Raw genomic sequence first — 72,089 nt, 5'->3', positions numbered from 1 at the left:
AATTATCTGTAAAGTGCCTCAATCAAGTAGTGAATATCAAACACAGATTTTTTTTATTTTACCTTTATTTAACTAGGCAAGTCAGTTAAGAACAAATTCTTATTTTCAATGACGGCCTAGGAACAGTGGGTTAACTGCCTTGTTCAGGGGCAGAACGACAGATTGGTACCTTGTCAGCTCAGGGATTTGAACTTGCAACCTTTGCTCTAACCACTAGGTTACCCTGCTGCCCCAACCATAAGGACCAGGAAGTTTCAACCATAAAGACCAGGAAGTTTTCCAATGTATTGCAAAGAAGGGTACATATTGGTAAATGGGGGAAAACAAATTAAAATCAAACATTCAACATAATATCCCTTAGAGCATAGTGAAGTTATTCATTACAATTTGGATGGAGTATCAATACACCCAGTCACTAGAAAGATACAGGCGTCCTTCCTAACTTAGTTGCCGAAGAGGAAGGAAACCCACAATACTAACCTAAATGATTAGGTAGAAAAGAGTGAAAAGAGGGAAGCATGTACAGAATAAAAATATTCCAAAACATGCATCCTGTTTGCAATATCGCACTAAAGTAAAACTGCAAAAAATGTGGCAAACATATTCACTTATTCACAACCTGTCCTGAATACAAAGTGTAATGTTTGCGGCAAATCCAACAAAACACATCACTGAATACCACCCTTCATATTTTCAAGCATGGTGGTGGCTGCATCATGTTATGGCTATGCTCTTCATCAGCAAGGACTAGGGAGTTCTGTAGGTTAAAAATAAACGGAATAGAGCAAAGCACAGCCAAAATCCTTGAGGTAAACCTGGTTTCGTCTGCTTTCCAACAGACACTTCGAGACAAATTCTCCTTTCAGCAGGACAATAACCTAAAACACAAGGCCAAATATACACTGGAGTTGCTTACCAAGACGACATTGAATGTTCCTGAGAGGCCTAGCTACAATTTTTACTTAACCTGTTGAGGATGGGGGCGCTGTTGTCACTATTTATGCTAATCGTGTAATTTTTGAAACGGCTTCCCACAAAATTCTTGATCGTACAATATGCATATTATTATTATTATTGGATAGAAAACAGTCTATAGTTTCTATAGGAGTTGAAATTTTGTCTCTAAGTGGAACAGAAGTCATTCTACAGCAATTTCCCTGACATGGAGTCAGATTTCAGAAATTTTGGCCCCTGATCTGGAGTCAGTTAAAAGGGCACTGTTATTGCTATGAGTATACGGACACTGCTTACGTCTTCCCCTGGATGCCTTTACGTGATGACGATTTGAATGGGGTCGATTGCGCGTTCACAGGCACTATAAATTAAAAAACCCTGTAGCTAGCAAGTCTTTTCTTGCTGCGTAATGCGCCTGGAGGACATCGACCCGCACTTGTTCCAAGCATTAGTGGAGGGAGTAATATTACTCTGGTCATGTTTCTACTCGTTATGGGAGTTAAAAACATCATAAGGTAGTTAATTTAAAGCGTTTTATAGCAATTTATATCCGTTTAGTGCGATTTTGGGACATTTATTTCTGAAACGCTGTGAATTGCTGGGCACGCTTCCAGTTCATCCCGAACGCAGTTGGCATTTCCACATGGCAAGAGGACAGCTTTCCACCAAAAGACGATTAGACCCAAGAAAGGATCCTTTGCCCAAGATACTGATGGAAGAACAGCTCAAAGTAGGACATTTTTATTATGATAAATCGTGTTTCTGTTGAAAAATGTTAGTGGCTTAGGACGCCATGTTTTTTGACGTAGCTTCGCTTGGCGCAAACTGTATTGAAAAGTAAGGATAATTTAAAAAATGTAATTCCGCGATTGTATTAAGAATTAAATTGTCTATCAATCCCTGTCCACCCTATATTTTTTAGTCACGTTTATGAGTATTTATGTATAAGAGTAGATCACTGTCTAATATGGCGCACTGACATTTTCTCACCAGCTGGGCTACATTTCACATTGTCTAACCATGATTTTGGTGGCTAAATAGAAACATTTTCGATCAAACTCTATATGGATTGTGTAATATGATGTTACAGGAGTGTCATCTGAAGAATTCTGAGAAGGTTAGTGAAAAAATTAATATAATTTTGGCGATGTTGACGTTATAGCTCACTTTGGCTAGAATCAATGCTGGGCTGCTATGTGCTATGTGCTATGCTAATATAACGATTTATTCTGTTTTCGCTGTAAGACACTTAGAAAATCTGAAATATTGTCTGTATTCACAGGATCTGTGTCTTTCGATTAGTGTATGCTGTGTATTTTTACGAAATGTTTGATGATTAGTAAGTAGGTAAACACGTTGCTCTATGTAGTTTTTCTAGTCCATTTGTGACGGTGGGTGCAATTGTAACCTATGCCATCTACCTGAAATATGCACTTTTTTCTAACAAAACCTATCCCATACCATAAATATGTTATCAGACTGTCATCTGATGAGTTTTTTTCTTGGTTAGGGGCTATAAATATCTTAGTTTAGCCGAATTGGTGATAGCTACTGGTGTTGGTGGACAAATAAAAGATGGTGGATTATGCTAATGTGTTTTTAGGTAGTAGATGTACATCTTTACATATTGTGTCTTCCCTGTAAAACATTTTAAAAATCGGACATGTTGGCTGGATTCACAAGATCTGTGTCTTTCATTAGCTGTATTGGACTTTAATGTGTGAAAGTTAAATATTTAAAAAAAATATTTTTTTTGAATTTCGCGGCACTGGTTTTTCAGTGGGGGTGGGGGGGGAGTGCCGCTAGCGGCACCCTCATCCTAGACAGGTTAAATTGACTTGAAAATCTATGTCCGGACTTGAAAATAGGTGTCTAGCAATGATCAATATTACCAACATGATAGATCTTGAAAATGTTTTAAAGAATACTGTGCAAATATTGTAGAATCCAGGTGTGCAAAACTCTTAGAGACTTACCCAGAAAGACTCACAGCTGTAATCGCTGCCAAGTGTAATTATAACATGTTTTGACTCAGGGGTGTCAATACTTTCTGTATTTCATTTCCCAAAAATTATCAAAACATTCTTAACTTCTTGCGAATATAGGGGGTGCTGTTTCGCATTAGCATAATTTGCTCTACAGATTAAACTGCCTAGTACTCAATTCTTGCTCGTACAATATGCATATTATTATTATTATTGGATAGAAAACACTCTCTAGTTCCTATAGCCGTTGGAATTTTGTCTCTGAGTGAAACAGAACTCCTTCTACAGCACTTTTCATGACAGGGAGTCAGATTTCAGACATCTTGGCCCCTGATCCCAGGTCGGTTTAAAGGTCCCTGTAAATGCTATGGAGAAACAGACACTTCTTACGTCTTCCCCTGGATGTCAGTACGTGATGACGCTTTGAATGGAGTCGATTGCGCAATCAGGGCCTCTATAAATCACCAAATACCGGAAGTAACTTCCTTTGGCTGCCTGCGCCTGACGCACGAAGGACGTCGGACTCGCCTCCTTCCAACCTGTTGTTTAGCCAGTAATATTTCTCCGGTCATGTTTTTACTCGTTATAGGTGTTAACAACATCATAAGGTAGTTAATTTGAACCGTTTTATAGCAATTTATATCCGTTTAGTGCGATTTTGAGGCATTTCTTTCTGAGACACTTTGAACCGCTGGGCACGTTTCCAGTTCATGCCGAACGTTACTGGGCATTTCCACATGGCAAGAGGACAGCTTTCGACCAAAAGACGATTAGACCCAAGAAAGGATTCATTGCCCAAGATTCTGATGGAAGAACAGCTCATAGTAAGAACAATATATTATGATAAATCGTGTTTCTGTCGAAAAATGTTAAACGCTTATGCCGCCATTTTGTTTGTTATAGATTCGCTTGGCGCAACCTGTATTGAAAAGTAAGGATAATTTAAAAAATGTAATTCAGCGATTGTATTAAGAATTAAATTGTCTATCAATCGCTGTCCACCCTGTATTTTTTAGTCAAGTTTATGAGTATTTATGTATACGACTAGATCACTGTCTAATATGGCGCACGACATTTTCTGACCAGCTGGGCTACTTTTCTCATTGTCTAACCATGATTTTGGTGGCTAAATATGCACATTTTCGAACAAACTCTACATGTATGTTGTAATGTGATGTTACAGGAATGTCATCTGAAGAATTCTGAGAAGGTTAGTGAAAAAATTATTACATTTTGGTGGTGATAATGCTAACGCTCTTTTTGCCGTGAATCAATGCTGGGGTAATGTTTGCACATGTGCTATGGTAATATAACGATTTATTGTGTTTTAGCTATAAGACACTTAGAAAATCTGAAATATTGTCTGGATTCACAGGATCTGTGTCTTTCAATTAGTGTACGCTGTGTATTTTTACGAAATGTTTTATGATTAGTAATTAGGTAATACACGTTGCTCTGTATTTTTTCTAGTCGAGTTGTGATGGTGGGTGCAATTGTAAACTATGATTTATCCCTGAAATATGCAAATTTTTCTAACAAAACCTATCCTATACCATAAATATGTTATCAGACTGTCATCTGATGAGGTTTTTTCTTGGTTAGTGGCTATCAATAACTTTATTTGGCCGAATTGGTGATAGCTACTGGTGTTGAGAAAAAATGGTGGACAAAGAAAAATGGTGTCTTTTGCTAACGTGGTTAGCTAATAGATTTACATATTTTGTCTTCCCTGTAAAACATTTTAAAAATCTGAAATGGTGGCTTTATTCACAAGATCTGTATCTTTCATTAGGTGTCTTGGACTTGTGATTTAATGATATTTAGATGCTAATATTTAATTGTGACGCTATGCTAGCGATGCTACTCAGTGTGGGGGGGGGGGGTGGGGGGTGCTCCCGGACCCGGGGTAGAGACCCGTGAAAGGTTAAAACATGTTTTAAAGTTGTCATTATGGGGTATTGTGTATGGAAGGGTAACAGAACAACATATATTTAATCCATTTTGAATTCAAGCTGTAACACAACAAAATGTGGAATAAGTGAAGGAGTATGAATACTTTCTGAGGGCACTGTATCTACATATAACTAGGAATTAAGTGACAGATAATAAACAATAGCAGCAGCGTATGTTAAGAGTAAAGCAAGTTTGTGAAAAAGAGTCAATGCAGTCTGGGTAGCTATTTGGTTAGTCATGGCTTGGGGGTAGAAGCTGTTCAGGGTCTTGTTGATTCACGACTTGGTGCATCAGTACTGCTTGTCAAGCGAAAGCAGAGAGAACAGCCTATGGCTTGGGAGTCTGGAGTCTGAAAATGTTTATGGCCTTCCTCTCACACCCCCTGGTATAGAGATCCTGGATGGTAGGGAGCCCGGCCCCAGTGATGTACTGGGCTGTACGCACTACCCTCAGTAGAGCCATGAGGTCAGATGCCAAGTAGTTGCCATACCAAGCGGGGATGCAGCCAGTCAAGATACTCTCAGTTGTGCAGTTTTACTACTTTTTGAGTGTCTGAGGGGCCAATGCCAAAACTTTACAGCCTCCTAAGGAGGAAGAGGCATTATCGTACACTCTTCATGACTGTGTTGGTGTGTGTGTGGACCATGATAGATCCTTAATGATGTGGACACCGAGGAACATGAAGCTCTTGGCCCGCTACACTACAGTACCCTCGTTATGAATGGGGGCGTGCTCAGCCTTTCATTTCCTGAAGTCCACTATGAGCTCCTTTGCCTTGCTGACATTGAGGGGGAGGCTGTTGTCCTGGCACCACACTGTCAGGTCTCTAATCTCCTCCCTATAGGTTGTCTTGTCGTCATCGGTGATCAGGCCTACCACTGTTGTGTCGTCGACAAACTCAATGATGGTGTTGGAGTTGTGCACGGCCACGCAGTCGTGGGTGAACAGGGAGTACAAGCACGCACCCCTGAGGGGCACCTGTGTTGAGGGTCAGCGTGGCAGATATGTTGTTGCCTACCGTCACCAACTTGGGGCGCGCCGTCAGGAAGTCCAGGATCCAGGTGTTCAGTTCCAGGGTCCTTAGCTTATTGATGAACTTGGAGGAGACTATGGTGTTGAACGCTGAGCTGTAGTCAATGAACAGCTTTCTGACATAGCTGATCCTCTTGCCCAGATGGGAAAGAACAGTGTGGAGTGCAATAGATATTCGGAGACGATGTCATCAATGCACTCATTAACTTCTGTAGGATAGGGGGCAGAGTTTTCACTTAGGGAAAAATAGCGTGCCCAATTTCAACTTCGTTCTACTCATCCCCAGAATATAAGATATGCATATTATTAGTATATTTGGATAGAAAACACTGAAGTTTCTAAAACTGTTTGAATCATATCTGTAAGTATAACAGAATTTATGTTGCAGGCAAAACCCTGAGGACTAACCTTTTTTTTTTAAGTCACTGTCTGTTCAATGAGTTTTATGGGCAGGCCAGATTTATAATCACTCTATTCTTAGTTCCTACTGCTTCCACTGGATGTCACCAGTCTTGGGAAATAGGTTGAGGTTATTCATTTGTGCAATGAAGAAGAAGGCCACCAGGAACTAGATTAATGAAGCCAGTGACTGATGTGCTAAACTCCTCAATGCCGTCGGATCAATCCCGGATGCAACGGAATAAAAGGAATGGTATCAAACACACACGCACACATACAAGTATATACATGCGGTTAGCATGTAGTTTGACAGATATACAAAATGAACAACAGATCAGCATGCTTCTGTACCCCAGAGCAACATCCCCACAGTCAGCAGTTCTTCCATTAAGCAGCCATGCAGTCACCTTCACAGATCAAACAGGCTTCATCACAAAGGGCTCGGGATCATCAATCTACATTTGGTATACTTGAAAATTTGAAGCCATAATGACACACACAAACAAGTTAGTAGCAGTCATCCCATTCTATCCCATTTAATGTTTGTCGCTTTGCGGTTTTATGATGCATTTTAGATGATTGAATATGACTTTGGGTTTTATTTCATTTGCTTTAATTGTTCCGCATGTTTGAATGTTTTCTTTGCAGTAGAGGGCCGTTTTTGAGCACACATCATATGTGATTCTGTATTACTATTATTTTGCTCAAACCACTGACATCACCCTAGGGGTCAACACAACACATACCAACCAGCCTGCCTCTGAATCTTACACCCCTGTATCTTTAATTATTAGATATTGATCGAAAAGGGAATTTGATGGATGTCTAACCTTTGATTGTTACCTTGAAAAGTAAGGCCGCTTGTCCAAGTTTTAATAGCGCAACCTGGTTGATGACATCCATTGTTGTTCTGGCTCTTCTCAGGTCCTCCAAATCTCCATATTGCACATACAGCACCACCACCTTGAAAGGAATAAATAAATATCAGACCATTTTAAATCATTTGTACAAAAGGCACAAAAGATGATCTGCAACTTAATTGGAATAATAGTTGCAATAATCACTCTTGTGGCGGGGTTTGGAAGGCACAATAATGACTAATGACCAATGGTCTAATGACCAAATGTCTGTCTGTGTGCTGGAGGAGCCAGAGTTAAAAGTTCAAGGTGTAAAAGCAGCGGTGCTATTTCTGAGTGGGACACTCCTGCTGCATTACCTGGGTCCTATTCATTTTTCATGTGGCCTGGAGGCAAATAAAATGCGATGCCAATGAGCAGAGTACATCTCGTTTGCATCAAGAGTCCAGGGGAGTGGGAGATTTATCACCCTTGTCAGCATTTGCATCATAAAAGCGCTTCGTTAAACTCCACGGAACTGACACCAAATTGAAATACAGAGGGATTTCTAGTCTGAGAATTTCTGTTTTTTCTTTCTAGAGGTAATGAAATTAACAATGTTGCTTGCCGCACTGAGAGTATTCCTTCTGTAAACCAGATTAATTATTCCCTGTTCACTATTCATCTGGCCTACATGGTGAATGAGGGAGGCAATGATTGTTTCTCCATCACCCTGATTGAAGGGAGCAAAAGTCCTCCCAATAATTAACTATTATCATGCTGAGGAGTTGAATTGCCACCTCAATCAGGTGCCTCAGACAGAGAGGGTGGCAACATGTCCTGCTTGAATGAGGAGCAAATTCAAATCCCTCACAACGAAATGTCAATTGAACACTTCTACTGTAGCATAATCATACCAGAATGAGAGCCATGCATCACATGCAACACTAGAGCACTGCACAGTATAAACATAAGGAATGTTTACAAGAAATGACTCACATCCAAAAAAACACACTGCATTAATCAGTATGTCCCAGTCTATGAGCTTGGTGTAATCAAAATTCATAAGGCACTGTTGTGGCTTAGAGGGGGTGGACAGGGAGACTGGAAGGGGGACTCATACACCACTTGTCCAGAGCAGTACTGCTGAATTAGTAAGAATATCTATTACCCTTAGTGGATGTCTTTGTTTACTCTGGGTCCAGCAGGAGACGTCCTGGCACAGACTCGTATATTTAAATAGCTATTGTGCAGAGTTAACACAATCAGAGACAAAGAGGCAGTCTGCCTTCTCTTCTCCAGCCTGCTCTGCTCTGCTCTGGCTGCTCCTCGCTCTGACGAAAACACTGCAATTCTCCAGAGCCAACTTGAAGGAAACAATTGCTGAATTAAATGTCTCTGTGTCTTTATGAAATGATATTTCGTTGCAATCAAATATGAAGACAAGACAGCTTACAGAAAGTGTAATGAGGCAAAGCCTTGCACTTGTTTTTGAACAGGTAACGTTAGTGTATTTGCTTCTGAGGAGCAAATCTCAAATGAATGGAGATCTCCACTGACAAGAGACAGAGAGATGAAAGACAGAGCTATAAAGTAAGTCAGAATATTAAATAGCCAATTTAAGATGATTTTGGTCTACTGTAGTTGTCTTAGTGTACCGGTGCAGCTAATGGATAAAGATAATATGTAGCATATTGTACCTTGCACTTCCATGTGCCTGATGATGCATTACTTTAACGAGCGAGGCTAAGGCAGGTAGTGTAGTGGTGGATGTGTTGCAGGCTCAAATAATGGTAATTCATTCTTCAAACAGAGCCCTGAGGAGGATCCAGGTCTGACCAATGAGCATGTAAAGCTAAAAGAGCCTCGGTATACTGTTGTTGTTGTTGATGATGTTGTTTTCTTCCAGTCTACCATCCTTCGCTATAGAGTTCCAGAGTAATTTGCATTGTAAAGTTAGATATGTTGTGACAAGGCTGTCAAGTACAGTTGGATGACTAAGATAAAGAGAGGATCACATATTTTCTCTGTTTGAGAGAAAGAGTCTAAAATAGCTCATGGTAGTCACTGCCCAGCATTAATAGGGCTTTTACTAAATGAACATCATAAACCCATGAAACAGAATATATGTCTATGCCATTAGTAAAAGAGAAACTTCCCAATGTCCCCTCTTTAAACACAGCTACACAGTGAACATGAACACCATTGTCGCTTAAACCTCCATATTAAATATATATGCACTAAAAGACCACCTGAACAAAAGGTAGCCATAAGAAGATTTGTAGAGAGAAATAGAGGTTTAAGTGACAATGGAGATTATAATTTCACTGTGTAGGTATGTTTAAAGAGCAGACATTGGGAAGTTAATCTATATGCACTAAAATACCACCTTAATTAACAAAAGGCAGCCATCAGAGGATTTACAGAGTGAAATACTGTATGTTCAAATACGTTACAACTGTCTGTATGTTGTCCCTGTATTTTTTTTACATGCTATCTCTCTGCAATGCTGAGACTGGGGAGTGGACTAATGTGAATTGCTCACTGACCCCTCTGTCACGTGACAGGCTCAGAGATCCCGTGGAGCCAAGCACATTACTATGGAGTCCCCAGGACTTTCATCCATCAAACCAGCCATATTTGTTTTTCTAAACTGATGTTTAGATATTGTAAATGGCATTTAATTCAAGGCAGTACACTGAACAGCGAATGGAACCAGGCCGGTAATGGATGACTTTGATCCCTCTTTTGGGGAGACAGATCCAGAGGACAGATCCAGAAGACTAACTTGGTAGAGACTTTGGATTCAGACTTTGTATTCTCCAACTTTTCTCGTGTGCATTTAGTCCCCTCAGCTAACAGCCATCTCCTTCGGTCACTCTCTCTCTGTGTTCCCCTGGAGACATAAAGCATAACCTCTAAATATAGCCTGGCTATATTTCGTATGTCTGCGAGTGTGTGGCCTGACTTGCATAAAGACTTGGATTAATCTTCAATCTCAAGGAGGCATTTGCACCAGGCTTTTGTAATTATTCTGACGTAGGAAGCAGCGCTCTCATATTCTGCAGAGAGGGAGGGGATGTTTATTGGGAATCAGAAGAGTGGACTGTGATTTTGATTGACCTGAATTGTGGACCAAGTTTAAAGGCATAGCGCAACCAAATTACAAAATGGCATGTTGTTTTCCTTAACCTGTAAGCAGTCTATGAACAAGGTATAAAAGCAATCCATGCTTTGGTTTAGTTTCCTTGGTACTGTTTCCAAATGCTAACATTTTAGTATTTGTGGCCCAAATCCCATTCAAGTCATGGGACCAATATTAGCATTTTTTTGCGCATCATGTCAAAATCATCCGAAAGTTTCTAAGATGTATTGTGAAGCTCACCAAAGTCACTTATTAAAGGGTAAGGAAACAAATGTGTCATTTTGTAATTTGGGTGAACTATTCCTTTAACATAAATGTACTTCTTGACCTCTGGCTGTGGCCTTTTGTGTGATCCCCGCTGCGAGAGAGAAGGGATTCAAAACAAAGCTAACTGGAGCCAACTAGTTTGAGGGCAGAGGGCAGGGTTGCTACTGTACTACCCTCCAGTCAGGAACACCACACACATATGTTGGCTGGGGAGGAGAGCTACAAGAAATGCTTACACTGATATTACTCAACAATGGTTGGGGGTGAAGAACTAGGAGATGACTGGGGAACATAGCATTAACCAGCCTGGGGCTACTACATTCTGCTGTCCACTCAGAGAATAAGACAGGGTAAATGTGCTGTACCACTAGACTGCCCTTGGCATAGTAGGCAGCGTAGTAGAAGTGTTGGTCTGCCGTGGGGTTGTTGTTGTGGTTCCTGGGGTCAAGCTGAGCCCCGCTGGGCAGGAAACACTGGTGGCTGTCCCAGTGTACAATGCTGCTGGGGGAGGGGCCAGTCAGGCTGAAGAGGACGCTGTAACTGGCTTGCTGGACGTCCTTCAAGCCCAGGTCTGTCAGCTGTTGGTACAGCTGCTTAGCCTTGGCCTCTATGCTGTCATCTGATAGGGTAGTGAAAGCCCTGATGGGAGACAGAGAAAGGCAGAGATGTAGTTATGGATGTCTGTTTACTACTCTGTGTGACAGGATTCCAGGTAGATGGTTTGGAAACAGACTTACCAAAGCAATTACTATTTATTAATTTAACACATAGTTGATTTTAGTTCTATTCACACAACCAGTAATCAGGATATCTGTGACAGAATTGAGGAATGAGGACAGTCTTCATGGTCATAAAATGTGAATAATGAGAATGGTTAAGCAGAAAATCAATTGTCTCTTGAACAAATGGATGCAGTAATAAAACTGTGAGAATACTTTATGCTGCAATAATAATGTTCTGCTGTAAGAACACATTATCAACAGATGGTTAAACATGAAGAGAAGGAGTAAAGTGTTGATAAAGGTGCTCTGCTAGCATTTTTCAACACTGTTGATACGATTAATCTACCATACTAAGTAATGCAGCTAAAATGGCATGCATAATTACTATGAATAGAATACACAGTGTAATATGATATTATTTAAGTATACAAATAATTGGTCATGCAAATATTATGTAAAAGCAGAAAGCATTTCAAAAGGATTAACTTCACCAAACCAAATTTAACTTAAATTTAAGTGTGACGATGTATTCTATCCTCTGAATCATGACTGATTCAATTTGTCCATGTCAATCTTTCAAGACACAAAAATATGATCCCGAAGAACTGACATAAAAGACTGAAGCAGAATAAAAATGTCTTTAAAAAATAAAGACTTCTTACCCAGACCTCTTGGGATTTAAATCTGAGCTTTGAACTTTTTTGTTTTAAATATTACAGGGCGAAATTCACTTTATCCACCCGCTGTTAACAATTTAAGAAATAAATAATTACTTTTAGTACGACGATGAAAGAAAAGAGAGGAAGAACAGCACATTGACAACTTTTTTTAACAAGAAGAGCAAACCTGAAATAGGTTTGGGAGATAAGATTTAGGAGATAAGGTTCTGATGACATTATTCAGTGTTACCATCAAATACAGACATCTAATGAATTCTGCATAAAAGTCTGTGTATTTGACAACTGAAACCCTTCTCACATCTTAAAGGCCAAAGGAGGCTGGCTAAAAGGACAAATATGTTACCGATATCAATCATGTTGTGTTTCCTGACCCATTAAATGTAAAGAAGTAGCAGAGCATTACACTGAAAATAGTTCTGTATCACTGTATAAATGAACTACCGAATATGGTTCAAGACATATTTGGTAAGCCATTTTTAAAGATTATCTCCTATTTTGACCATATTTCATAATCAGGGATATGTCGATAGAAAGACCTTCTGTTCCTGACCTATGGGTGGAGGGCAAGTTTAGGAGGAAAACAGTCGTAAATAAACCAGTCAGTCATAAACATATTTCAGATCTCTTCCAGGACTGGAAGTTGACTGTGAACAACAGGGGATCGATCCACCAGGGATTCGTGTGCATTAGACTGGATCAAAATGCATGCTATTACCCCTGGTGTGGATGAGCTTCAAATGATATGTTAGGCTATTGTAAAATGACAGGGTTGGATAGGGACAGAGGTACTGTATTTACCAGATGAGTGGACCTAAATTGAGGACTGAATGAGAGATGATCCTTTCCCAGAGATTTCCTTCAGTGTCTCTGCCATGTGTTTCCTCAAAATGTCAATTCTGGACCCTCTTTACATCCCACTTTCTCTGAATCCTCAACATTTAGATTCTAAACACAAAGAGGGAAATACTGCAAAAATCCAAAGGAATACCTAGGTTTGGATATGGACCATACCTTACATGCTGCTGCTGCCAATAGGAAGTTACCATCCAAATTGAATTCCAATTCCCAATGAACACAGCAGAACAGCTTATTTGGGAGAAAGATATGGGATGAAGAGAGCCTCCCAGCAGTTGAAGCAGTGATTAAGAACATTGGGTAATACAATATATCTCTATCAGGTGGAGGCTTCAGCATCATTGTACACCACTACCTATTAATACCTGGCATGGGTCATTGTAGCCTAGAACAGTCGTTAGTGACAGACCGTTTGGAAGGCGAGGTGGGATAAGTTAGGAGACCTGATGTCATCACTCAGAGCACCACTTGAGACAACAAGATTCACAGGACTGGGGCCCAAGTCCCACACCACAGGGTGCCACTCTCAACAGCTTGGCTGGCTGACTGAAACCTACTCACAGCCGACGAAAAGAGAGCCGTGATTCTGACAAACACAGACGCACTGGCTGCTGCTCCTGGCGATGGCCGACACGCACCCCGCCCGCTGACTAGAAGATGGCAGGGAGCTCTGTTTGGGCCATCTGTTACGGAGACTGATATAGCTATCACACTACCTACAGCCGCCATAGACCCTGCAGACTACCCAGCTAACAGTTACAGGGAGAGAAAACGTTTTTGTAATGTTACCAGTAATGTTTTTCGTTAGTTAGGGGAACATTCTATTTACAGTTGAAGTCGGAAATTTACATACACCTTAGCCAAATACATTCACAATTCTTGACATTTAATTCTAGTAAAAATTCCCTGTCTTAGGTCAGTTAGAATCACCACTTTATTTTAAGAATGTGAAATGTCAGAATAATAGTAGAGAGAATGATTTATTTCAGCTTTAATTTCTTTCATCACATTCCTGGTGGGTCAGAAGTTTTTACATACACTCAATTAGTATTTAGTAGCATTGTCTTTCAATTGTTTAACTTGGGTCAAACGTTTCGGGTAGCCTTCCACAAACTTCCCACAATAAGTTAGGTGCATTTTGGCCCATTCCTCCTGACAGAGCTGGTGTAACTGAGTCAGGTTTGTAGACCTCCTTGTTCACACACGCTTTTCAGTGCTGCCCACACATTTTCTATAGGCTTGAGGTCAGGGCTTAGTGATGGCCACTCCAATACCTTGACTTTGTTGTCCTTAAACCATTTTGCCACAACTTTGGAAGTATGCATGGGGGTCATTGTCCAGTTGGAAGACCCATTTGCGACCAAGCTTTAACTTCCTGACTGATGTCTTGAGATATTGCTTCAATATATCCACATTATTTTCCTTTCTCATGATACCATCTATTTTGTGAAGTGCACCAGTCCCTCCTGCAGCAAAGCACCCCCACAACATTATGCTGCCAACCCCGTGCTTCTCGGTTGGAATGGTGTTCTTCGGCTTGCAAGCTCCCCATTTTACTCCAAACATAACGATGGTTGTTATGGCCAGGACGTTTCTCCAAAATTACAATTGGGGACAAACCCCATGTGCAGTTGCAAAACATAGTCTGGCTTTTTTATGGCGGTTTTGGAGCAGTGGCTTCTTCGTTGCTGAGCGGCCTTTCAGGTTATGTCGATATAGGACTCGTTTTACTGTGGATATAGATACTTTTGTACCTGTTTCCTCCAGCATCTTCACAAGGTCCTTTGCTGTTGTTCTGGGATTGATTTGCACTTTTCGCACCAAAGTACGTTCATCTCTAGGAGACAGAACACTTCTCCTTCATGAGCGGTATGATGGCTGCTTGGTCTCATGGTGTTTACTATTGTTTGTACAGATGAAAGTGGTACCTTCAGGCGTTTGGAAATTGCTCCCAAGGATGAACCAGACTTGTGGAGGTCCCAACATTTTTTTCAGATGTCTTGGCTGATTTCATTTGATTTTCCCATGATGCCAAGCAAAGAGGCACTGATTTTGAAGGTAGGCCTTGAAATACATCCACAGATACACCTCCAATTGACTCAAATTATCTGAATTAGCCTATCAGAAGTTTCTAAAGCCATGACATTATTTTCTGGAATATCCCAAGCTGTTTAAAGGCACAGTCAACTTAGTGTATGTAATCTTCTGACACACTGGAATTGTGATACAGTGAATTGTAAGTGAAATAATCTGTCTGTAAACAATTATTGGAAAAATTACTTGTGCATTGCACAAAGTAGATGCACAGAGCCAAAACTATAGTTCTAACGCCTACCAAACCCGGATCCGGGAGCCCCCCCATCACAAAAGCTGACTAGCATAGCCTAGCCTAAAGCCACAGGGATATCATATAATAAAATATTCATGAAATCACAAGTCCAAGACACCAAATGAAAGATACACATCTTGTGAATAAAGCCATCATTTCTGATTTTTAAAATGTTTTACAGGGAAGACAAAATATGTAAATCTATTAGCTAACCACTTCAGCAAAAGACACGACTTCCATACTCCACCATTTTCTTACTGCATCAGCAGCTATCACAAATTCGACCAAATAAAGATATAAATAGCCACTAACCAAGAAACAACCTCATCAGATGACAGTCTGATAACATATTTATTGTATAGCATAGGTTTTGTTAGAAAAATGTGCATATTTCAGGTATAAATCATAGTTTACCATTGCAGCCCCCATCACAACTCTCACTAAAATGACTAGAATAACAAACAACAGCATTGATTCCAGCCAAACATAGCGATAACGTATTCACCACCATAATATAATAATTTTCACTAACCTTCTCAGAATTCTTCAGATGACAGTCCTGTAACATCATATTACACAATGCATATAGAGTTTGTTCGAAAATGTGCATATTTAGCGGCACAAATCGTGCTTATACAATGAGAAAAGTTGCCAAGCCGCACAGAAAATTTCGGGCGCCATCTTGGTGAGTCACCTAGTCTAATCAATAAATAATCATAAACTTGACTAAAAAATACAGGGTGGACAGCAATTGAAAGAGAAATTAGTTCTTAATGCAATCGCTGAATTACATTTTTTAAATTAACCTTACTGCGCAATGCAGGGTGCAATACAGGGTGCGATAGCGTAAGGCTACACGGCAAATAATGGCGTCTTATGCATTTTACTTTTTCAACAGAACAACGAATTATCAGCATAAATAGTTCTTACTATTAGCTGAACTCCCATCAGAATCTTGGGAAAGGTGTCCGTTGGCCAAAAGCATCGTTGCTGGGTTGGAGAATGTTTCCTTCCACGTTGCAATTAGCAGTACACAACGGCATTCAAGAGAGAGATACCCAACTCAATACAACGTCAGAAAATGAAATGCCCGAAAATCGCAATATACTGACATAAACCGATATAAATCGGTTTAAAATAACAAGATTATGATGTCTTTAAAGCCTATATCGAATAAAAACAGAGCCGGATATATCTAGTTTCTAAAACCAGAGCTTCTAAAAAGACATGCCAAGACCCTCTCTGCGTCAGCGCGAAGATCCAAAAGGGTGTACACCTCGATTCCAATCAATTTATAATCTTTGGGAACTACGTAGAAACTCAATTTCAAGTCTCCCTATTCGCTAACAACCAGGGGAAGGTGTATGCAGTGCATCTCAACCAATAGAGGACAGGCAAATTAATACACAGGTCTGGGAACAGCCAGCAAAATTCTGCACTCTGACATACACATAGGAAAATTGCTCTAAGTCGAGTTCTGTTTCACCCACAGATATAATTCAAACGGTTTTAGAAACTAGAGAGTGTTTTCTATCCAATAGTAATAATAATATGCATATTGTACTAGCAATAATTGAGTACGAGGCAGTTTAATTTGGATACGAATTTGTGCTATGTCGAAATGTCACCCCCCTAGTGGCAAGAAGTTTTAACAAGAAATTTGTGGAGTGGTTGAAAAACGAGTTTTAATGACTCCAACCTAAGTGTATGTAGACTTCCGACTTCAACTGCGTATTAGCAAAAACCTTTTGAGAACCTTTTTAGCATGTTTTGGTGTTAAAGTTAGGGGAACATTCCCTTAATGTCAAGCAGAAATATCTAGAAGGTGTTTACAATGTTCTCAGAATATACAGCATACATTTTCTTGATGTGTTTTATGGGACGTTGCAAGAACATTCATATGTCCAGTTTTCTGAGGGTTAGGAGACTATTCCATCAATGTTCCACCAAACATGGTTGCCATGTTGTCATAGTATACAATATTAATGTTCTAGACACGTTTAATGGGACATTGATAGGTGTTTCACATTCCCATAAAACATGTCTAGAACATACTATCTTATGTTCTGAGAACATGGCAACCATGTTCTGTGTATATTTGGTTGGACGTTGATGGAATAGTCTCCTAACCCACAGAAAACGATACATGAATGTTCTTACAACGTTCTCATTTAACATGTCTAATAAATTAATATCTTAAGTTTTGACAACACGGTCCCCCATTCTGGGAATATTCTATGTGACATTAAGGTAATGTTATAATGGAAACATTCCTTTCAAATCACAGGAACATTCCCATAAAAGTGTTAGTTAATGACCTAATTAGACTCTAATGGGAACATTCTCTAAAGTTGTGGTAATGTTTGTTGTTAGCTGGGTAGGACCCACACTAAACATTCTCCCAAACAACAACATTCTACTCTACTTCAGAGTCAGTGTGGGTTGTGGATTTGTCACTTCGGCTTGGTCATCCTCTAAAATTCACAACTTCCCAACACAAATAAAAAATGATGTTTGTGTGCGATTGTATTTGGACAATCTTTATTAAAACATTTTTAAAGCCCTTTTTATCCTCCCAGACCACTATTTGAGTAAATAAATACCCCCCAAAACAAAGGCAGAGCATACCTGGCTCCTTGTTCACCGTTATTGACATTTTGCTCTCCTAATTAAATGCATCTGAGTGACAGTGATTGACAGCTGGTGGATCCGTGTCTGCGGTAGAGCTGGCCACCGGGGGTAGCTGAGGTACTGTCGACAAGGGCCTGGCCAATTGATAGCAGCTGTTTTTGTGGCCATTGAACTGTGGCAGAATGCTATTATGGATGATAATACTGGCAGGAACGGCCCCTGCTCTTTATGAAAGTGCTATAGCTCCCTGCCTCTCTACCTCTGGCTCCCAAGAGAGACTTCTCTGTTGAAGTGCTGACAAAGGGGGCGATGGAAGATATCCCTCCATGGCCGGTTACACCTACTGTGTTTCTGTTCAGAGTGTCTGACTCCTCTGTATTTCACATTAAAGGAATAATCCACAAAAAAGTTCATCATCATGATGATGTGGCAAGTTACAATGTGCTTTTGAAAGTCCTATATCTTGAAAATTTGACAGCTGACATGCAAAACATTTTGGGACTGTATCAATAGTGGACTAATGGAAAAAATAAATACCAAAAGATAGTTTTCGAGTGGATTATTCCTGTATGATGAGGTGACCGTCCATACTGAATACCAGAACGCTAGAGCAGGGGTCTCCAACCCTACATTATTGCAATTTGTCTTAAAGCTTTCAAATAGGCACATTCTTCTCTTCTCCTCTACCCTGCAAATATTCCTTTGGTCCCTGGTGTACAAAATCTGTTTCCTGTCAATATACCTGGTAAAATAATGGTTAAAATCCTTTTAAAATCTGTACTAGAATGTATTATGGATGTTTTTCTAATGCTAGAAAGCACTGCAGTCCGTCAACAATACATTTTTTCTCAGTAATTTGAGGTGTTGTCCTGTCTGACAGTGAAATGCGGCTAGCTCTTACTGTAGCCTGGACTATGTAGTAGCTAGCTACTGGCATGGTTCCTCCGGGTGGCAGAGACTGCCATAGAGACTTTGTTTGTTACCTAGGTGTTTCTTAATATTTCATTATTGTTTCCCCTTTAAGAGATGTGTGCTTTCTGTTCCAATTTTGTTAGCTCATGAATTTGGTTTCCTGTATGTCTCCCCCATGTAGTTTTCAAGTACTAGTGTTTATTGTTTTGTTTTTTGAGTTTCCTGTATTGTTCCGTCGTTTCGTGGTCTGGTTCATTCTCTGCTCTTGGGTTCAACATTACCACATCACAGCCGGCTAGTATTGCAAAAGCCCATTACCTTCACAGTAAGTTATTAGCGTGACAATTTGTTGAAAGTTTGGTGTTGGTTTTGAACTGATAAACGTTAGCTAGCTATGTTTTGTGGAAAAATGTAGGATTGGCATTTGGACGTGAACTAGCTATCATTAGATTGCTTCAGCTGTTGTTATATGGCTCTAACTAGCTAGCTAGCTAATGGCTAGAGGGATTTGTGTAACACACCATCGTTGCCTGATCGTTAGCTAGCTAGTTAGCTTTCAGCTGACTGGTGTTAGCTAGCTAGCTGCTGGACTTTGTACAATCAAGCTAACATTAGCTTGGTAATGTTAGCTAGCTAACTACCTAGCTAATCAAAATATATGTTTGCATTTATTGATTAATATCAGCTTGAATACCACCTAATAGCTAGCTATCTACACTTCTTCTGACTGCCAGGTGTTGTTGCCGAGCAACTGACCCGGTGTTAGAACTCTGAGATTTGGCTGGAAAAAGATGATAGCATTGTCAGAAATGCTACAAAAAGGTATCACATCACTGGATCTTAACGGATAGAAATTAGCACATGCGAGAGATAAATTATAAATGTAATAAAAACTTTTGCACTGACTAATTTAGTCAATCCGGCATTTTTTTAATCCAATGGTCACTTTACAGATGCTATATTCTCCTTTTAATCCAACGTCGAGACTTTGAGCTAGGTAGGCACAAGAAATACCTTAAAAATCAATTGCTAATGACCCTGTTAAAAAATCCATTACGTAGTTCTCGGTAACAGCCTGACGGCTCATGACAAGAGGCGGGGAGTGTGTTGTGTTCCTCCAATCAAGTTAATTTGCTAATTTTCATTGAGATGTGTGTCATATCGACTTAGATATGATTGTAGAGTATTTAATTTAACACTGAGCTTTAAACAATCCTGCTAGTAGATACGACGATCGTGGCGTCTATAATCTAGATATAGGACAGACACTTCAAAAGCTTACTCCTTATGATTTTTTTTTACTGTTTTCCCATTTCTGAATGTGTTATTCAATGTGTTTCTATGGGCTAGATTAGTAAAGACCAAATTCAATATTTTATTTTGCGCATCTAGCAAGAGAGGTATGTGTCAGTCTATCGATGTTTCTGCTGTTAGGCCAACTGCTGCAGCACATGTCATAGCAGAGTTTCCAAAACAATCGTCACCCAATTGATACAAATAATCATGAAATGGTTCAAACAGGTAAGCTTACTTTGCAGTTAACATTTAATTGAGAAGGTTTTTGGGGAAAGTTTTTCTGTCTACCCACAAGACGGTTATCATTAGCATCGCTATTGTTAGCTCACACTCACCTGTTGGAGACCCCTGCGCTAGAGACTACTCCTCCAGCATGATTGCTGTTGATCTATTAGTTAGCCATAATTGGATATTGTCTCTTTACAAAATGGGGTATTAGTATGTACTTACGGCATAATGAGAAAAAGGTAACATAAATTTGATATGTTATTATCATCATTTAAAACTGGGTGATACATTTGCATTGAAATAGAGTCCTGACAACTGAAATCATGAACAAATACTCTTTGACAATACTACACAGAAATTGAAAGTAACAGAAACCCAAGAAGACAAAGAGGAGGAGAATCATCCACATACGCTGACATCAAGGCCTGTAAGAGGAAAACAAAAGACTGCTCCTTAACTCGAGATGAAAGTGAGCATTTGTCTTCCAGCCTGCAGACCCAAAGAGAAGCTCCTGACACATCATACACATCTGCATAGGTAATGTAGAATGATGCTTAAGTGTCTCTGTGATCACTTCCTGCAACTGGAAGTGGATCCATCCGACCTGAGAGGTGACACCACCGTGTTTAATGAGAGCAGAGAAGGGTGTGCCAGACAGTTTCTTTGAACAAAAGGAACATCCATATTTGGAAATCAAAAGCCAAAGTTCAGGTGTAGAACTACTTTGTAGAGCATAGAGAATGTGTTCCATGTGTTATGGAACAGGAGAAACATACACTATTATTATGACACAATTAAAAGTCTGACATATTGCATATTTTGATGCACATTTCAATGACTACAACTAGTAGAGATATTGTTCAATGAGTTTGGTTTCATGTGAATATGGCTGTGTTAGATCACGGGGAACAGAATCATTGTGGAAGACGTGACAGGTTTTTATGTACGTTATGACTACAGCAGCGACTATGCATAAAAATTGTGGCTGTAGTGCATGTATCATACATAAATACATGCATCATTAATTACTACCATGCTGCATTGCACTACATATTCACGCACACCAAATTGATCCCTTTCCATTGCCACTACAATAGATCTAGCGGTTTAATAGATGTTTAATAGATTAATAGATGTTTAATAGATGTAGCGGTCTATGTGTAGAATTTAGTTTTTCATATGTGCATGTCATTGTTTCAGACACTTAGGCCTATTGGCACAGAATGTTTAATACTCAAGTGAGACTTGCACCGATAATATAATTTCTTCAACAAAACTCAGAACAAACAAAAACAAAATCTGTTTTTGCCGAGAATGTCTCTTGCACCAATCTGACAGTGTTTTTCTCAGAGTGAGAATATCTTATCTTCAATCCAGGAAGTTATCCACAGTTTCTATTCATCTGGAGTAGCTCTGTGAGCCAGGGGAGCACAGGGAATAGGGGAGAGGAACAGAGGTAGATTTTAAAGATAAAGTAAGACAATCTGCTCTTAGTGGGAGAAAAGACCTAGAAACTACTACAAACACTTCTACATGCACACAGTAAAACCTTACATGAGCACACTGTACACAGCAAACACTTCCACACACTCACACTAAAACCTCACATGAGCACACAGTACATAACACATTCAAAACAATCATACAAACATAAAAGCATGGATGAGTTCACACACTTATGTAGCCTAGATGCAGGTGAAATTGACAAACATAAAACATTGTTTAGATGCTTTTCTGAAAACAATGCTATTTAGATGTGTTTGTTTCTATTTTTCCAATCACATATTTGCGATGGTAGGCTGCAGGGACCACTCAATAATGATCACAAATATGTGATCTATCACGGATCCCCCCGGTACTGCTGCTCATTCCGTTCACCAGCTCCAGAGGTCTGCGTCACCGGCCTTCTAGGCGTTACTGAACTGGATTCACTGCCACCAACCCCGGACTGTCTTGTCTCATTACTCACACCTGGTTCCCATTCCCCCTGACTAGTATGTGTATCTATGTGCCCTCTGTTCCCCATTGTCCTTGTCGGTTATTGTTACCATGTCCATTGGTCGTGTGAGCACCTGTGCTGTTGTATCGGCTTCCATGCTACGTGTTATTGTGCACTTGTTATACGGGTCTCGTCCCGTGTATTATTTAGAGGTTTACACCTCGCTCTTTTGTTTGGGAGGAGAATATAAAAAAAACTATTACGTGTTCCTGCGCTTGTCTCCTATCATTATACAGCGTGACATGATCGTACGAGTCAAAAGGTTAATATTATTATTATTTACATATATTTATTTTGTTTGTTTGTTTTCCTTTTTTTTTTATTGGTCGCTTTATGTTGATATTTAAAAATATATATTTTAAAATGTAGTGAAATGTCTGACTGTAAAAATAAGACACCAAAACAAGATAGAAATTAAGCATATGCTTGTTTACCTGAAATGAAATACTTTGACTCCTGGGCTCCATTCCTGAAAGAAAACGGAACAAGAAAAGTCTGTAATCAACTTTCGTATTCCTAGATTTGTAATGTATTCTCGCAATCTTGTTTTTATACATTTCAATTCAACTTTTCAAAATCATATTTTACTTAGCCAACAGCCTTTAACCTAACATGTTACATCAGCTGGCTACTACAGTAGACTAAAGAGCACAATTTGAGTTGTTACATTACATAGATTTTTCCTAGGAATATATAGTTAGTAATAATTTAAGTTTATACAAATGGAAGGAGAGTGATAACTAGTCAACGTAACATTCAACCTGTCAATGGCGCCAAAGCATGAACCTAGATAATCCTGTCTAGCTCCATAAGCCAGGCAAAAATCTATATCCAAGCTATAATACTCACCCCATTTGATGATTGCTAAACTTCATCCTTCCTCGCTTGGCGAAAAGACAAGCATGTCCAGTGGTGATAATATGTCGACATGATGATAAAATGTAACCACCGGTGTAGCATAGTTTATCCAAGGGAGAACAAATGAAATACATTTATAAAAATGAACAAAAGTGTTTCCCTTAGCCATGGTCGGCAAACAGTACAGTATGTAATATGCTCAATATATGCTCATACCCCGCTCTCACTTTGTTTGTTTGCCACTGTTGTATCAAATACACTGGACTAGCACCTCAGGTTTCTCACCCTGTCTAACACTTGCAGCCCCTCAGACAGACTAAAAACAAAGCCTCTTTTGATTTATTGATAACAATAAATGCAATATAGATAATAATAATTATATAATTATCAATAATACTAGAAATACTCGCTGCTACTACTATAGGAAGAAAGGACAAGAGATTGAGTGGTTAAAAATTACCGTTTTATAAAGCCTCATACAGTATGCAGCTGACAATGCGGTCTTGATGCAAGCAAGGGGTGCAGAGAATAGCAGCAAAATGCAACAATCAAATTCTAGAACAGTAGCATAGAATTCTGGTATGTATGCAAAACTAACTCACGCTGTAAGGGCCATTATTAATATTTCCATAAGTGTCAGCACAGCTGCAGAGTTTTAAAACTCGAATATTGTTGCTTATATTCAGTGTGAACGCGGTAACTGTCTGTCTCTCTCTCTTTCCATCAATTCCTGTTCAAGATTGATATTTATAAGATGTCCTACCACTTTGAGCACCAGTCCATTTTCCTGGGATTTTTCTCCCTCGTTTCTTGATATTTCTGAACTCACAATTTGAGTTGATTGATCAAATGGTTACTACTGTTGTAGCCTACCTGACAGATATTCGTGCCATCTCCAATGTTACAACACAACGAGAGTGATGGAAGACATCAGAACGTTTAACTAAAAATGTTGATAAACTATTATTTATTCACATTATAAGCTCAGTAATGTGCACACATAGTGGTGCAACTTTTGTTTTAGTAGTGTGTGGGGGTGGGGGACACACGACATAACCTGGCATGGGGTCTGGGGGTCAACCCTCAGAATTGTTTTGTGCATCTAAAGCTCATTTCCTGCATTTCTACAACAAAATAATCTTGGTTGACCAAGATTAGTCTTTTCTTTCGACCAATCAATTAGTATGAATTTTTTTACGTGCATTTTTCCATATATACGGTGGACACACCGTATGTGTTTTAATAAAATGCGCTATATGCACTGAACTTGTCTGATGCTTTATTAAGCATGCTGTTTGATTAAATAATGAATACACTCAAATGACTCAAGAAGGAGCCAGAGATTGAGATAGCCTAACAAGAAGCAAAAAAACCTGTTCCGGATTAATTTAATTTATAATAGGTATCTCAAAATCATTGTCTGTGGTTAATCTACAATCTAAATGAAAATTATGTAAAAATAGTCTACATAAAGCCAACACATATAAACATTGCAGCCTGCAGGTAGAAAATATCCTGATAAAAATAATTATCATATAAATCACATTGGCTACGCATGGCCTGTCTGCAACAAACTCAAAACATTGTAGCAACCAACAACTGGGTCGCCCCAACTCGAACCAGCAAACTTGAAACATTGTATCAAATATTCTGTGCCCTCAGAGTTTTCCGCGCTAATGAGCTCAGGACAGACACAGCTGTAGGCTATTTGTGCAAGGGATAAGGAGTAATCAGGTATTTTATAATGTGTCCACTGGATCAGAGCATAACATTTTTTCATTTTCATGCCAAGTGGTTATCGAAAGAGAGAATGCTGGAAATATTACTCAAATACTTTGAGGAACTATTGTCATTCTCAATTCATTCTAATAACAGACTTTGTTTACTTGCTGTTTGAGGTGAATATTTTTTGGGTGAGAAGCTCCACAGCTCATTAGTGATGTTGAGTTTAGACAATGAGAAATAGGCTACTATCAGACATCCCCAAATGGCCACACTTGTAGGCCTACATTTTTTGCAGAACCAGGTAGACTAGTCCTACCTCTATAATCAGGTGTGCATCCTTACTCAACATTGATAGGAACGTTTCAAACAAAAAAACAATGAATGAATTGCCAATTCGTAAATGGAATGAAATAAACTAAAACTTGTCTCTCACAAGTGTAGCAAAGGTTGTGAGTTTGGCAAAACACATGTCCACTCCAACAATGAGAACAGTAAATTAATATAATAATAAAATATTGAATGCATTAACAGAAATTAGAAAAACAAACAAACAGTAAAGTTTAGAAAATATGGGAATTAAAGGTAAATGTAGGCTAGTACTGGTGATAGGCCTTTATGTAATGGGGAATTGATAGAAACAGCAAACAATGCACACAATGAAGTTATTAAACAATGAATACCCACGATAGGGCGGGAGAGAGCACAGTCTGGAGAGAGACGTGCCTTGTGCATCTGAGCCACAATCTCCATATTCTTGGACCGTGGCATCCCTTCGGCCTCCTCTAAGGATTAGTCCACTGAGACAGGCGCAAATCAGACAGTTCTTTTTGTGTGCCTTGATAAAAAATAGACTGTATTTGCGACTGCTGTACCAAAAAAAAATGTGTTTTCCCCTTTGTCGTACAGAATTCCATATAATGCACCCAGACCTTATGAAAGTTGCACAGTATACCCTTAATCTTGTAATAAATAGTGATACATAACTCAACATTTCTGCCATTGTGACATTGTGGGAGGATAACCAACCTTCTAATTAACGGTAATGCATTTCTTAGCCACTATAAATGATATATTACACAGTTTGTTCTGATAACAGTCTCCAGTATCAACATTTCCCAGCAAACAAAAACAGGGAGAAGAGAGAATCTGCGTACATGCTGAGATAAAAGAATATACATTTTACCAGAATTCAGCCAGCCTTCACACGATAATAACATATGCAAATATGTCCCCTTTTGTGTTTTACACCTACAGCAGAGGAATTACATTTCTGAGTGCATGATTGTCAGTTTCACTGGCATATAAACTCAGCAAAAAAAGAAACATCCTCTCACTGTCAACTGCATTTATTTTCAGCAAACTTAACATGTGTAAATATGTGTATGAACATAAGATTCAACAACGGAGACATAAACTGAACAAGTTCCACAGACATGTGACTAACAGAAATGGAATAATGTGTCCCTGAACAAAGGGGGTCAAATCAAAGTAACAGTCAGTTTCTGGTGTGGCCACAAGCTGCATTAAGTACTGCAGTTCATCTCCTCCTCGTGGACTGCACCAGATTTGCCAGTTCATGCTGTAAAATCTTACCCCACTCTTCCACCAAGGCACCTGCAAGTTCCCAGACTTTTCTGGGGGGAATGGCCCTGGCCCTAGCCCTCACCCTCCGATCCAACATGTCCCAGACGTGCTCAATGGGATTGAGATCCGGGCTTTTGCTGGCCATGGGAGAACACTGACCATCCTGTCTTGCAGGAAATCATGCACAGAATGAGCAGTATGGCTGGTGGCATTGTCATGCTGGAGGGTCATGTCAGGATGAGCCTGCAGAAAGGGTACCAATGAGGGAGGAGGATGTCTTCCCTGTGACGCACAGCGTTGAGATTGCCTGCAATGACAACAAGCTCAGTCCAATGATGCTGTGACACACCGCCCCAGACCATGACGGACCCTCCACCTCCAAATCGATTCTGCTCCAGAGTACAGGCCTCGGTGTAATGCTAATTTCTTCGACAATAAACGCGAATCCGACCATCACCCCTGGTGAGACAAAACCGTGACTCGTCAGTTAAGAGCACTTTTTGTCATTCCTGTCTGGTCCAGCGACTGTGGGTTAGTGCCATTGGCGATGTTGTTGCCGGTGATGTCTGGTGAGGACCTGCCTTACAACAGGCCTACAAGCCCTCAGTCCAGCCTCTCTCATCCTATTGCGGACAGTCTGAGCACTGATGGGGGGATTGGTGTGTGTTGTTACACGTGGTCTGCCACTGCTTGTAGGCCTGTTGTAGGCCACTGCTTGTAGGCCTGTTGTAGGCCTGTTGTAGGCCTGTTGTAAGGCAGGTCCTCACCAGACATCACCGGCAACAACATCGCCAATGGCACGAACCCACAGTCGCCACCCGGTCTCCCGGGTGGCGCAGTGGTCTAGGGCACTGCATCGCAGTGCTAGCTGCGCCACTAGAGTCTCTGGGTTCGCGCCCAGGCTCTGTCGCAGCCGGCCGCAACCGGGAGGTCCGTGTGGCGACGCACAATTGGCATAGCGTCGTCCGGGTTAGGGAGGGTTTGGCCGGTAGGGATATCCTTGTCTCAGTATGTAAAATGTAATAAAATGTATGCACTCTACTGTTCTGGATAAGAGCGTCTGCTAAATGACGTAAATGTAAATGTAATTGTGCGTTCCTGGTGTAACTCGGGCAGTTGTTGTTGCCATCCTGTACCTGTCCCACAGATGTGATGTTCGGATGTACCGATCCTGTGCAGGTTTTGTTACACGTGGTCTGCCACTGAGAGGACGATCAGCTGTCCTTGCTGTCTTAGGCATCTCACAGTACGGACATTGCAATTTATTGCCCTGGCCACATATGCAGTCCTCATGCCTCCTTGCAGCATGCCTAAGGCACGTTCACGCAGATGAGCAGGGACTCTGGACATCTTTCTTTTGGTGTTTTTCAGAGTTAGTAGAAAGGCCTCTTTAGTGTCCTAAGTTTTCATAACTGTGACCTTAACTGCCTACCGTCTGTCAGCTGTTTGTGTCTTAACGACTGTTCCACATGTGCATTAATTGTTTATGGTTCATTGAACAAGCATGGGAAACAGTGTTTAAACCCTTTACAATGAAGATCTGTGAAGTCATTTGGATTTTACAAATTATCTTTGAAAGACAGGGTCCTGAAAAAGGGACCTTTAGTATGTTCTTTAGATGGTATTGGATTCGACATTTTAAACATTGAGATATTAAAGACATGATAGATGAGACGCATAATATTTTAGGGAGTGAGATCTGTAGAAAGACAGAGTGGCTGTGGAATGTGCTGGGTGGATGGGAGGAGATCAAAGGATTGCTATAAGGGAGACAGACGGACATCTGTGGACTAGGAGAAGGAGGGGTTGAGGTCAGGAGGTGAGGTCAGATCCCCTGAAGGGAGTAATAAAGGTTTACTACGCTCTTCCTGTGGAACCTTAAGATGTCAGAATTGGAGAGAAGGAGGAGTGTCTTAAGTGGGAAAAATATATCTGTGATGGGAGAAATGTTGGGTTGTCTGAAATACAGCTGTACAGAACCTTTGGGAAGAATTAAACTGGTTAAAGATTCTCTAGTGTCCGTGAGTTATTTACTCTGAAAAATAAGAACCTAACAATGGTCTTAAACTGCAGTAATTTATGTCTGAGATTATTTGAAGATGACTGGGCATTCAAACATATTTTATCCATTAATTCTATCTTCCTGATTCCTGCTTACAAGCAAAAACTAAAGCAGGAAGTACCAGTGACTCGCTGGACAGATGACGCGGATGCTACGCTACAGGACTGTTTTGCTAGACACAGACTGGAATATGTTCCAGGATTCATTCAATGGCATTGAGGAGTATACCACCTCAGTCATCGGCTTCATAAATAAGTGCATCGACGACATAGTCCCCACAGTGACCGTATGTACATATCCCAACCAGAAGCCATGGATTACAGGCAACATCCGCATCGAGCTAAAGGCTAGAGCTGACGCTTTCAAGGAGTGGGACACTAATCCGAACGCTTATAAGAAATCCCGCTATGCCCTCAGGTGAACCATCAAACAAGCAAAGCGTCAATACAGGACTAAGATGGAATCTTACAACACCGGCTCTGACGCTCGTTGGATGTGGCAGGGCTTGAAAACTATTACGGACTTCAAAGGGAAACCCAGACGCGAGCTGCCCAGTGACGCAAGCCTACCAGATGAGCTAAGTAACTTTTATACTCGTTTCAGAGAGGCAAGAAAGAGACCAAAGATAACCCTGAAGGAGCTGCAAAGCTCCACAGCGGAGATTGGAGTATCTGTCCATAGGACCACCTTAAGCCATACACTCAACAGAGCTGGGCTTTACAGAAGAGTGGTCAGAAAAAAAGCCATTGCATGAAGAAAGAAATAAGCAAACACGTTTGGTGTTCGCCAAAAGGCATGTGGGAGACTCCCCAAACATATGGAAGAAGGTACTCTGGTCAGATGAGACTAACATTTATTTTTTGGGCCATCAAGAAAAATGTTATATCTGGCGCAAACCCAACACCTCTTATCCCCCAGAGAAAACCATCCTCACAGTGAAGTATGGTGGTGGCAGCATCATGCTGTGGGTATGTTTTTCATCGGCAGGGACTGGGAAACTGGTCAGAATTGAAGGAATGATGGATGGCGTTAAATACAGGGAATTATTGAGGGAAACCTGTTTCATTCTTCCAGAGTATTGAGACTGGGACAGAGGTTCACCTTCCAGCAGGACAATGAACCTAAGCATACTGCTAAAGCAACACTCGAGTCGTTTAAGGAGAAACATTTAAATGTCTTGGAATGGCCTAGTCAATGCCCAGACCTCAATCCAATTGACAATCTGTGGTATGACTTAAAGATTGCTGTACACCAGCGGAACCCATCTATGTTGAAGGAGCTAGAGCAGTTTTGCCTTGAAGAATGGGCAAAAATCCCAGTGGCTAGATGTGCCAAGGTTATAGAGACATAACCCAAGAGACTTGCAGCTGTAATTGCTGCAAAAGGTGGCTCTACAAAGTATTGACTTTGGGGGGGGGTGTGAATAGTTATGCACGCTCAAGTTGTCCGTTTTTTGTCTTATTTCTTGTTTGTGTCAGCAAAAAAATATTTTGCATCTTCAAAATGGTAGGCATGTTGTGTATATCAATTGATACAAACCACCCCCCCCCCCCCCAAAAAAAAAAAAATGTCATTGCAGGTGGTAAGGCAACAAAATATGACAAATGCTAAGGAAGATGAATACTTTCGCAAGCCACTGTTAGGGCTAGACCTAATTTAAATTACACAATGGCTGAGCATGACATGACGCAATATTCAATTAATTATTGGTAAGGCCTAAAAAGAGAACAAATTATTTTAATCAAATTATAAACAAAACGAAACATCAACTTGTTTTAAATACGGTATGTCACACTTACAGGCACCATCGTTTCTCCCCTTTGGCATATAATATTAAAACAACGCAGACCATGGAGGGTTTTACGCACATCCAAACTTTTCACAGTAGCTGGACATAGATCCATTATAAATGGAAAGGGAGAATGTCCACTTACCGTTGTACTTCTCCCAAATAGTCCTATGTTTTATGAACAGAAAATTCTGTAAAATACTTGTATGTTTGAGGTATTTTAATTATGGGATTTCTGTTGTTTTGAATTTGGCGCCCTGCAATTTCACTGGCTGTTGTTCAGGTGGGATGCTAGCGTCCCGAATATCCCGGAGAGGTTATTTACAAAAATACATAGTCCGCCGCCGCTTGTCTTACCAGACGCCGCTGTTCTATCCTACCGGTACAGCGTATAACCAGCCAGCTGTATGTTGATAGTGTCGTCATTCAGCCATGAAGCATAAGATATTACCGTTTTGAATGTCCCGTTGGTAGTTTAATCTTCCGCGTAGGTCATCGATTTTATTTTCCTAAGATTGTATGTTTGCTAGCAGAATAGAAAGAAGTCGGGGTTTATTCGATCACCTACGAATTCTCAGAAGGCAGCCCGCCCTCTGGCCTCTTTTTCTCCGTCTCCTTTTCATGCAAATCACATGGATCTGGGCCTGTTCCCGAGAAGCAGTATTTTATTCTCTTTGGGCTCGTCAGACTTGTTAAAAGGGAAAAAAGGATTCTGCCAGTCCGTGGTGAGTAATCGCAGTCTTTTTCGGTCATCAGAGACGGAATCAGCAACATTATGTTCAAAATAAGTAAAAAAATAAGTTGCAAATAAACAAACAAGAAAACACAATCGGTTGGGGACACGTAGAACGTCAGCCTTCTTCTACGGTGCCAATTTCCTTGATGCTGGGTTATTGAGATAAGTCACATCGGGTCAGATCAGAAGACTAGAGGCGTGGCTTAGTAGGGACTTGGCTTTTGGATAGTTAATTTTGGCCACCCATGAGAGAAAATATAATTCCAATAAATCTGTTCTGGTGTACTGTTCTCAGACGTTAAGGTTGAACACTGACAGTTTTGGAGCTTTAATGAGGCTTACACAAGTTTATGAGTTCCTCAAGAGGCTATGCATATCCCAATGTTTGGATATATGTAGATAAAACATATCCTAACATTGTACTTCAATGTTGGGATATGTAAATAATAATGTTATGAATTTGTAATATGTAACGTTCAAAAATATTCAAGGAAATGTTTTATTTGCAGTGTACAAACTTAACATGATTAACAGGCATGACACTTATGGGTTGTCAAAAATAACTATCTAAAAGTCACGACCCCTAAAAGCCACGACCCCATGCGTCCTGAAAATAACCTTTAGATTACATTAAACACAAGACACAGCTGCTGAGTCAACCCAGCATGAAGGTGGAGAAAAAAAAATGAATGGTTAAATTAACCCATGTTTGGGTAATTCAAACAGCCCAACTGGCTGGGTAAAAATAACCTAGCATGTATTCTGTCCAGTATTTACCAAACGCTGGGTTACCAAATCACCCAAATTGTTAGCTTTTTTCCCCTAAAATGTTTTGAGTGCAGTCCATATGGTCGGCCTACAGTATGCATCGTCGAATCACGAATACCATCCTGTATTTAAGAGTAGTGCCCCTTTTTTCTGCGCTGTCGGGACCAGCATTTGGACTGGTATACATTGCTAGTTGGGCAATGCATTCAAATGAGTTGGGTCCAGGGCTGTTGGAACCGAATTTGTTGTATTAATACTCAACTTAACACAAACTGCTCAGTGCCTCAACCCACACACCGGGAAGATATAAAACATTATTACAAATACACAACAAAGAAAACACTATGGGGTTTAGGTGAATGTGTCAAGGTGAATGTGTTCGGTTAGACCACTCTCAAAGCACTCTCTCAAAGCACTCTCTCAAAGCCCTACACTGTCCTTCTTTCCTCATAATCACATCATCATCACGCTGACAAGTCTGGAGGAGTGGAAGGAAGTTATTGAGAGTAACAAAAAAACAACTCCTTTTTCAGGGAATCAGAGAAAGCAAATCCCTCCGCCCTAATTAAATTCAAAAATGGGCACAGGAATTCAGCTTTGGCAGAAAGTCATCTCTGCAGGCGAATGTCATACAAATGCATTACAGAGAGAGGCAGAGTGAGATTTCAAGAGAGATAGAGTTGGGAGAATCAATGCATGGTGTCACTATGTAGTGCCTTCAGAAAGTATTCCACATTTTGTTGTGTTACGGTGTGAATTCTACTTTATTTTTTTCACCTTTATTTAATTGATTAAATATGATTTTTTTCTCACCCATCTACACACAATACCCCAAAATGACAAAGTGAAAACATGTTTTTAGAAATGTCAGATAATTTACTGAAAATGAAATGCAGAAATATCTCATTTACATAAGCATTCACACCCCTGAGTCAACAGATGTTAGAATCACCTTTGGCAGTGATTACAGTCTTTCTGGGTAAGTCTCTAAAAGCTTTGCACACCTGGATTGTACAATATTGGAACATTATTCTTAAAACAATTCTTCAAATTCTGTCAAGTTGGTTGTTCATCATTGACAGACCGACATTTTCAAGTCTTTTCTAATTGATTTAAGTGAAAACTGTAACTCCGTCACTCAGGAACATTCACTGTCTTCTTGGTAAGCAACTCCAGGGTATATTTGTTCCTTGTTTAAGGATATTGACCCCCTGAAAAGTGAATATGTCTCACACTGTTTGTTGGAAAGCAGACTGAATCAGGTTTTCTAGGATTTTTCCTGTGCTTAACTCTATTCCGTTTCTTTTTATCCTTAAAAACTTCCTAGTACTTCCTGATGACAAGCATACCCATAACAGGATGCAACCACCACGATGCTTGAAAATACTCAGTGGTACTCAGTGATTTGTACCACTGTACAGGCTTCCTTCTTTTCACATTGTCATGTAGGTTAGTATTGTGGAGTAACAACAATGTTGTTGATACATCCTCAGTTTTCTCCTATCACAGCCATTAAACTCTGTAACTGTTTTAGAATCACCATTGGCCTCATTGTGAAATCCGTGAGCGGTTTCCTTCATTTCCGGCAACTGAGGTAGGAACGACGCATGTATCTGTGTAGTGACTTGGTGTATTGATAAACCATTCAAAGTATAATTAATAACTTCACCACCATCATCAAAGGTACAGTTGAAGTCAGAAGTTTACATACTCTTAGGTTGGATTAATTAAAACTCATTTTTCAACCACACCACAAATTATAGTTTTGACAAGTCTGTTAGGACATATACTTTGTGCATGACACAAGTAATTTTTCCAACATTTGTTTACAGATAGATTATTTCACTTATAATTCACTGTATCACAATTCCAGTGTGTCAGAAGTTTACATACACCAAATTGACTGTGCCTTTAAACAGCTTGGAAAATTCCAGAAAAGTTGTCATGGCTTTAGAAGCTTCTGATAGGTTAATTGACATCATTTGAGTCAATTGGAGGTGTACCTGTGGATGTATTTCAAGGCCTACCTTCAAACTCAGTGCCTCTTTGCTTGACATGATTGGAAAATCAAAAGATATTAGCCAAGACCTCAGAAAAAAATTTGTGGACCTCCACAAGTCTGCTTCATCCTTGGGAGCAATTTCCAAACGCCTGAAGGTACCACATTCATCTGTACAAACAATAGTACGTAAGTATAAACACCATGGGACCACACAGCCGTCATACCGCTCAGGAAGGAGCGGTTCATCTAGAGATGAACGTACTTTGGTGCGAAAAGTGCGAATTAATCCAATCAAGTTTTTCTAAAAGTAATCAAAAATGTCATTATTTATCATGAGAGGGGCATACACAATAACTAGTAATGCTGCATACTCCAAGAAAGGTTTACATCAAACCTTTCTGGTAATTTGTGTTTATAAATTGCTGAGGTGTAGTCACTTTTGAGGACACAAGCTCAAGAACACAGTACAAATATGATAAAAATATGATTTCCATTTCCTATTCAACAAAACTGTATGAATAAGGCTTGAAATTAGATATATTCTTTCTAAATATAGAATAATCAAATTATAAAATGACTAACTAAGATTTCACCTTCCTTTCAACTGTAAAATGCATATTTTTATGTTTAGTGTTAGATCAAATGTGTATACTCTGTAAAGGTCTCTCTTGATCAAAACGTCTGCCCCATCGCTGTAAACGTCTCACTGAGCTCTAACTCCTTAGGAACTCGCCTTTCATCTCATTAATTGTATGAGATGACAAACAGAAATAAATATATAATTTTATTTTAATTTAGATTATTTTAGATGCATGGCTATAAATCGAACTCTGAATGTGCTACAGTGACGAAATCATTCTCTCCTACTGCGGTACGATGTACAGATTGCAGTGGCTGTGACATAGGGTTCCGATGGATGGACAGTTGGAAGAGCGAACAAAATGGTTGGAGGGACATCTCAGATTCAAGTGGTTTCAGATTTCACATCCTACGTTTCACAGGCTCAGAAAATATAATACTGTGTCCATGGGCAGGGTTTCCAATGTCTGTGGTTTTGTGTCTAATTGGTCTACTTTGATGTTGCGGGTAAAAACATTTCACTGTGACCTGCTCCTGTAATGAGGCAGGCTGTTGCGGAGAGAGTGAGTGGTGGGGAGTGCTGGAGGGCTGTGTGTGTGTTGAGAGAGCACAGCAGCATGCGGTTTACATGCTGACCACACCGCTCGCGTCGCGTGCACGAGTGCACGAGTGTTTGTACAAGTGTTGCAAAATAAATTTACACATACATGTTATTCAATCATTGCACCCACACTGCTGCGTAGCCAATCGCTAAAATAAAACTTGGTTCTATTTGTGACGCTTGACATCTGCAGGTCCGCCTCTCCGATCTCCTCATTGGTTTTTAGGAGCATATACCCACGTGGGTGATTCAGTCCAGTTGGTAGTGGTATTGCTCCTTAAAGTTGGTTACCAACCACCATATAAACTCCAAAGAAGAGGAAGAAGAAACCTGAAGGAGGAGAGATTACCAGAAACAAACTCGGTTTACCCGTTTATCTGTGGAATAATTGTCAGAGTAGAGGACCTTGTGCATTTCAGGTAAATTGACAACCCAATTTTATATCCCAGGAAAAATTTGATAGCAACAGCAAGCCAGCTACCTGTCCCCAAATTAATATAGTTGGTTCAGAGTTCGTTTTGATATTTCAACGTGCGTATCCTGATCGCATCTGGTGTGGGTGGACAAAATCAACATGCGCACGAGCGGTCTGGTCGGCATGTTAGTCCGGCGTGCGCTAAAGCGAGACCGCACCGAAATTCATTGCGGAATTATTATTTGACATTTGTCAACATAAATACGAATTAACAGCATAAAGACTGCTTACTATTTGCTGAGCTTCCATCAGAATCTTGGGCAAGGTGTCCTTTCTCCAGAACAATCGTCTTTTGGTTGAAAGATGTCCTCTTCTCCTGTAGAAATAGCAGCTAATGCTAGCCATCCACCGGAGAGGTGTCCAATTCGCGATAGTACAAGACAAAGAAATTCCAGAAAATCGCAATAAACTGATATAAACTGCTATAAGTCGGTTTAAATTAACTACCTTATGAAGTTAACTTCTTGAGAATACAGGGGGTGCTATTTCGCATTAGCATAATTGCCTCTACAGACTAAACTGCCTCTTATTCAATTATTGCTGTTACTATATGCATATAACCATATAGCATTGGATAGAAAACAAGCTATGGTTTCTAAAACCGTTCCAATTGAGTCTCTGAGTCAAACACAGGTCATTTCACAGCACTTTCCCTGAGCCTGAAAAAGATTGCAAGATGTGTATGCTCGCTTCAAAGCTCTGCCTATATATGGTCACGCCACCTATGACCCGAATGACACTTCCTACTTCTTCCTATGGGTGTTTGGAAGACGTCAGAGGAGAAATTTTTTGTTTATCTTGTACTGACGTGAAATAAGACTTATTTCTTTAGCGTGACCGACAACTTCCGGTTTCTGAGATGCGCGTTTTCAGAGGTGGCATTGTCTTTTGTTATGCTGACGTTATGGATGAAAACTATCTCCGTGTCGAAGTTTGTTTGCTACATGTGACCATATCACCGTAATGTATGTTTTTTCAATATAGTTTAATCAGATTATTAGAATTTTTTCGGGAGTTTTGCCGTGTTCCGTTCTTTGAGTTTTTTAACTTTGGGAATTGACCGTGCCAGTCGACCAGTACCCAGGCTGAATGAAGAGGGGAGGTTGCCATTGTGAATGGATTGAACGACTCATCAGGACTAAGGACACCTTGATCAACATTCTGATGAAAGACCAGCAATAGTAAGACCCAATTTACGATGTTATTTCATATATCTGTCGTGCATGTGAACTGGTCGCGCGCGTCCAGCTGGTTTTGGCTGGCCTGGTTATGCTAATTAGCGATACATTTTGTTTTCGCTATAAAACATTTAAAAAATCTGAAATATTGTTTGGATTCACCAGATGTTGGGCTTTCAATGTCTGTACGCTGTGTATTTTTTCTGAAATGTTTTAAGACAAGTAATTAGTTATATAACGTTGGTCTCTGTAATTGTTCTAGCTGCATCAGCACTATATCAGATTGCAGCTGCAATGTAGAACTGTGATTTATACCTGAAAAATGCACATTTAAAAAAAAAAAACTATGCTATACCATAAATATGTTATCAGACTGTCATCTTATAAATTTGTTTGTTGGTTTGTGGCTATCAATATCTTAGTTTAGCCGAATTGGTGATAGCACCTGATGGAGTAAGAAACTGTTGGAGTAAGAAAATGGTGTCTTTTGCTAACGTGTTTAGCTAATAGATTTACATATTTTGTCTTCCCTGTAAAACATTTAAAAAATCTGAAATGGTGGTTTTATTCACAAGATCTGTGTCTTTCATTGGGTGTCTTGGACTTGTGATTTAATGATATTTAGATGCTACTATTTAATTGTGACGCTATGCTAGCGATGCTAATCAGTGTGTGGGGGGGGGGGGGTGCTCCCGGATCCGGGTTAGGTACTCTGTAGAGGTTAAGACAAAAATCAAATTAAATCAGAGCCGGAGATATAGAACTGCTAAAACGAAAGCTTTTCAGGATGCCATTGTGATGTCCCTCTTGCGCCAGGCGCCCCGTTGAAAAGAACTGTACCTCCGTTCCATGAGCTTTTATAGTGCCCCAGATGGTGCAATCCACTCCATTCAAATTCTCACTGCTTACTGACATCTAGAGGAAGGCGTATGCAGTGCATGTAGCCCCATAGCTTACATGGGGCCTTATAAACTGACCCTAGAACAGGGACCTCGATTTCAGAAATCTCACTTCCTGACAGGAAGTGTGCTGCAGAATGAGTTCTGTTTCACTCAGAGAAATAATTCAAACGGTTTTAGAAACTAGAGAGTGTTTTCTATCCAATAGTAATAATAATATGCATATTGTACGAGCAAGAATTGAGTAAGAGGCAGTTTAATTTGTGAACAAATTTTTACAAAGTCGAAATGGCGCCCCCCTGTTGACAAAAGTTAATTAAACTGGAAGTTATAAAAGCTCGATAGCAAATGCCGATCAGTTGTTGGAACACATGAGATTGACTGCAACAGTCAGTCAGATTAGGCTACAGGTTAAAAAAAAAGAATAAACACTGGCTGCTGTTGACAAGCACATTCAGTTCAACAGATGAAGTCGGAAGTTTACATACACCTTAGCCAAATACATTTAAACAGTTTTTCTCAAGTCCTGACATGTAATCCTAGTAAAAATTCCCTGTCTTCGGTCAGTTAGGATCAACACTTTATTTTAAGAATGTGAAATGTCAGAATAATAGTAGAGAGAATGATTATTTAAGCTTTTATTTTTTCCCATAACATTCCCAGTGGGTCAGAAGTTTACATATCCTCAATTAGTATTTGGTAGCATTGCCTTTAAATTGTTTAACTTGGGTCAAACGTTTCGGGTAGCCTTCCACAACCTTCCCACAATAAGTTGGGTGAATTTTGGCCCATTCTTCTTGACAGCTGGTGTAACTGAGTCTGGTTTGTAGGCCTCCTTGCTCGCACACATTTTTCAGTTCTTCCAACACATTTTCTATAGGATTGAGGTCAGAGCTTTGTGATGGCCACTCCAATACCTTGACTTTGTTGTCCTTCAGCCATTTCGCCAGAATTTTGGAGGTATGCTTGGGGTCATTGTCCATTTGGAAGACCCATTTGTGACCAAGCTTTAACTTCATGACTGATGTCTTGACATAATTTTCCTTCCTCATGATGCCATTTATTTTGTGAATTTCACCAGTCCGTCCTGCTGCAAAGCACCCCGCACAACATGATGCTCACACCCCCGTGCTTCAAGGTTGGGATGGTGTTCTTCGGCTTGCAAGCCTCCGCCTTTTTCCTCCAAACATAACAATGGCCAAACAGTTCTGTTTTTGTTTCACCAGACCAGAGGACATTCTTCCTTGATGAGCAGCCTTTCAGGTTATGTTGAGATAGGATTCATTTTACTGTGGATGTAGATACTTTTGTACCTGTTTCCTCCAGGATCTTCACAAGGTCCTTTGCTGTTGTTCTGGGATTGATTAGCACTTTTCGCACCAAAGAACATTCAGCTTTAGGAGACAGAAGGCATCTCCTTCCTGAGCAGTATGACGGCTGCGTGGTCCCATGGTATTTATACTTGCATACTATTGTTTGTACAGATGAACGTGGTACCTTCAGGCATTTGGAAATTGCTCCCAAGGATCATCAGACTTGTGGAGGTCTACAATTCTTTCTGAGGTCTTGGCTGATTTCTTTTTATTTTCAAATGACGGCAAGCAAAGAGGCACTGAGTTTGAAGGTAGGGCTTGAAATACATCCACAGGTACACCTCAAATTTACTAAAATGATGTAAATTATCCTATCAAAAGCTTCTAAAGCCATGACATCATTTTCTGGAATTTTCCAAGCTGTTTAAAGGCACAGTCAACTTAGTGTATGTAAACTTCTGACACACTGGAATTGTGATACAGTGAAAAAATCTGTCTGTAAACAATTGTTTGAAAAATGATTTGTGTCATGTAGTAGTTGTCCTAACCGACTTGCCAAAACTATAGTTTGTTAACAAGAAATTTGTGGAGTGGTTGAAAAACAAGTTTTAATGACTCCAACATAAGTGTATGTAAACTTCCGACTTCAACTGTATATACATATTATTAATTTTTAATTCTGTGATTGAAATTACGAACCCATCGTCAGTAGCCTATTTCAGCAGGCTATTGTGAAACACAAGCACTTCTTGCCTCAAAATCGTCAAGCTATTCATGTTGAAAAAATACATCTGTTAATTTGAACTAAGCAAGCTGCTAAGTTACTCAGTTTACATCTAGCCTAGGCTACTGTAGACTATCTAAGCAAACCAAAGTTGAATTACAATGTGGCAAAGTTGAATTACAATCATAAACCCAAATTTTAGTCTGTAGCCTATGCCTATTAAAATGACTAGTCAATCTTCCAAATGGGCCATTTTTAACTGTTTGATGTCTTAACATCTGGTTTATGGCCTATATACTGTACCAACGGCTGTACCCAGGCACTCCTCGTTGCATCATGCTTAAGAACAGCCCTTGGCCGGTGTATATTGACCATCAAGTTGCATGTTCTTGCTCTACCATACCCCCTTGTACCTTGTTGCTTAATCATAGCAGCCAAACATGTTAAATCGACATCCATTGATGTCAAATGATCTGGCGAGTTTAATAAGGGCACATGATATTTTCTCTTGCGACATATTCACATTTCTTTATTACATTCGCAATAATTTATCTTCTAACATGATTACAAGTTACGTCGATATTCCTCCTTAATTGGCTCGATAACTTTCTGGGAAAATTTTTATTGTATGAATGTGGCAACTCCTCTCTTGCTGTGAAAAAAAACGAGGCTAGTTTTCAGGCCTTTTGGGTGGGTTTTGAGTTGTCATTGCAATATTAGTTTTTGCTAGACCTGTCCGTGGGAACCAGGGCTATCGCTCAATGCAAGCCATTTCGATCGAAGGTCTTCACAGATCGATTTATAAGCGTAAATGTCGGTTGGAACCAGTACCAAAACCACGCAGGTCCACTAAACAGGGGACTTCAACATAAGAGGTATATAAGGCATTCACTCATATCGGCAGTACAAAATTATGCTTTTCATCTGTCATTATTATAATAATGTGATAAGTATTCCCTTTAAAAAGAAGCATTTACACAACATAATAGGTCGTTATTTCAGAGCTTTTGCACTACAATGATACCACTGCTCCATTATTACTCCAGGTGAAAAACAAGATATTTTTCTTTCCCTCTATTCATAAAACAATTACGCTACACTCAATGATAATGACTTCAGGAACATGGTTCAGTGCCTTCAGAAAGTATTCACACCTCTTGACTTTTTCCACATTTTGTTGTGTTACAGCCTGCATTTAAAATGGATTAAATTTAGATTTGTTTTTGGCACTGGCCTACACACAATACTCTATAATGTCAAAGTGGAATTATGTTTTTTTTTTACAAATTAATTAAAAATGAAAAGCCGAAATGTCTTGCGTCAAGTTTTCAACCCCGTTGTTAGCCTAAATAAGTTCAGGGGCAAAAATGTGCTAAACAAGTCACATAATAAGTTGCATGGACTCGCTCCATGTGCAATAATAGTGTTTAACATGATTTCTGAATGACTACCTCATCTCTGTACCCCACACATATAAATATTTGTAAGGTCCCTCAGTCGAGCAGTGAATTTCAACCACATATTCAACCACAAAGACCAGGGAGGTTTCCTGCCTCACAAAGAAAGGAACCTATTGGTAGATGGGTAAAAAAATAAAAAAGCAGACATTGAATATGCCATTGAGCAAGGTGAAGTTATATATCACACTTTGGATTGTGTATCAATACACTCGGTCACTACAAAGATATAGGCGTCCTAACTCAGTTGCCAGAAAGGAAGGAAATGGTTCAGTGATTTCACCATGAGACCAATGGTGACTTTAAAACAGTAACAGAGTTGAATGGCTGTGACACGAGAAAACTGAGGATGGATCAACAACATTGTAGTTACTCCACAATACTAAACTAATTAGGAGAATGAAAAGAAAGAAGCTTGTACAGATTTAAAAATATTCCAAAACATGAATCCTTTTTGCAACAGGGTACTAAAGTAATACTGCAAAAAATGTGGAAAAGCAATTCCAATACAACACACTTCTGAGTCCCACTCTCCATATTTTCAAACACAATGCCAAATCTACACTGGAGTTGCTTACCAAGAAGACAGTGAATGTGCCCGAGTAAAAGTTTTGACTTAAATCTACTTGAAAATCTATGGCAAGACCTGGAAATGGTTATCTAGCAATGATCAACAATCGATTTGACAGAGCTTATTTTTTTTGCAAATAATCATGGGCAAATGTAATATGTGTGGAATGCTCTTAGAGACTTACCCATAAAGACTCAGTTTGTAATCGCTGTCAAATGTGACGCAAACATGTATTGACTCAGGGGTGTTAATACTTATGTAAATTAGATGTTTCTGTATTTCATTTTCAATAAATTAGCTACAATTTCTAGAAACATGTTTTCACTGTCATTATTGGGTATTGTGTGTAGATGAGTGAGCTTTTTATTTTTTATTGAAGCTGTAACACAACAGAATGTGGAATAAGTGAAGGGGTATGAACACTTTCTGGAGGCACTTTATAACAAAGTAGAGGTCAAATTGTTCTGTAGCATAACACGAGTAGGAGGGCACAATATGTACACTCCTGGCTTAAGATGTTACTCACTAGAGAGGTGAACCACCAACAGAGGAGGAGAAGCAGAGCTTGAACCACATCTTTCAACTGGCCGCAGCCAAGTGGAGTTTTTTTGAAGATATAATTGACAACTGCTGTCTAAATCCTGTGGGTATGACACAGGCCTCTTTATGAATACATATACTGTACACAGCCAGTCAACGTTTAATTAAACTCCTTGTTTCTTCTTCACTGCATTGACCGCTGGCTTTATGATACACTATGACTAACAACACAATTTGACATTTGAACATTGTTAGACAGGTCTACTGTACGTCATGCTAACGATCCAGTCTACCCGGTGATCCATGACATCAATCTTTTGCATTATGGGGCAATATTCTGCGTGTGAAATGGTGACACTAGCATCGACAGCTTCATATTTGGGCTCCCGAGTGGTGCAGTGGTCTAAGGCACTGCATCTCAGTGATAGAGGTGTCACTACAGCCCCTGGTTAGATTCCAGGCTGTATCACAACCGGCCGTGATTGGGAGTCCCATAGGGCTGCGCACAATTGGCCCGGCATAGTCCGGGTTGTCTGGGTTAGAGTTTGGCCGGGGTAGGCCTTCATTGTAAATAATAATTTGTTCTTAATAAGGATTAGTCCCTTTTTTTCAATGTTCTACTAAAATGACATACCCAAATCTAACTGCCTGTAGCTCAGGCCCTGAAGCAAGGATATGCATATTCTTGGTACCATTTGAAAGGAAACAGTTTGAACTTTGTGGAAATGTGAAAGGAATGTAGGAGAATATAACACAATAGATCTGGTAAAAGATAATACAAAGAAAAAACCAACCGTTCTTTTGTATTTTTTTGTACCATCATCTTTGAAATGCAAGAGAAAGGCCAAAATGTATTGTTCCAGCCCAGCTGCAATTTAGATTTTGGCTACTAGATGGCATCAGTGTATGTGCAAAGTGTTAGACTGATCCAATGAACACTTGCATTTCTGTTCAAAATGTTGTATCAAGACTGCCCAAATGTGCCTAATTTGTTTATTAATAACTTTTCATGTTCAAAATTGTGCACTCTCCTCAAACATGAGCATGGTATTATTTCACTGTAATAGCTACTGTAAATTGGACAGTGCAGTTAGATTAACAAGAATTTAAGCCAATATCAGATATGTCTATGTCCTGGGAAATGTTCTTGTTACTTACAACCTCATGCTAATCGCATTAGCCTACATTAGCTCAACCGTCCCGTCGAAGGGACACCGATACCGAAGAAGACTTGCATAGTTAAATAAAGGTTAAATATAAAGATCAGCACTAGGAAGGACTGTTTTGCCTTCTAGAGAAAGAGGTCACGGCCAGGTACAGAAGCACATCTCATCAGACAGATGAATAATCTGGAATTCAGGAGCTGTGCTTCACTTTCATATTTCATTCACCCTGCCCCCTGCCCAGGCACACACAGAGGGCTTGAATGTCACTGTGTGTTTGGAATTCAAAGCTGCCTGTGAGGAAGCAGTGCTGCTCTTGGTGCAATGCTCCTGTGCTGTATGCTTCTAGAGTCTAGCCTCATACTCCTTCCACACATCAGCAGTAGGACCCTAACTTCCATATCTTCCATCATCATACCAAAAACCACAAACCTTCCACCAGCAAAGGCCAGCAAGAAGATGAGCAATGCAGTCTACCATCTCAAACTTTTGAACAAATCAGAATCGCTTAGGAAATATCTTATCATCCACTATTGTATTTCAACTCTCTAGACACTCATACTGAGTTTTTCCTCATTCTGAAAGGAGTTCTACCCATCTGAGTGACTCTCATTGACACAGAGACTTAGGTTGGAGAGATAGCTGTATGTGGGAGCATTGTCAAAGGAGATGTGAAATGACTTGAGTGTCGGTTGGGATTCAGAGATTTGTCAAAGGGACGTTACAGTGGCTGTCCAGCCTGCAGCAGAAGACCTAGTCATTGCCATATGCACAACATGCTTTATTCCGAATGCATATAGCTGCTGATTTCTACAATCAAGTCTCAACCAAGATACCACAATCTGCCTATGGCAATTCCCATAATCATTGGTGCCATGTGTCATACTGCAGAAGACTTATGAAAAACACCATTTTAAAGCCACCTGCTGAACCTTAATCCCCACATTATTCGCCACATTATTCAAATCAGAAATATCAAACTCTTGAGCTGGGACTTTGGATGTGGCTTGGAGCTACCCACAATGCAAAACACATCCCCTGCACTTAGATAAAGTGTGGATGCCTCTGTGGGTTTGTAGCGTATCGTAGGGGGATGGATGGGGTGTTTAGTTGTAGGGTGGCATAACAGATAGCAGAGGCACTGCAGCCCTGTGTGCTTTGCCCTGAGGGAGAGGGCAGTAAACACAAAACCTTACTGGAGCAATGCATCTGAGTCACTGACAAGCCATGCCGCTTCCACACACACGGCCCTGCTCTGCTCTATACCATGGAAAGCAGCCTTCTCCACTCAGCATACTGACTTATCTGTGCCCACCATTCCTTCACTGTGCAGCACAACTGTAAGCACCTTCACTACCCATTGACTGTAGTGTTTTCTGAACTGGGTGTACTGGGGACTATGGGATGTGGGATGCACTAAATAGAGACTTTGTTGGGGGATCAATGCTGATGCTTGGGGGGATTAGGACTTTCACTAAACTATTAGCCCATGAATCCAGGGAATGAAAGCGCTACACACAGTGTAAACATTAGCACCAAGGTAAGGGGGTTGTCAGAGAAAATGCACTCCCTTGTATTAGATGGGCCCTCCTTATCACTTTCTAACAGATTCCTTTCTTGCAGCATCAACGTACAGTAAGGTCTTTAACGCTAACCAGCTTTGCTGAAAACTTACCCTTCACAGAGGTGAAATATGATTATCATGACATAACGCATTTTTTTAACCAAAACTCAGGGGGAGAGCCTGGAAAAAGAAGAATGCAGTGTCTTTGGCAGGGATTGGGGGTTTGAGAAGGATAGAAGGGTAGGGAGAGCAGAGGGAGACCACGGTGTCGCCCAGGCAGGCAGCAGGAGCCAGGGGAGAGGACGGCTATTTCCTGGCTGCAGACTAACAGATTGCACACACAGCTGCACAATATGGGCTAAATAACACAATAAGCGGTAAATCCATTTAAATTCAATAACTTTTTGACGGCTTCCCTTTTGATTTAAACAAAACTTTCCATACATGTTGCCCATGGAAGAAATGGTCAGGAAGTGACTTTTTGGACCAGAATGACCAAACATTTAGGAGATAATGGTGCTTTATGTTGATTCATTTTGCATACCCCACCTTACCACACCCATGTCTTCATCACTGGAAAAGATAAATGGTTGAGTTTGATATCATTTAAGCTTGCAAAAAGTGTTGTCAAACTTTTATATTATTTATTATTTAAACCTTAAATAACATTACATTTAAAAAAAAATTGTAAACTCAAAAAAACTATTCATGTTCGCATATGTTCTAGCTTAGACCCTATTTCACATCATCTGAGGTCTGTGTTGTGCCCGCCATCTGTTGAGACACAACATGCTCTTGAGTACAGTGTGGGTGTTGTTTCAATCATAGAAATATAATTCATAGAAGCAAGCTATCCCTTCAGACTACTGCAATTTAGCTAGTACACCATTGACATTATAATTGAATAGAAATTGTAAGTTCTATTTACTACCACAAAGATAACCGCCAGTCCACCCACCATTGAATGTCAACTTAAGGCCAGAAAGATGACATTACTATGAGAAATAGCATTTATTATGATGAACCATTAGCATAGGCTACTTGGCAAGCTTGGCTTCCTCTCATGCACAGTTTGACATTATGGCCGGTTTGTGTGAGTTGATCTCCTTTGATTTTTCTCCTTGGTTTCAGGCAGCTATTCAGGCAGGATATATTAGTGTCATTGAGAAATGTTGATGGTGTTGTCATTAGCTTACTTACACTGCGGAGAAATCTGAGTTCTCTATGGCTCTACAGCAGATGGAAGAAACTACCGGATCGACCTTGACATAGTGTTATTCCTTCATGATCAAATGGGTGGACATGGGGAAATGTCATGGATACAAACTAATGCATCTTAAATGCATTGAAACGAGTTATCTAGTGACACAAAACAGTCCGGCGTTTACTTCATATACTAGACCCCCATGAACTGTGCATTCGAGCGGAAGTCTCTGGAAAGGAGATTAGCTACAGTATATACGTTACCTTCACAATAAGACATAGAGCATAGCATAAGTGTTCTTCTAATTTCATATTTGGAAGGTGCATTGAAACAATTAGCTAGTATGATTTTATATTTTCGAGCACAACCAACTAGAAAGCTATCAAGATATATCTGAATGATGCACTGAATTTAGCTACTATCGAGGAGATTTCTATGGTACCTAGCTACGGCCATTCTTAAGAACAAGCAAACCCCTATCTGAGAAGCATGTCCGACTGATTGAGCATGCTCAATGAGCGCTGATTTCATCAAAAGTGCATTACAGTGGCTTGGAAATACAGCGACATTGCAGAAGGAGTCAAATAATTAGTAGGAAAACCTTTAGTCATCATTGGAGCACCAGATGCAGGGGAAACCAACTCTGATTTTAGCTAGCTACCATTAGCATTGCTAGCTATTTTTGACAAACTTTGTTAGCTAATGACAGCATTGCCATGTATTTGACGACATGATAATGATGGCAAAGTTGTTTCCTACTGAACAAGTGCCTATTTTAACAATGTCATCATATTTCCGGGCCACTACAGTGTTATTACGATGAAACAGTCGTTAGCCTCCATCTATCATGAATTTTGGGGCTCCGTTATGGTCCCGCTGGGATGAGAACGTTCATTACAATGGTGGATTTTGTTTTGTATGATCAGGTGCCCCGGGTGGGCATGGTTTGTGCATTTTAGACCATTCCATTAGTCCTTTGTGAAGTCTCCACCCAACCGGGGCACCGGGCAATGCAAAACGAACTCCACCGTTTGCATGACATGACCTACTGTAGCACCAGAGGTATAACCTATGAATAGTTACATTTGTTTCTGTCTCTCTGCCAGCCTGTCTGACTGTGCCTTGGAGTTCCAGATGTGGCTCGAGGAGTGGTGGTGGCCACTGGAGGGCAACTTTACTGGAGCACATGTAGGAGCTCATCACCATGAAGTTAATCTACAACAGCTGATACGACTTTTCTATATTAGGTACTTCTACAGTGGTAGCTAGTACATGTACATATGGATTTACAGTACAAATCATATTTCATTGATGTACATGGTCCACTTTGCCCGAAGAGAACAATACAGACTAAGAATTTGCAGAAGGTATGATCATAATGAATACTAGCATTATATGGAAAGAGTGGACCTGTTCCTAGATCACCGCTCCTACTCTGATGACAAATGATCTCCCCCTCATCCTGGTCTATAATTAGTAGATGTGGGTGAGTTGACATACAGATCTGGGACTAGCCTAGCAACAGCAGCTCTTCTCAACTATTGGCAAGGATTTATTTTACATCCAATCACCATGAGAGATGCTTTATTCTACATTCAACATTATTTTGCAGGAGAGGTAAGCACCTATCAGATCCCTCTGCTGACCATTGCTGAGGCCAGGAAGAAGTCTGCCAACCAAAGTAGGAGCCATGTTCATCGCCATGCATTGCTCTACGGACCGAGGTAGACTATGCTTTGAGTAGAAACTGACTGACAGGCAGTCAGGCAGGCAGGCAGGCAGGCAGGCAGAGACACACACGCACTCACATTTGACTTGACCTTATATCGACAGCACTCTTCTCACAGGTACCCCCTCTCCCTTCCCTTCCCATCCCATTCATCTCCCTTTCTCCCATGTGGTCTCACATCTCCTTCATAGTGGCCTTAGCTGGACCGCACCGCATAACCTTTTGCTGTAGCTAGGTGAATCAAGAGCTTCACCCCGGCCCGGCTTAGCCTACCAGGTGGGCTACAGTTAATATCCCGTTTGCTTCCACTCACCTCAATTATCTACTAGGGGCCTCACATTCTTCTTGAAGCTCTGATATTACTTTCTAAATTAAATATCATGGTCGGATGACTTACAACAGTGAATTATTATATTCGCTCAGGGGACAGTACCAGAGACTGTAAGGGGGCTGTTGCCTGATTATAAGTTTACAGAAGTTATTTTTTTTATATGTTATTTTCTCTATTAGTTTAGGGTTCATCTAATATCGACCTGACGGTTTGCCTATCAACTAATGTATTTTGTTTTCCAACCCTCAAGAGACTATGGGAAGGGATTGGGCCACCTGACCAATGCCATTGCTGTGTGTAAAAAAACAGCTACTGAACCTACACTCCAACCAACTGTGTTTAATTGTTAACATTTTAACCACCCTCCTCCTGTGATTGGAACATCCCACTTAACTACTGTTCCTCTCCTTGCAGTTCACACCTCCTACCTCTTTACAACCTGTAGTCCACCTGTGTTTATGGTTGATCGCCTCATAGGGCAGAGCGGGGAGCAGGAACGTTTCTGCGACGCTTTGGTCCAAGAATCAAGCTGTCAGGCCAAACTGCAAATGTCTGAGCTGCGGAGTTCTGGTTGGAGCTAGCTCATATTGGTGTCTGTCCTAACATACGCTGAGTGTACAAAACATGAAGAACACCTTCCTAATTTTTAGTTGCATCCCCTTCCCCCCTTTGGCCCTCCGAGTAGCCTCGGTTCGTCGGGGCATGGACTCTACAAGATGTCGAAAGCATTCCACAGGGAAACTTGAAAATCCAGGAGCGTTGCAATTCTTGAGACAAGCCGGTGCACCTGGCACCTACTAACATACACCGTTCAAAGGCATTTAAACGCCTCCTGCGCGTGAGCCAGGTGCCCCGTTCAAAGCCCAATGCAAAGTCGGCTAAAAACAAAAGTGACGTAGCCTGGACTAGATTAATGAGTAGGATTCTGTTTTTTCACAAGCAAAAGTGATTCCTTTTGATAAAAATGCTTTATCTGCCTTTCCAATGAAAACTAGTTTGAAAATGTTAAGAGATGTATGTTTCTGGATGATGCACCATGCTGCCTTGTTGACAAATTACTGCTAGATTTGAGAAGGGAGCTCCTCCCTCACCACTTTTGCCTGTTCACGTCACAGGCCATAGACCGGTGCACCACGGCTCAGGTTAATAGAAATCCCCCATTGTGCAGGGACAGTGTTTCACAACTCTGTTCCTCAAGTACCATACAAATGTACACGTTTCCGATGTTGCCCCTAAGGGGCTTGATGATTAGTTGACAAGTTGAATCAGGTGTGCTTGTCTGGGGCTATTAAAAATGTACACTTTTGGGGGTACTCGAGGACTGGAGTTACGGCAACAAGTGGATAAGGCAGTGATGTAGGAACGCCAGATGTCCCTGTCCTCTACGCCAAACCAACGTTTTTTGCATACAGACATGTAAGCCATTGGTACATTGTGGGAGGCCACCCATCTTTCTAGAGAGACTACCATCCGGGTATGTATTATTGATTGATGACTGTTGGAACTGGCTAACAAACAGAAAGTGCCAGTAGTTTTAATCTTGCAACTTAAAGATAAACTATTTTTGATAAAGTGCTGTCTGTTCATATGTAATGCTCAGATCTCATCAACCAACTCAATAGGTGGCCTATCACGAATCGGTCTTCCTATGGTTGAGGTCACAGGAGGTTGGTGGTAACTTAATTGGGGAGGATGGACTCGTGATAATGGCTGGAGCGGAATGTCTGGAATGGTATCACATACATCAAACACATGGTTTCCATGTGTTTGATGCCATTCCATTTGCACCGTTCAAGCCGTTTTTATGAGCCATTTTCCCCTCAGCAGCCTCCACTGGTTGAGGTGCTCCCCCTCAGTAAAAAGGAACTGCCGTAGTCTGGTAGTTGTGCCATTTTAGGTAATCCTATAGGCAGCAGGTGTTACGTAGTCATATGGGCAATGACGTATTCTGTATATTTATTTACAATACAGACATGTACTTGAACTTTAGTGAAGTTCGGTCCATCTTAGGTTGGAAACCATATTCATGGAAACCTAGTTGCACGGTACTGTTTCTTAAACACCAGTACTTTTTTAGGACAAGAATGACTGTGTAATCTATAGGACAATGTCTCCATCACAAGTCCCCAAGGGTACAGTAAAGGTATATCATTTACATAACTTGTGTTGGTTTAAATATTCAGATTGGGCATGGCAAATCAATGAACTAATGAAATCAACGTTGTTTGTTACATTATATCTCACACAACCTGTTCATGTTGATAGTGGAAAGGAAAAATTTGATATGCATTGAATGTAGGATTTTCACCTTTGTGAAGTAAAGTGCATCTTTAAAGTATTGACTCAGGCAACAACTCTATTGTTCAAGCAAATATGGTGTAAACAGTACTGGAGCGATGGTCAGCAAACTGCACCGAGGGGTGACGTACAACAGGAGGATTGGATAGGTGCTCAACTCACCTGCAATATAAGTGTTCAATGCAGAATAAAGCATATCTCATCATTGACAATAGTTGAGAAGAGCTGCTGCTGCTGCTAGGCTAGTCCCAGATCTGTATGTCCACTCACCCACATCTACTAATCATAGACCAGGGGTCAATCTGAAGTTATAGGAAGGATGAGGGAGAGAGAGAATTCACCACCAGAGTAGGAGTGCTGATCTAGGATCAGGTACACTCTGTCCATATAATAATAGCATTCATTATAATCTTACCATTCGCAAATTCTTAGTCTGGATTGTTCTCTTTGGCCAAATTAGACACTGTACAGTAATGAAGTACGATTCGTTCTGTAAATCCATATGTCCAGTACATGTACTACTGTAGCTAGCATTGTAGTAGTACCGAATATAGGATACTTGTATAAACTGTTATAGATTAACTTCATGAAGATGAGCTCCTACATGTGTTCCAGTAAAGTTTCCCTCCAGTGACTCCTCCAGCCACATCTGGAACTCCAAGACAGGCAGACAGACAGACATACGCAGATACTCACAGTCTGAGAGCTGTTATGAACATTCTCAAGCCGCATTGTGGTGCCCAAAAGTTGTGATAGACTGAGGCTAACAATTATTATTATTATTTAGCCAAATCCTTTTAGAGCAAGCCAAATAATTTCATGTTTTAAAAGTTATCCTAGATCAGGATTCATTGTTTGAATGTAAGATGCCAATCCAGTAGCCTGGAAATATGATGACATTGCTAAAGTTGCGAATGTTTAGTAGGAAAAAACTTTGTCATCATTGTCATGTCGTCAAATGGATGGTATGCTGTTATTAGCTAACAAAGTTTGTCAAAATAGATAGCAATACTAATGGTAGCTAGCTAAAATCTGAGTTGGTGTCCCCTCAATCTTAGCTATCTAAAGTTATACTGCATCTAAAGTCAGTCTGGCGACATCCAAATGATGACTAAAGGATTTCCTGCTAATTAATTGACTCCTTTTGCAATTTTGTTGAATTTCCAAGCCTGTAATGCACTTTAATGCACTCTAATGCACTTTGATGAAATCAGCGCTCATTGAGCACTCTTGATCAGTCGGAAATGCTTCTGATACAGGGGCTTGCTTGTTCTTGAGAATAGCCATAGCTAGCTTCCATTGTGATCGCCTCGAGAGTAGCTAATTTTTGGGCATTATTCAGATATAGCTGGCTCGCTAACTAGTTGGTTGTGCTAGAAATGGTATAATCATACTAGCTAATTGTTTCTATGCACCTTCCAAATGTGAAATTGCAAGACATAAAGTACACTTAACTAAGCTGTTCCTCTATGTCCTCTTGGTTGTGAAGGTAAGGCACACTGTATATACAAAAGTATGTGGAGACCTCTTCAAATTTGTGGATTTGGGTACACAGCCATGGAACCTCCATAGACAAACATTGGCAGCAGAATGGCCTTACTGAAGAGCTCAGTGACTTGCAACGTGGCACTGTCATAGGATGTCACCTTTCCAAGAAGTCAGTTCGTCAAATTTCTGCCCTGCTGGGGCTGCCACGGTCAACTGTAAGTGGTGTTATTGTGAAGTTGAAAGGTCTAGGGGCAACAACGGCTCAGCCGTGAAGTGGTAGGCCACACAAGCTCACAGAACGGGACCGCCGAGTGCTGAACTGTCTCCTCGGTTGCAACACTCACTACCGAGTTCCAAACTGCCTCTGGAAGCAACCTCAGCATAAGAACTGTTCTTCGGGAGCTTCATGAAATGGGGTTCCATGGCCGAGCAGCCGCACACAAGCCTAACATGCTGACCACATTGCTCAAGTCGTGTGTGCGAGCGGTGTAAAATAAATGTACACATACATGTTATTCAATCATTGTATCCACACAGCACGAGCGTCTGCAAGCATCTGCATAGCCAGGCTCTAAAATAGAACTTGGTTCCATCGGTGACGCTTGATGTGCTGTGAATCCTGCCTCTCCCATCTCTTCATTGTTTTTTAGGAGCAGTGTGGGTGGACAAAATCAACATGTGTGCGACAGTGTAGGCGGACATGTGAGCCGTATGGTCAGCATGTTAGATCACAATACGCAATGCCAGGCGTCGGCTGGAGTGAGGTAAAGCTCGCCGCCATTGGACTCTGGAGCAGTGGAAACATGTTCTCTGGAGTGATGAATCACACTTCACCATCTGGCAGTCCGACGGACAAATCTGGGTTTGGCGGATTGCAGGAAAACTCTACCTGCCCGAGTGCATAGTGCCAACTGTAAAGTTTGGTGGAGGAGGAATAATGGTCTGGGGCTGTTTTTCATGGTTTGGGCTAGGCCCCTGAGTTCCAGTGAAGGGAAATCTTAATGCTACAGCATACAATGACATTTTAGACGATTCTGTGCTTTCAACTTTGTGGCAACAGTATGGGGAAGGCCCTTTCCTGTTTCAACATGACAATGCCCCCGTGCACAAAGTTAGGTCCATACAGAAATGGCTTGTCGAGATTGGGGTGTGGAAGAACTTGACTGGCCTGCACAGAGCCCTGACCTCAACCCCATTGAACACCTTTGGGATGAATTGGAACGCCGCCTGCGAGCCAAGCCTAATCGCCCAACATCCCTGCCCGACATCACTAATGTTCGTGTGGCTGAATGAAAGCAAGTCCCCGCAGCAACATTCCAAAATCTGGTGAAAAGGGTATATATGTACAAATCTGCAACTTGTACAAATCTACAACTTGTACATTCTATTGTGCCAGATGGAAATTAATGTAAATAAGGCCTCTACGGTAAATGTAGGCTACGGTACTAGAGAGCTCTGAATTTGACCTGACATCTGAACGCAATGGAGTATTGATGACACACTGAGTTTCTAAATGCATACTTTGAGTTTAATCTACTGTATCCAATTTTAATGGAGTCAGTGATCAAATGAGAACTTTTCCTTAAGTAGTTTTGACACATTATTGCATTCCATTACATAGGGATGAAAGGTCCTACAGCGGCCAGAGTCCTGGGGGAGCGTGTGTGTGTGTGTGTGTGTGTGTGTGTGTGTCTCATGCCCGGCAGCAACTAGCCTACTAAACCCAGCTAACATTTGAGCCAAGGTGACATGTGAAGCCAAACGTCCCTGCACAGTCACAAATAGAATGGCCTGAGTGAGAGAACCATGTGTCACTGCCACCTTGACAGGGAGGTGACCTCTCCAAGGCACATGTACCGCTCTCACTCTACTCCAAATCTCTGGCACTCATTTCTTGTAGTGAAGATGATAGAAAAACCAGCAAGGAAGGACATTTGCTACTGCTATGTGGCTGAGGCAAGTGGCAAAAACATCACAGCACTGTGTGTATGCGATGAAGGGAAAGGGATGATTATGTCTGTGGGCAATGGGCTACATTGGAATGACGGTAGCATTTATATCAAAACGCCAGCGTGAAGGACGGTCTTGTTTAGAGTGTATTCTGTACTGAGGGACATCTTGTCATGCTGTTGATGGTGGTGTGGATGTCACTGTTTCAAAAGCTACTGTATGGTGGCCAACTCCCTCTACACAACAGAGTGTGTGTCTGAATGTGGTGTGCTCAGAGGGGCAGCTATGTCTGCAGGACATTGATTACAGCACACCTTTTAATGGGCTTAAATTCGATATGGACTTCTGACATTTGCATTAGCAGAGACACACATGGAAGGCTATGTAAATAATTTAAGGAAGCAAAACAATGCTGTTATTAAAACAGAAAAATACAACTTCAGGCTCAATTTCATAAACAATGCTAAAATATTCAAATCCCTTAACAAAAACATCTGTGCCCTTATTGATGTTATCTAAGCAACTCTGAAGGCAGAATTCTTCAGTAGTTTCTCTAGAAATCATATGTAATAGAGTCCCAGAGTGGAGGTGTCATAATACCTGTACAACCTAGCGGTCAAACAGGGAAATGGTTCCAATCATTTTTTTTCCACCATTCATTTTCCCCATAGGGCTGATTCGTGTAGGCTTACCTTGGCATGATGTTTTGATAACCATGTAAATCTCTCTTGGACAAGGTGACATTTTCAGCTGTATTTACTCTCAAATTCGAAAATGCTAATTAGCATCAAAGTATAATTATGCAAGACTAGAAATATCTAGTGTCAATTTAAAATGTGCACAAGACAGTGCACAGAATTGCTCATTTTAAAAACATGTAGCTGACATTAGATAGTTAATGCAGAGATTCTTACCTTTGCCGTGTTTCGGCAGTCTCGTCCAGGTCATTATGGCATTTGTAGTTCTTTATGATAGCCACATTAGCAGCTAATTAGCTTTCTTTGGGGGGGGGGGGGGGGGGTTAATAGAGGTGAATATATTGTTAAAAGTCATCTTGTCCTAGAGAGATTAACATGGTTATCAAAACGTCACGCCAGGGTAAGCATTCATAAAACACAGCCCTTATTTTAAGTGTTTCTTAAACCCCCTATGGTAAAAATGAATGGTGGGAAAATTATTGGAACCATTTTCCTGTTCGACCGCTAGGTTTTATGGGTATTATGACTCATACTGTCGTACTCTATGTCCTCTTCCTGGCTGCATAAAACAGGAAAGAACTAGCTGCAATGATGCCCTAGAAAGATATGATTGTGTGTGGCAAAAATGATCAATCTCTCTGGCCCTGAAGGCAAGTTCACTTCAAAAAGCCCCATCTCTATCCACTGGGTTTGGCACAGAGCATGAGGTGGTTCCTTCATGTGCTCCCAGTATAGTTCCTCAACATAATGCCTAGCTCTCCAGGTTACAATGAGTCATGCATAAAACAATGTATACCCTAAATACATGTATGTTATATGGAAGAGCGTACAGAAACTCTTGAAACCTGATTTCATCATAGTATTAACACGTAGCCTGTAACGGTTTCTCTCCTCCTCTTCGTCTGAAGAGGAGGAGTAGGGATCAGACCAAAATGCAGCGGGTTTTGAAAACATAATGAATATTTATTTACCAGAACGACGAAACACGAAAACTCTTTAACAAACTACAAAACAAAATAAACGACGTAGACTGACCTAAAACATGAGAACTTACAAATACACGAAGAACGCACGAACAGGTACAGACTACAAACAAACGCTACAGTCCCGTGTGGTACGAACATACATACAGACACGGAAGACAATCACCCACAAACAAACAGTGAGAACAGCCTACCTTAATATGGTTCTCAATCAGAGGAAACGTCAAACACCTGCCTCTAATTGAGAACCACATCAGGCAACACATTAACCCCAACATAGAAACGCAACACATAGAATGCCCACCCCAACTCACGCCCTGACCAACTAAACACATACAAAACAACAGAAAACAGGTCAGGAACGTGACATAGCCTCAACTCATAAAATAAACAAATCAGGTAAACAAAGAGTGAGATTAACATCTCAATGCAGCTTCAGAATTATTTCTACGACTCTTCTATGACAAATCAAACCCTGGCGCTGTACTTCATCTTTTCTACCAAGAGTGTAAATGAATGAATGTCTGATGGCATTTCAGCTTAAAACGGGATCAAGCTGCCTTTTCAACTTCAGTGAACAGTATAATATTTTATTAACATGCTTTCACTAAATATCACAGGGCCTTGCTCTCAGCCTGGGTTTGCAGGGGGATCAAACAGATCCTGACGACAACACCTTGACTGCTTCTTCAAGGTCAATTGAGCTCCCGTCATAGAAAGCCAGGGCCTCTATTCTCATCTGCAGAGCCTTGGTTTCATGCACACATACGCAGGGCGCCTGATGAGGCTCAGCTGCAGTCAAAGCTCTGTAGATGAGGGAGTACAACCCTGTCCATATTGTACTGTATTCCAGACAGTCCATTCAGACCTTGGCCTTTCAGTGAAACAGTGAACACCTCCTGGCTCGATCTCAGCCTCTCCAGGTAGGCAACGAACGGATTTGACAATACCAACATTGCAGTGGAGTTGCTAGTTGAGACAGCGCTTGTCAGTCTCAGCAACTCTCCAGAGGCCCATTGACTATAATCCACTGCACCGTCTCCCAACAGTGCTGTAAAATAAACCAAACAAATCACATTTTATTTGTCACATGCTTTGTAAAGAACAGGTGTAGACTAACAGTGAAATGCTTATGGGCCCTTCCCAACAATGCAGAAAGAGAGAAAAAAAAAAAGCACTGTGAGCGCTGCCATGCTGAGCCGCCTGTTCCCTGCTAGTCACTCCATATTATCTAAAACGCCTTGTGAAGCACAGGTTTAACATGTTAGGAAGGAAAACCCCAATGTCATCATTTACCTCAGCATGTTGGGTGCTGTTTCTCCTCCTAGTAATATTAGTAGGAGAAATGTATTATATTGTATATTATAACAGTGGATGATATAACAAAGCATGTCTGGGAGGAAACTCAATAGTCGCAGCACCTAGTCTTCTGTGTGGTAATCAACATGTTTGTTCACACCTGGCATTCCATTAACAGGTTTCCCATTCTACTGTAGTTACCCAGACATAATGACGGTAAATACAAATTGATGAACTCTCAATAGTACTTGTTCAAAGATGTATAGTTTCCACATGTAGGCCTACTTTATATTCAAGACAGTGCCCTCTAGTGAAACTACTTAATTATTCCGTCTAATACTTCCGCATGTCAACTATCTCCCCTTTGAAATAGATATAGCCATGTATTTGAGTGGAAGGAGACCTAACAGAAAAACAGAGGTGAATATAGTAGCAGAGCTGTCTCTTAAGGCCTGCTGGATAGGGTACACCTCTCTGTTGTTTCTTAGTGTTTTGCTAAGTAGAGCAGTGTTATATCACACTTGGTCCCGTTCAGCCAACTTCTGTGATCTCAGTGCGGTTCGCTTATTGTTTTTTGTGTGCAGTGTGACTCAAAAGGAACTCAGACACTTCAAAAGAGCCCCAGGCGCAAACCAAACTGAGACCATCTAGCGAGGTCCGGTCCTTTTTTTGGGCGATGTGAAAACGAAGCTCCCCAGGTTCACTTATCATTATTCCAATACCACACACCGGACTACTGCAACACCGTTTCAACACCCTCACACTGGACTACTACAACACCGTTTCAACACCCTCACACTGGACTACTACAACACCCTCACACTGGACTACTACAACACTGTTTCAACACCCTCTTTCTGGACTACTACAACACCGTTTCAACACCCTCACACTGGACTACTGCAACACCGTTTCAACACCCTCACACTGGACTACTACAACACTGTTTCAACACCCTCACACTGGACTACTGCAACACCGTTTCAACACCCTCACACTGGACTACTACAACACCGTTTCAACACCCTCACACTGAACTACTACAACACCGTTTCAACACCCTCACACTGGACTACTGCAACACCGTTTCAACACCCTCACACTGGACTACTGCAACACCGTTTCAACACCCTCACACTGGACTACTACAACACCGTTTCAACACCCTCACACTGGACTACTACAACACCGTTTCAACACCCTCACACTGGACTACTGCAACACCGTTTCAACACCCTCACACTGGACTACTACAACACCGTTTCAACACCCTCACACTGGACTACTACAACACCGTTTCAACACCCTCACACTGGACTACTACAACACCGTTTCAACACCCTCACACTGGACTACTACAACACCGTTTCAACACCCTCACACTGGACTACTACAACACCGTTTCAACACCCTCACACTGGACTACTACAACACCGTTTCAACACCCTCACACTGGACTACTGCAACACCGTTTCAACACCCTCACACTGGACTACTGCAACACCGTTTCAACACCCTCACACTGAACTACTACAACACCGTTTCAACACCCTCACACTGGACTGCTACAACACTGTTTCAATACCCTCACATTGGTGCCACAAAAAAGAGAATATGATGATGTGAGGGTTTGCAGAAATGAAAGTCCTGTTTTTGGATATTGATTAGTGTTTGTCAAGGATGCACAGAAATCCAAAATATGTGTGGAGTTTTTAGATCAGATTACTTGTTTTTCAGTTTGTGATCTTGGTGAGAATCACAACGTAGGGTACTTTGTAAATACCAAGAGTGCATTGAGTGAATGTTGAAAAAAGGTCTTGGTCCCATTCTAAACAAAGCAATGTGAACGGGGATGAAGTGAACGGACAACAGAGTTGAGTTGTCATTCAAAAGCAAGGGCAGTGTGAATATGAAGAGCACTGAGGTATTTAGCTCATTTCTTTACCCCAGAGTTCACTTTAAAGAGGACTGAGATTGGTTATTTTAAATAGGACTACACGTATGTGAAAACACCCTTACTTGCAATGAATCAGATAATTCACTTTTGTTTGTTTGTACTACTTTATTTTATAAACAGATCATTTACTTAATCAACAAGAATATCATCCAACCCCCTTTTAACAATTAAAAAGAAGGTTATACTAAAAATGGAAGGTTAAACCATTGACTAACAAAACTTGAAACTTGACGTCATCAACTGTTGATGCACTGAGTCTGTTGAACATGATAATTACACAATTTTGGCTGACAGAGACTTTGACTGCCACAGGAAATAACAGTGATCAAGTCATCCCTTATTGTATTAAACATTGTCAGGAGAGCCTCCCTTAACAGCCTTTATGGATGTCAACGGATGAAAGGAGAGAGTAGCTGTAGTAGGAAAGAGGAGGGAGAGGTTAGCAAAAGTAAAGACAAAATGGAAAATCTTCAGTTTGAAAGCATATTACTCCATTCCCATTACGATTAAACTATTCAAACAAACTTGGTATCTACGGTTAGAGTGTAGATATTAAAATCTACAATTTAATGTTTTGTAAGTATCAGAACTTTGACGTTTGGTTTCAATAGTTTACAGGGAATCATAAATGGCCATTCTAAAGTATGGCGGATTCGGCACCTTCAAAATACGACCTGTAATTGGTACAGCTGAAATGGAGAATATTAGAACATTTATTCACAGTCTGCTACTATATGTATGTGTAAGAATCACCTCAATGGTGTCAACCCTACACAGCTGTGTGAAGCTAGAATTGTGATTCACTGCGTTGTCTTGGTACCCGAGCTGCATGGGGACCTGCTTTATAAAAACATAGTGAGATCTTCAATAAAACATCTCCCCAACCACTTGGCGCCATTCACCCACCTCGTTATTATTACTCATTAACTTTTGATCTTCCACTGAATGGGATGGACTAGAACTGTGATGGTGACCTATGACATCCAAATGGACAATTAAGTCTGACTATGATCACAAAGAGTTTATCAGAAAACGTAGTGGAAATCTAATGATTGTACAGAGACTGTGACAGCCAGTTAAAAGGCATCCCTTTAGAAGGCAAGAACAAGATGCACAGTACCAGTCAAAAGTTTGGACACATCTACTCATTCATGTTACATCTGTTCCTGCCATGCCCTCTACTGCTCATCCTGTGTCTCCTTGACCTGCCGCCACTCCCCCAGTGCTCTCTCCCTCTCCCTCTCTCTCTGTGTGTGTGATTGTTGTGAGAGACAGGTGTGCTGGAGTCAGAGCAGATCCCCACCAGCTGCAACCTGTTCCATAGTCGAGACGCCTACAAATACTCAGTCCTGCCACTTCGTAAACTTTGCTCATTCTGCCCGCTGTGACTTTGGTTCCTGTCTCCAGTCCCACATCTCCCCATCCTGCTACTCTGCCCTGGATTCCCCATTCTACTGCTCCCTTGGACCTGCTTACCCAGTCCCAACCCCTCTCGCTCCAGCCTCAGCACCTGGTTTCCTGCAACCCGCCGGAGCTTCCCCTGGCCTGCACTCCATCTTTCCCCTGTATTTCAATAAATACCTTGGTTACTTCATCCCAGTCTCCTCGTCGGAGTATGCTCTTGGGTTTCCCTGTTCCACTCTGCATGACAATTCAGGGGTTTTTCTTTATTTTGTTTACTATTTTCTACATTGTAGAATAATAGTGAAACCATCAAAACTTTGAAATAACACATATGGAATCATGTAGCAACCAAAGAATTGTTAGATGAATCAAAATATATTTTAGATCCTTCAAAGAAGCCACCCTTTGCCTTGATGACAGCTCTGCACACTCTTGGCATTCTCTCAATCAGATTGAACTAGAATGCTTTTCCAACATTCTTGAAGGAGTTTCCACATATGCTGAGCACTTGTTGGCTACTTTTCCTTCACTCTGAAGTCCAACTCATCCCAAACCATCTCAATTGGGTTGAGGTCAGGTGATTGTGGAGGTCAGGTCATCTGATGCAGCACTACATCACTCTCCTTCTTGGCCTGGAGGTGTGTTGGGTCAAAAAAAATTGAAAAACAAATCTAGTCCCACAAATGCTGTGGTAGCCATGGTGGTTAAGTGTGCCTTGAATTCTAAATAAATCTTTGACATTGTCACCAGCAAGGCACCTCCACACCATCACCCTCTCCTCCATGCTTCAAAGTGGGAACCACACATGCGGAGATCATCCGTTAACTTCTTATGGCTGCAGCCCGGTGTCGGTACACTTATGACAACAGCCACTTCAAGTGCAGGGCGCGAAATTCAAAAGATATCTTTTTTTAAATATTTAACTTTTACACATTAACAAGTCCAATACCGCATATGAAAGGTACACATCTTGTGAATCCAGCCAACATGTCCGATTTTTGTAATGTTTTACAGGGAAGACACAATATGTAAATCTATTAGCTAACCACGTTAGCAAAAGACACCACTTTTTTTACTCCACCAGTTTTTTACTCCATCAGTAGCTATCACAAATTCAACCAAATAAAAATATAAATAGCCACTAACTAAGAAACAACTTCATCAGATGACAGTCTGATAACATATTTATTGTATAGCATATGTTTTGTTAGAAAAATGTGCATATTTCAGGTATAAATCATAGTTTACATTGCAGCTACAATCAGAAATTGCACCGAAAGCAGCCATAATAATTACAGGCACCAACGTCAAATACCTAATTACTCATCATAAAACATTTCTGAAAAATACATAGTGTACAGCAAATGAAAGACAGGCATCTTGTGATTGCAGCCAATATTTCCGATTTATTAAGTGTTTTACAGCGAGAAAAAAAAATGTGCGTTATATTAGCTTACCACAATAGCCAGAAACACTTGGGCGCCGACGACTACGACAGATATATGAAATAGCATCATAAAATGTTTCTTACTTTTGCTGATCTTCCATCAGAATGTTGGACAAGGTGTCCTTTGTCCAACAAGTGGCCAAGTGGCTCGAATCTCTCCATGTCAACAAACGGAAGAGAACGGAACACGGCAAAACTCCCAATTTTTTTTTCAATAATCTGATGAAACTATATTGAAAAAACATACTTTACGATGATATGGTGACATGTATCAAATAAAATCAAAGCCGGAGATAGTAGTCGCCTATAACGGCAGCTAAACAAAAGGCAATCCCACTGTCCACCTCGCGCTCTTCAGAGTACCGAAAATGGGGGACACGTCATTCCAAGATGATGTGTTCCATCTCAGACCAAGATAATCACCTCATTTCTTCTCTCACAGCCTCTTGACACCCAGGGGAAGGTGTATGATGTGCATGTATACTAATAGGTCTCGTGCCCATTTATAGGCAGGAAGAAGAACAGAGCATCGATTTCAGACTTTCCACTTCCTAGTCAGGAAGTGTGCTGCAGAATGAGTTCTGTTTCACTCAGAGAAATAATTCAAACGGTTTTAGAAACTAGATAGTGTTTTCTATCCAATAGTAATAATAATATGCATATTGTACGAGCAAGAATTGAGTACGAGGCCGTTTGAAATGGGCACCTTTTATCTGGCTACTCAATACTGCCCCTTGCAGCCCAAACAGGTTAACAGGTTAACCTACTCTGCATCTCACAAAGACACGGCGGTTGGAACCAATCATCAGACCAAAGGACAGATTTCCACTGGTCTGATGTCCGTTGCTCGTGTTTCTTAGCCCAAGCAAGTCTCTTCGTCTTATTGGTGTCCTTTAGAAGTGGTTTCTTTCTTTGCAATTCAACCATGAAGGCCTGATTCATGTAGTCTCCTCTGAACAGTTGATGTTGGTGTGTCTGTTACTTGTGCTTGAAGCATTTATTTGGGCTGTAATTTCTGAGGCTGGTAACTCTAAATCACACTACTGGTCAACATAAGCTACCAAAATTATTCATAAGTGTGCCAGGCCTTGCAGTCCCAAGATAGAAGGGGGGGGGGGGTGGATTTTGGCAGGCAAGAAAATAGCCTTGCCGAAACCCTCTCCCCACTTCTAATTTCCTTAATCTTGTGGCTAGAGTCAAATACTTTCGATAGAACAAACCTCACACCAGGATAGCTAACTGAAATGTATAATTAATGTACAGCTGAAGTCGGAAGTTTACATACACCTTAGCCAAATACATTTAAACACAGTTTTTCACAATTCCTGACATTTAATCCTTGTAAAAAGTCCCTGTCTTAGGTCAGTTAGGATCACCACCTTATTTTAAGAATGTGAAATGTCAGAATAATAGTTGAGAGAATGATTTACTTCAGCTGTTATTTCTTTCATCAAATTCCCTGTGGGTCAGAAGTTTACATACACTCAATTAGTATTTGGTAGCATTGCCTTTAAATTGTTTATCTTGGGTCAAACGTTTCGGGTAGCCTTCCACAAGCTTCCCACAATAAGTTGGGTGAATTTTGGTCCATTCCTCCTGACAGAGCTGGTGTAACTGAGTCAGGTTTGTAGCCCTCCTTGCTCGCACATGCTTTTTCAGTTCTGCCCACACATTTTCTATAGGATTGAGGAGAGGGCTTTGTGATGGTCTCTCCAATGCCTTGACTTTGTTGTCCTTAAGCCATTTTGCCACAACTTTGGAAGTATGCCTGGGGTCATTGTCCATTTGGAAGACTCATTTGTGACCAAGCTTTAACTTCCTGACTGATGTATTGATGTTGCTTCAATATGTCCACATAATTTTCCATCTTCATGATCCATCTATTTTGTGAAGTGCACCAGTCCCTCCTGCAGCAAAGCATCCCCACAACATGATGCTGCCACCCCCGTGCTTCATGGTTGGGATGATGCTCTTTGGCTTGCAACCCTCCCCCTTTTTCCTCCAAACATAATGGTCATTATGGCCACACAGTTCTATTTTTGTTTCATCATACTAGATGACATTTCTCCATTTCTCATTCTTTGTCCCCTTGTGCAGTTGCAAACCATAGTCTGGCTTTTTATGGCGGTCTGGAGCAGTGGCTTCCTCCTTGCTTTAGCGGCCATTCAGGTTATGTCGATATAGGACTCGTTTTACTGTGGATATAGACACTTTTGTACCTGTTTCCTCCAGCATCTTCACAAGGTCTTTTGCTGTTGTTCTGGGATTGATTTGCACTTTTCGCACCAAAGGTCATTCATCTCCAGGAGACAGAACGCGTCTCCTTCCTGAGCGGTATGACGGCTGCATGGTCCCATGGTGTTTATACTTGCGTGCTATTGTTTGTACAGATGAACGTGGTACCTTCAGGCGTTTGGAAATTGCTCCCAAAGAATGAACCAGACTTGTGGAGGTCTTCCATTTTTTTTTCTGAGGTCTTGGCTGATTTAAGCACCAGCTGTCAGAGCAGCTCATAGATTAATGCACCTGTACATAGCCCATCTATAATTTAGCCCAAACAACTACCTCTTTCCCTACTGTATTTATTTATTTATTTTGCTCCTTTGCTCCCCATTATTTCTATCTCTACTTTGCACATTCTTCAGCTGCAAATCAACCATTCCACTGTTTTACTAGCTATATTGTATTTACTTCTCCACCATGGCCTTTTTTTGCCTTTACCTCCCTTATCTCACCTCACTTGCTCACATTGTATATAGACTTATTTTTCTACTGTATTATTGACTGTATGTTTGTTTTACTCCATGTGTAACTGTGTTGTTGTATGTGTCGAACTGCTTTGCTTTATCTTGGCCAGGTCGCAACTGTAAATGAGAACGTGTTCTCAACTTACCTACCTGGTTAAATAAAGGTGAAATAAATAAACATTTCTTTTTATTTTCCCATGATGTCAAGCGAAGATGCACCGAGGTTGAAGGTAGGCCTTTAAATGCATCCACAGGTACACCTCCAATTGACTCAAATGATATCAATTAGCCTATCAGAAGCTTCTAAAGCCATGACATAATTTTCTGGAATTTCCAAGCTGTTTAAAGGCACAGTCCACTTAGTGCATGTAAATTTCTGACCTACTGGAATTGTGATACAGTGAATTATAATTGAAATAATCTGTCTGTAAACAATTGTTGGAAAAATTTCTTGTGTCATGCACAAAGTCCTAACCAACTTGCCAAACTATAGTTTGTTCACAAGAAATTTGTGGAGTGGTTGAAAAACAAGTTTTAATTACTCCATCATAAGTGTATGTAAACTTCCGACTTCAACTGTATATGTTATATCAAACATAGAGGAGTTAGTAAAATGTAGGCAAGCAATAAACATTTCAGAACAACTACTTGTCGAATGCACTTGAAACAAATAGCCAAACCCAAAAACTGCAGACATTACTAGAGCCTCCCCCGCGATCAAACGGACTTAAACAATAAAATGAAACTCAGCCTAACGTGATCATAAATCTCAACTGGCAAGCAAGTCACAGTAATGAAGAATTGTGTGCACATTCACACGCGCGCGCGGGGGGGGGGGTTCTGGCAGGGGGGAGCTTTTCGGCACAACAACGGGACAAGGAGTGTTTTAGCTATCAGTTTATTTCAAATAAATTTTTTAGACTACACAATCTATAAAACAAGTAGTGTAAATCTAAGACAGTCATCAAGGCAGGACACACTAATTTCCTTCCTACTGACAAATAAGACATTCTACATTATCCGTGTCAAGTAGAATGATTTGCAGAGCACCCCGCACACTCAGGTTGTTTAATTTCTAGCTCACAAACTACATTCCTTTGCTGTGATGATTTATTTTTTCCTACTTATTGTCTCTCACTTTTGTCTCACACGATGTATTCAGCTCTTCTTTGTTGCTCCCAGAGATCAACCAAGTGCTATTCACCAAGCATAGGCTGATTCATCCTACTGCAATATGAACTAGCCCTGCTTTCACTATTTAGACATTGGGACCACATGTGCATTTGCTTGTTGTCTTTTCTTTGTGGGTTGTGTTTTACACAGTCCTGTGCATTTTAGAGTTGAAGAACACCAACCACAGATACAGATGCTTGTTTGAGAATCTCGAAGACTAAATTCAACTTAGAATCAGGCTAACAGGTGGAAAACATTTTTTTTTACTATTGTAACATGCAGATTAATTATAATTTTAATTACCATAGTGAATTATTGTAATGTTTGTTTATGTGTCAATGAATCCCATAAGGGATGGGTTACCAATTGGCGATTTGACACAAACATATTTTTTAATTCATTCATGCAGTGGGGAGAATTCCATTGCCCCTGTCAGGATCCCAGGCGTTTGCCATAGATGGTAGAATTCTCATCTCTGGACCACACACACTTTAGATTGTATTCAGCTAGGGCACTTGTCTCTCTCTATATTGATCAGCTACATTGGTGACCAGGGTGGGATCCTTTCGATACGCCTATGGGGCTTGGGCACACTACTTCTCCTAGTGAGAAGGGGGAATACTGAAGCACGTGTTTATGACAGTTCTACAGTCTCCATCAGAGGCCCAGGCTTTTGGCATAGATGGTAAAGTTCTCATTACGAGCTTTCAATATTGTAAGATTGTGCACTAGACAGCACTTGATATACATTGATTGGCAGGTTACATTATATTTAGATACTTCAAATACTGCCTGATACACCTTTGCTATTTGTCTACGTACTCAATAAATGGTGAAACGCTATTTGTGATGGTGTTCTTTGTTCAAATGTATATGCATGAAACGTACATTATGGAAAATGTGTCTCACATGGATTGTCAAGATTTTGGCAATGTCAACTTTTAGAGGGTTGGTGGGAAAGTGAATAATTTAAACCACATAAATATACTCACATTCACTGAACATTTAGTATTTGAAATTGAAACATTAATTTCCCAACTGCTTTTTCTATAATCTAACAGGCTCTTTATCATTCTCCATACCTTATATTCCAATGCATCCAACATGATTCATGGCCTCCATGGTATTGGCAGCTGCTGTTTGAGAACTCATCTGGTTTAGAAATCAAACTCGGGTTATCTTATTGCAGAGCAAATTGCATAACCATTTTTAGAAAATATTGTATTGCAAGGTATGCTATATGTGTAGGCTATGCCATATGTATTGGCTAATATTCCTGTCGTTTTTAAACCTCCATTCTAGCATAAATAACACACATTTCTATCTACATGCTTTATTTGGGTTTCTATGCAAAGTATATGATCTAATGTTTATTTAGGCCTGCAGCTAGTTACTTGAAATGAGACAACCATGCCAAAACACGATTCAAAATGTGTATTTACTGACAGAGATTGACAGAAAAATCACATTTACAGTAGCTGGGTAGGCAAGTGTAACATTGGCTAGCTTTCAATAATTTGTCTAAATGGTCAAAGGAGTTACCGCTTCCTACGATCAAAACAATTCCTATTGCATGCTGCACATTTTAAGTGCACTAGAAAACATATGTTTATCTTGTTTCAGTCTTTGGGAGCTAGCTATATCTGTTCCTCTTCATTAGAGAGCAGCTCGCGTTTTTAAAAGAAGCTCTGTTTACATCGTATATATACGCAGGCGACTGGCTGCCTTTATCACAAGCGGTATATGTAGGTGTTCTGATTGGTTCCAAGTTTAGCAGTCAGAGAAATTTGCTGTTTGCTGAGTGTTGAAATTTGCTGTTTGCCGAGTGTTGAAATATACTTTTTATGAGAAAATGTGCAAGAATTTAATGTGCCAACACATTTTATGGACATCATAAGAATGGTTTACTGTCATATACAAAAAAATAACCTCCCTTGACCTGGATTGATCAATTCACGTTTTTTGGCTTTGGCCTACAACCTATTAGTATTTTTAAGAGCAGCACCTCCGGCAGATGGAACCAAGGATCCAAAAATTGCCAGTCCTTTTCTGGCAAGATGTGACTAAAGGCCGCATTCTCCGTCTTTAGATAGGGGAGGAAATGTAACGGTTTTCATCCCGTCACCATCTAGTATAAATTATCACAGATAAAGACACAGCGGGTACACAGCAAACTGTAACAGAAGAAACAAACAACACATTTAATCGATCTCTTGGCCATTATTAGACTGATCACCTAGTATTGTTAAGAATCCTTATGTTGTGCTCTGTGGGTGAATATCTGTTCGCTAATCCTCCTGTAGCTCCTCCCACCAGCCTCCATTGGTTTCTACCTGATAGCACAGTCACAAAGTCAGAATTGGCTGTATCGTAAAAGTTCATGAAAACAAAAGTGAGCTTGGTTAGATTAGCACTGTGGTTAAGGTTAAGTTTAAAATCACATTTTAAGAAGGGAACATTTAAAAATAGGTGGGGTTTATGACTTTGTGGCTGTGGTAACTAGTGACAATCGTTGGAAAGGAAGTGACTGCACATTCAACCCTTTTTAGGAATGGGTTCCCACCACTTTTGACATGGGCTGGTCCACATCAGTAGTTAAATGTGATGTGTATTTCTCAATGTAATTGATTGTCATGAAGATTGATATTATTTGTCAACATTTTATAAATGTTGATGATTAAAATGTGAAAAAAGTAAGTTGTTCATTTGGCAGTTTGAAGAAACTCATCAAATTTGTTTGAATATGCGATTCAAATCTGTTCTTTTTCCTGCAGTCTGAAGAGCCAAAAAGCACATGGAATCAGGTATTTCAAGCCACATTTCAAACCACCTTCGTAAATGGTTTGAAATAAGATACAAATCTGATTCCTGGCAAGGTCAAATCTGATGCATTTGCCCTCAAGTGGTTTTTAGACTGTTATTTGCATATCTTGTTGCTTGCTAGCTAATCTGTTAACAGTTTGGCAAGAATGTGGTAGCTACTGTAACTAGAGTGTTAAATGTTTACCAACAAATTGGTGAATGTGCTGGAAAGCTAAATAGCTCTCTAGCTAGCTAGTTGACTGAAAATTCTAAGCAACTTGGAAACATTGGCAGTTATTGATGTCACCTTTCAGCCTACACCACTGCACACACACCTGTAGTAAATATGACAACTAGCATAGCCATGTCCGCAAATGACTGCTGTCCGAACACACACACATCCGATTTGGTTACTTGTAACTTGGTGTTTGGACAGTCAGTATTCCAAATACTTTGAGCATTTAAGGCCTGCATTGTGAACAAGGCTTTAGACATGGAGTGCCATGAGAGCAGGCTGGCCCAGCTAGGCAAGTCTAAAATGATAGGCTAATCAAATACAATTTGAATTGTCACATGCTTCGTAAACAGCAGGTGTAGACTAACGGTGAAATGCTTACTTACGGGTTCTTTTCCAACAATGCAGATTAAGATAAAGATACAAATGTAAAAAAATCTGTAACAGTGACACAAGGAATACATACACAGTGAATAATAATAATGAGTAAAAGTAACATGACTATATACAGGTAGTACCAGTACAGAGTCAATGTGCAGGGGTATGAGGTAATTGAGGTAGATATGTACATATAGGTAGGGGTAAAGTGACTAGGCAACAGTATAGACAATAGCAGCAGCGCATGTGGTGTGTGTGTGTGTGTGTGTGTGAGACAGTGTATATTTGCCAACAGTATGCATGTGTGCGCATGCTATGTGTGTGTATGGGCATATGTAGTGTGAGTGTATTGGGATGTCAGTGTAAGTACAGTATGTGTGAGTGTGTGGGTAGAGTCCAATGTGTGTGTGCATAGAGTCAGTGCTAGAGAGTTAGTGCAAAAAAGGGTCAACGCAGGTAGCCATTTAATGAGCTATTTAGCAGTCTTGATGCAGCTGTAGAAGTTATTGAGGATCTGAGGGCCCCATGTGAAATTTTTTCAGCCTCCTGTGGGCTGGAAGAGGTGCTAACGTCCCCTCTTCACAACTGTGTGAGTGTGTGTGGACCATGTTAATTCCTTTCATCTCATGTGAACACCAAGGAACTTGAAGCTCTCGACTCACTCCACTATAGACCAATCGATGTGGATGGGGATGTGCTTGCCTCTCCGTTTCCTGTAGTCCATTATCAACTCCTTTGTCTTGCTGACGTTGAGGGAGAGGTTGTTGACACTGCCATGTCTCTGACCTCTTCCCGATAGGCTGCCTCATCGTCGTTGGTTATCAGACCTCCACCATAATGTTGTCATCAAACTTGAAGGTGTTGGAGTCTTGCGCGGCCATGCAGTCATGGGTGAACAGGGAGTGCAGACGGGGACTTAGCACACACCCTTGAGGGGCCCCTGTGTTGATGGTCAGCATGGTGGATGTGTTGATGCCTTCCCTCACTGCCTTGGGGCGACCTATCAGGAAGTCCAGGATCCAATTGCAGATTGAAGTGTTCAGTCCCAGGCTCCTGAGCTTGGGGATGAGCTTGTAGCTATGGTTTTGAATGCTGAGCTGTAGTCAATAAACATCATTCTAACATAGGTATTCCTTTTGTCCATGTGTGTGAGGGCAGTGTGGAGTGCAATAGAGATTGCGTCATCTGTGGATCTTTTGGGGCGGTATGCTAATTGGAGCTGGCCCAGAGTGTCTGGGATGATGGTGTTGATGTGGTGGAGAGATGACGCTGCAGTGGATAGCTGCCGTCTTATGGGCTCCTGACCAAATCTGCTATTTTGTGTGTTTATTTACACTGATCTTAACTTTTGTTTTTACACATAATGTCTATGCCATCATTTTCTATGACCTAAAACAGCTTCTGGACATCAGAACAGTGGTCACCAACCTCAATTTGGATAAGGATTTTTACTTCAGCGAGTCGTCAGGCCCTGATCCCCAGGACTCGAAAGAGGAAGCGGTGGCTAAAGTGAGACAAGGGAGGCAGTGTCATGACAAGACATGTCGGCGAGCATGTAGACCGCCATTTCACTCTGTTTTGTTGGTGAATGTGCAGTCACTAGAGAACAAACTGGATGATGTAATATTTATTTTGGTTGAACAAGCTATTGAAGTTGCAACTGTCTGTCATCCTTCTGTCCAGTCCTTCGGCACCTTAGACACCATTCCAGCCGGTCCGCCTCCTTACAGGGGCAAATCAATCTAAGGTGATTTTGGTCAATTTTAGTTGCAATTAATCATTTTTTTTTTTTTCACTAAACCAGAATATCATCCATTAAACAATTAAAAGGGAAATGGTTATAATAAAAATGGAAGCTAAAACTATTGAGGTCATCACGTATTGATGCACTGAGTCTGTTGAACAAGATAATTACACCATTTTGGCTGACGGAGGCTTTGACTGCCACAGGGAATAACAGTTATCAAGTCATCCCTTTTTGTACTAAACATTGTCAGGAGAGCCTCCCTTAACAGCCTTTATGGATGTCAACGGATGAAAGGAGAGAGTTAGCTGTAGTACGAAAGAGGAGGGAGAGGTTAGCAAAATAGAAAAGAGAGCAAATGTTCAGTTTGAAAGCATAGCACTCCATTCCCATCACGATTAAACTATTCAAACAATCTTGGCATCTACGGTTTGGATACAGATATTAAAATCTAGTATTTAATGTTTTCTAATTAGAATATAAGAGCATTGATCACCACAACATTGTTTTCAATAGTTTATGGTGAATCGTGAATGGCCATTCTAAAGTATGGCGGATTCAGCACTGTCAAAATACAACATGTAAATGGTGGAACTGAAATAGAGAATAATAAAAATGCACTTACAGTTTGCTACTGTACATATGTTTAAGAATCACCTCAGCAGTGTCAACCCTAAATATCTGTGTAGAGCTAGAACTGCGTTATAAAAACAGTGAGATCTTTAATAAAACATCTCTCCAACTTCTTGGCACCGGTCACCTACCTCGTTATTATTACTCATCAACTTTGGAACTTCCACTCACTGGGATGGACTAGAACTGTAATGGTGATGTTTGACATGCAATGGACAATCATGTCTCAATATGATCACAAAGGAGATCAGAGATAATCAGGAGACTTGTTGTAACGGCTCTCTTTCGGTGAGTGAGTTGACCAAGGCGCAGCGGGTTGTGAATACATAATGAACTTTATTTAACAAGACGAAACTAAACACACGAAGAACACTTGAATAATTTTACAAAACAACAAAACGAACTAGACAGACCTAAACTATGAACTTACATGAAACGAGGAACACATAAACAGGAACGACCGAACGAACGAACGAACGAACGAACGAACGAGACGAGACGAGACAGTACCGTGTGGTGCAACAAACACAGACACAGTGACAATCACCCACAAACAAACAGTGAGAACACCCTACCTTAATATGACTCTCAATTAGAGGAAAACGCAAAACACCTGCCTCTAATCAAGAGCCATACCAGGCAACCCAAAGCCAACATAGAAACGGAAAACATAGACTGCCCACCCAAAACTCACGCCCTGACCATCACACACATAAAAAACAACAGAAAACAGGTCAGGAACGTGACACTTGTAGATCTAATGACCTCCTCTATCCCA

The sequence above is a fragment of the Salvelinus fontinalis genome, chromosome 5 (genome assembly GCF_029448725.1).
Source record: "Salvelinus fontinalis isolate EN_2023a chromosome 5, ASM2944872v1, whole genome shotgun sequence".
Classification (NCBI taxonomy): domain Eukaryota; kingdom Metazoa; phylum Chordata; class Actinopteri; order Salmoniformes; family Salmonidae; genus Salvelinus; species Salvelinus fontinalis.
This window is presented reverse-complemented; position numbering follows the sequence as displayed.